Below are 69,335 nucleotides of genomic sequence, written 5' to 3'. Positions count from 1 at the left end.
GCTAGCTAATGCTACTATGATTCTGACACAAATGTAACAGAAAACTACGTTTTTGTCACAAACAGTGGCATAGCAACACCAGCAAAGCTTCACAAACAGTTCCTACACTTGTCATTTGTATCTCTGAAATACAGTAATACTATGTGGCAAGATGCTTACCAAAATCTCAGTTACAAAACATGTCAGGACAGACGCCATCCATTTCTGTACTACTACTACGGTGTTTCGGAGACAACCAAAGAAGACAGACGCGGTCTACTCTGCACAGTGTTTGCATGGCTCCTCTAGTGGAACCCATGTGTAAATACATTGCGCAGTTAAAGTTTTTTCCTATTGCTCACACACTTTTTCATACTATTGAGAATTTGGCTCGTTATGTCAAAACACTCCTTTCTAAAAATCACATTTTTGCAACAAAACCATAGACACAAGCGCCATTTGAATTACTCTTTCATATCACCAGCAGGCAGCAACACACTGATGGGCGCTATATAAACACTGCAGTCTTTGTGTTTCAATTTTTATTGTCCTTTTCTCAGACTCTGTAAAACTCAAAAGTAGAATTTATGCAGTAATCAAAGACATTTTTACAAAAAACAAACATTCTTACAGAGATAAAGAAAAAGAGAATCACAAATCATCAAATTTAGCAACAAAACAAAAAAATAATAATTACTGGATAGATTGCTCTTGAAAAATATATATATACTTGTTGTGTGTGGGTGTGTGTGTGGTGGGTCTTGTGGCCCACAAGACCTCGTCAACATCACAGGCAATGTCCTCGTGGGCTAGTCCCACCTCAATGTCTCCGCATGCCTCTTCCATTGCTTGCAGAAGAAGCGGGCGTGTGGTTGCCGATCATAAACTTTCCACCGCCACGCTGAAAAGAATTCCTCGATTGCATTAGAAAGGGGCTGTAAGGGGGCAAGTAAAGGTGTGAAGTGGTTATGGTTGTTGAACCAATCTCGGACCAGAGCAGCCCGGTGGAAACTAACATTATCCCAGATGACAACAAACCTGGGCTGCTCTGGTCTGTCCTGCACACTGCATGCAGTGCATCTAAAATGCAATGATCTGTCCTGTATTGTAGGGACCTAGAGTGGCATGGTGATGCAGGACTCCTTGGACACTAATTGCAGCACACAAGGTGATATTTCCCCCACGCTGCCCAGGGACATTTACAACGGCCCTTTGTCCAACTATGTTACGACCCCGACGCCTGGTTTTGGCAAGAGCCTGCCACATCCACGTTAAATGAACTCATGTGGCAGTTCGGCGGCATCAAAATCCAGAACTCTCTGTAACAGAAAATATTGAAAAGTGTTACTGAAAACACATACAGTAACAACAATGTCTATATTTTCAGTAGGGGGTGGGTTGGGTTGGGTTGGGTCAGTATAGACAAAAACTACAAGCTACAGGCAAGGCAGGTGGCAGCATAAACCCTCATTCCCACATTACAATATATAGTATCTAAAGTAAAGTGACACATACTTGTGCATAATCATGGCGCAGATCCTTGACCCTGACACTTCATCTCAAATGGCTGTACAGCTGTTTCATTCTGAAGTTATGTTTCTGTAGGATGCAACTTAGTGCAGCAATGTTGACCCTGTTGATATTGTGGAATACGTTTCCATTTGCAATTATGGATTGTTGTAACTCATTAAGTCGAGTTGCATTACAGTTTTTCTCAATTGTTGACACACAAATACTGGTACTTGAGACACAATGAACACAACATGTAATTCATGCACCAACCCTATGAACCAATTCTGCTAAACTACATGCACAAGTCCTGCTTTACACTCAAATTGCAGTTCTAAAACACACAATTCTCTGCATTTGGCACAATTTTCATGAAGAAAATCTTTTCACAAGGAACACACTGCCATGCAGATATGCACACTGACTCATCGCATGGGCAAACACCTGTCACACAGTTTTACAATTAGCAATCAGAGCTTTAGCATAAAAGGGCAACAGGTGACCTCTTCTGTTTTTGAGCAATGGTGCCAACATTGGAAACAGAGGCAGAGGAGTGAGAGTAAGAGGAGGAGGACGGGGAGGACGAGGATGAGGAAGGCCAAGGACCGTAGTCTCTGATGAGATCTGATCCGCTTTGGTTGACCATGTGGTCAACCATGGTCTAACAATGAGGGAGGCTGGGCAAAGAGTAAAGCCAAATTTGAGCAGGTACACTGTAGCATCCATCATCCAGACTTTCCAAAATGAGAATAGGTAAGAAATCTACTCTAACTACAAAATTGCAGTAGGCCTACTGCATATCAATACAGTACTCAATGAGTACAGTAGTGTAGTATTGCCTGTAGACTGTTCTGTAGGACTGTAAAAATAAAGTATGTTTCAAGTATTTGGGAAATGTATTCCTACTTTGTATTCCTACACAGTTTTTACAGTATTTTACTATTTGTTTGGCAGAACTGAAAGATTACCAACACAAGGTGGTTGGGAACGTCTTCTGTCACCTGAACAGGAAACTGAAATCAAGAACATGGTCCTAGAAAATAACTCTGTAACATTATGGCAAATACAAAGAAAAATAATAATAATGTAACTGTATACACTGTATACACTATACAGTAAATTATTCTGTTGTTTTGTATGTAGACCACTGTATGTGCAACTTTGTGTTGGTTGGGATGTACACTGCATACATTGTTTTTCTGGGAAAAATGTGTAAAATATATTTGTTACCGTGAATTCTGTGTTCTGAGTATAAAAACTAAACAAACAAAAAAAGGCCTAACTCACTATGATGAATGAAGAAGAAGTTTTGAAAAAAATTGAGATTAAATAACATTGTTTTGAATGTAAAGTTTTACTTTGCAGGAGAAGTGAGGGGTTTTGCCCATTGTGTGTGTGTGTTTTTGATTTGTGTGTAGAGTTCCGAGAGAATGCATTCAGAAAATGTGTGTAACCAATCGAGAAACTGTAATTTTCTTGCATCATTTCAATAATGGCAAGCTCTTGTTGTTGAGTGAAGAGCCGTCCCCTTCCACCTTGAAGAGGTCTTCCAACCATTCTGTAGAATATACCACCACAAGATGTCATTGGTTAGGTTCTTTTTCACATACTGTACTTTTAAACTATACACAGTACTGTAACATTACAATGGTATTCCTTTACATAGGGCCTACACTTCACAGCATTACCCATTTTTGTATAATACACTTACAGTAGTACAGTAATACTGTAATATGATAGAAAATCATGTGACACCTACAATAGGTACAGTCTGGAGTAGAAACTTGAAGATATACCTGTTCTCCAGTCGGAATGTCCTTATTATTGATGCTACTGTGTAGCGACTGAGGTTAGGGTGGACTCTATGCCCAGCCTCCCTCATGGACAGGCCATGATTTGTCACATGGTCCACCAGAGTAGCTCTGATGTCATCTGATACACGTCTCCGCACTGGTCCTTGTCTTTGTCCTCGTCCTCTTCCACGTCAGACTCCTCTCTCTCTTTGTCCTCCTCTTACCCTGACTCTCATTGCCTCCATGCTTGCAAAGTTTTTAAAATGGCTTACCTGAGGCCTATTTGTAGTGCTAAGGCTCAGACCGGTGTTCTGTTTTCAGTGCAAGTGTTTTCAGGTGTGTATGTAAGTGCCAGATGAGTTTTGCATTTGAGTGTTTTTCCCAATAATAACAGGAGATTTTGTTTTTGAACAAAGTGTCTAATTTAATAAAACGTGTATTGTTTCGCAATAAGTGTGTTACAGAATTGCATTCAAAGTGCAAAGTTGACAATGTGTTTAAGCTATGGTTACACTGTGTTTATGGCCTGACATTGTCATGCTCATAATTCTAGTCAGAATATGAGTCTGATAACTCTCCGTTGGGCTGTGACTATGGGCGTGTTTCAACCGAACTCGTAAAACAAATGCCTCCTCGCTTAATTGGATAGACCTACAACCAATCAGAGCAACGTAATATGTTTGTTGAAAACAAATTCAACCCAAGCGCTCTTTCGTGACGTCGTTGATTACGTTACTGTTGATCATCTGTCCATCATTGTATAAAGCCCGCCCTGGCAATTTCATTGGTCCGCCCAGATCCTGGTTTTATATAGTTTGTTCCCAATACGAGCCCCTCCAGACCCAACCTCCACTTCCCGACCAAATTTGTTTGTGGGCGGGGCTAAGTTGGGCTGGCAGCCAGGCTACTGTGTTTAAGGTATGCAACAAGAAGTTTAGGTATTGAGGCTTTGGTCTAAGCATTCGTTTTTTGTGTGTAAGCCAGGGGTTCCCAATCCTGGTCCTCGGGCCTCCCTGCCCTGCATGTTTTAGATGTTTCCCTGCTCCAACACACCTGATTCCAATGAATGGGTTGTTATCTAGTTATGCAGAAACCTGCTAACGACCATTTATTTGAATCAGGTGTGTTGGAACAAGGAAACATCTAAAACATGCAGGGCAGGGAGGCCCGAGGACCAGAATTGGGAACCCCTGGACTGTAAGCAATAGGCAAAAACTGTCATGAAATATCTTGTCCACTAGACGCCACTAAAGTACAAATAATTACAGGTTTTGTTGGAAAACCACCTCCTGCACTACATCCGCTCACTACTATCGGGCCATCTGTCATTCAAATATGTTTAGGTGTTAAATCAATGTATCATTTGATTTTTTTGCAGATTGACTTCTGAATTAACACAGATGGAGTGAAGGGAATTCTGACTAGACCTAAAGTTTGAGGCCCAAAACACTTTCAAAGTCAAACAAAGAATAGTTTACACACAAGCTCAAATTACATTGGAAGCATAAGAAAGGGTGTCACTGCAAAAAAACTCAAGATTTGGCAAACTTAGTGCCTAAAACTGCTTATTCAACCACTTTTGGAAATTTGTCTCACTCTCCAATTATGTTTATTTACAATTTAAGAGGAAAATAAACTGCGGCTTTAATTAAAAAAAATACCTCCAAGTTTCACAGATTTGACAGTGCAAAAGGCTGCGGCCTTTCCAAACACTGTAAGTTCCCCAAATATACAAATCTATATTGAGATATTGCACTGTGAAGCCTTCATGTAAACTTGTGGAAACTAGACTCTCCATATTTACTGATTGTGGCACACATTTTTCCAGAACTGAGCAGCCATCTAAACATCCATAGTCAGATCATTGCTTCAACACCAGTGTGTTTGTGTCCTCGGTTGAAGCCCTGAATTATGGACTGAGTAAAGGGTAGTCATAGCTCAGTGGTGGAGCATTTGTCTGTAGATTAAGAGCTGTAGATTTGAATCCCCCCTGTACTTTGTTTGGATACAAATGTTTACTAATTGAATACATCATTATTACGTTATTGTAAGGGTGTGGCACAGTCTCTACAACACCTCCCAGGGACAGCTCTGCATTACCCTGCTGGACACTGACCTTGTCACTGAACACCTCACCCTGCCTTCCACACACACAATCACACATCCTACACCAATTCCAACACCCAAACCTTACCTTTCCACCACATCCCCTTAGATCTGTCTTTCTCTCTCTAACTGTCTCTCTAGGTCCCCTTCCTCTCCACCTTTCTCCTATCTGCCCTTACTGTCCTCCCTTTATAACCATCTTCATTTTCACCCTCTACCTTTTATCGTCCTCTTCATCCCCTCTTTGTTCTCTCCTATTGCTGTCATCTTTACTCCTGTTTTTATCTCTCTACCTCCCCCAGCCTTTCCCCCAGCCCCACCCTTTCCCATAGCCTTTCTTTCATGCCAGGCTCGGTCCTAAGGGGGCGCAGATGTTCCTTGTGCCCCCCCTTCCTAAACAAAGGAAAAAAATCAGTGTCCTTCATTTTGTTGTTTTTTGCACTGTATTTTGTCTATTTCAGCTCAGCTAATCATAAAAATGTCTTATAAAAAATATTACTTCAAATGTTGATTGGTTAGTTGAGTGGTATAAAAGTCGAGGACAGCAGCAAGAGAGGTGTGCTGCGAAGTTTGTGGACTTCCTGTCACACAATTTAGCTAGCTAAATTGTGTTTTGAGTCATAACAAGGAGAAAAGAGTTATTGCAGTTTTAAAATGAATTTGCATTCTGACATTTGTTTTAGTTTTTTTGGCACATTGATTTTTGGGAGAGGGGGCTGTTAGTGTTGGATTGTAGGGCTGTTGGACGTGAAGAGGTCTGTCCTTTAACCATTGATCAGTTAACAACAATTAAAGATAACGATTACCTTTATTATTTCCATACTGTTTAAATGTTCTGAATATAATAAACAATGCTTGATCTATACCTTTCAATATTAAGCTCATGAGCACATAACCTTTGATTATGTCCCGGAGAGAAATATGCCTATTATGTTTCTTGTATCATTGATAAACTGTTATTATTCTGTTTTATTATGCCTGCATAGCCATAAGTTGGGACTTTGTAAGGTGTGACTATGAAAGGCCTGTATCGCTGATGTAAGTCAAGAGGTCACAATATTGCCAAAGTGTATAATGCCATGCAACTTTGAATGAGGAAAATAGAAGGAGTGACAAGGCCATTTCTAGGAGCCCTATCTCAAGACCTAAACAAAAGCTATCTGGCATTATTTAACTCCCTTTATTTCCTGTATTCATTGTCCAGTCTTCTGTGATACTCAACTTGAGTGTAACAGACACCTGCATCTTACATTTGTGTAATAAATAAATGGATTTTGTCTTGAACTTGTCTTGAACTCATCTAAACTATTCCTTTCATTGACTTGGCACTTTCAGAGCAATTAGGTATTATCTAATATGTATTCAGATGTGAGGAGAAATTTGCTTCCGTATCACATCCTGCTAACACACACAGCTGCAGCAGCACTCGTGTCAGGTTTGCTAGCTTGATCTGTTCACCTCACTGGTTTTAGTAAATCAAAGTTTCTCTCAGATTGCACCAAATTGATAGCCTGGCTCTGCCCTCCTACATACTTCTGCTCAATTTTGATTTTGCTTCTGTACTAGGTCTGGCCATGAGGTACGTAAGTCAGATATCACAGGTCAATTTTCTACCGGCCAATCAGCGAACAGAGGGAGTGGCTGAGAATGATGCCATTGATGTTTGCTAGTTACAACACAAACGCGCTAGTTTGTGTTGTAGTTCTGTAATGGCGGCAGAGAAAGATGCGGGCGAAGCCATTCGGTCCATTGTGGCAACGTTGCCGAATATCCATAAGCTAAAGCCGGAGCAAGAAAAAGTTTTGCAAAGTTTTTTTTGGTGGCCATGATGTTGTGGCCCTCTATGGGATTCGGGAACAGTTTGATTTTCCAGCTACGGCACCTAGCTCTGTTACAGTAGTGGTGAAGGAATTGGCTAAGGCGAACGCTAGCAATCGCCATTGGTTATGGCAGATCAGAGTGGCTCGAGGCAGATCCAATAGTTTTAAACTTCAACCGAGTACCCGCCTACAAGGAAGTAAACACTTGTGAATGGAGCGAGCCCAGACTCTCGCCCAGTCTGGTTAGGACCAGGCTACCAAATTGAAGCCATAAATTGCTAAAATGTAACCCCCCAACTAAACCCCCCATTGCCCCCCCTACTTAAGTGGGCCTGTTTTTGCCCTCTTTTACTCTTGTCCTCTATCTCACTACCTCCCCATCTCGTTTGTTCCTCCCTGAAAGGGCTGGGCTGGAGATACAGAGTGAATGAGGGAGACTGAGGGGAAGGAGGAGGCAGTTTCAGATGCTGGAGAGATGGTAAGGTGAGACGATTGAGGGGTTTGGGAGGTGTGGGTACACTGGGAAATAGCCATGTCGTCTGTAGGTCATTATTCAGGAGCCACACAGCTGCAGCAGCACTGTCCAGGGACTTCAGGATTTATAGGGTGACAGAAAGGGGGTTTCTCTCAGATTGCACGCAAATTGATAGCCTGTGCATGCCCTCCTATGTGTGGTGTTGTGTGTGTGTGTGTGCATGTGTGTGTGGAGCGTGGGTGGCCATGTATGGTACGTAAGTGTGGAGGTGGGTGTACAATTGGTGTCTATGTGCATGTGTTTGTGTGGAGGTGTGTGTGCACGTGTCAGTGTGGAGGTGTGTGTGTATCTGTGTACATGTGCTTGTATGTGTGTTGTATGTTCTGTGTGTGGACCGTGGATGTATGTGTATGCATGTGTATGTGTGGAGCGAATGTGTACCATGTGTGTCTATGTGCATGTGTTTGTGTAGAGGTGTGTGTGTGCATCTGTGAACATGTGCTTATGTGTTTTAGAGGTGTGTGCACCTGTGTGTGTGTGTACACATGTATGTGTGTCTGTGTTCCCTCCTGCTTGTGGCGTGTGTGATGATGAATCCAATCTCTGTGCCAGACAGGAGCGTAGCTCTGAATTTACTGCGTGCTGGGGTACAGTGTTAGCTTCACCGTGGAGAAGTGGCCATGTGGTTATGGCAGAAATCTGGGGCAGTGGGATCCTCTATGTCCCTGACACTGGAATAACAACAGGAAGTAGATTTATGGAGAGGAAATGAGAGCTATAGGTCTACACAGACTCTCGGGCCCAAGATTTCCCTCAGGACCAGGCTCACACAAATACACATTCAATCATTCATTCACTCACTCACTCACTGACTCACTCACAAACACGCACACACTCTCACACGCTCACAAACACACACTCACACACACCTACACACCTCACACACACTTTATGGTGATATGGGCTGATGGTAAAAATAAATGTTAAAGAATTATTTGTGATTTTTTTGAAGCAACTGGTAATTAGCATTTAAGAAAAGTTAGTTTAAATGTATGGTCTTGTGAGCAGTACACTGGGAAATAGACCATGTCAAATGTCTTATGTCACGGTCATCTTCTTTGTAAACAGGAGCCATAATCTGCTAACTCTCTGCTCCAGGGACTTCAGGATTCCACCCACTGTCTGCCTGACAGGGAAAGGGGGTTTGTTTGATGCCGCGTGGATGATGTGAATATGAGTGGTATGTGTGGTGTTGTGTGTGTGTGACAGTGTGCATGTGTGTGTGGAGCGTGAGAGTTGACAGAATGTATGGTTGTATCATGTGGAGGTGGGTGTCTCTTAGCAACTGGGTATATTACTGTAAAATGGGCATGTGTCTGTGTGTGAGCTATGAGGTCATGTGTGCACGTAGTACAGTAATGTGTCACACGGTGTGTGTGTATCTGTGTACATGTATATGTGTGTGTGTGTGTATGTCTGATAGTGTGGACCGTGGATTAGATATGAGTGCATCAGACCACTACCGTATAACACGTATGACACATGTGGCAGTGATTTTGTCAAACAGCAGGTGTGTCTATGTGCATGTGTTTGTGTAGAGGTGTGTGTGTTCTCACTATCTGTGAAACAGAGCCTTGACCTCAGTGAGGATTCTACTGTGAAGTCTAGACCTTAATAGCCCAGATCCTGGCCCTGGAACTGTATAGCTACTCTGTGAATGAGTTATGATTTTTCACAGCTTGTACCAGCCCTTTACTGGAACAGAGATAGAGACGCTGAGCAGCCTGCAGTAATTTACACAACAAGGCTGGGGTACAGTTTCATCCGTGGAGAAGTGGTGTGGCTGAGAAATTCTGGGGCAGTGGGATCCTCTATGTCCCTGTAAGTCTGGAATAACTGAACAGACTCGTAGATTTCAACATGGAGAGGAAATCAGCTCCAGCTCATCCCAGCTGCTTACACACAGCTGACCCTACGTACAGTACATTTCCTGTCTGCACACACTCACACGCACACATACACATTCAATCATTCATTCACTCGCACACACACACTGACTCACTCACAAACACGCACACATGCACAAGCATGCAGACTCACAAGCACACACTCACACACACCTCACACAAAACCACATCATAGAGAATCGACATTTTGCTCATGGACAGTGATATGTGATGGTAAACAATGAATGTTAAACCCTAAACTGGTGTGTAATTTTTTGAAGCATGTGTTTGTTTAAGAAAAGTCTGTTTGTGTGTGTGGGTCTGAGTGTGACTGATGAAACATGTGTTTTGACATTGCAGACATGTCTTATTAGACCCCACTCATCTTCTTTAGCTAGAAACCACACCAGTGGGAATCAGGGCTGAATCTTTGATGCATGTTGGCGATCATGATTCCACCCAGACAACACTGGCAGGAGAAAGCTAATAGGGTGCTGTCTGTAGCCAGTCATACTGGAGGGCAGGGATAGTGAATATGAGTGGTATAAAAGCGTGAAGATAGCAGAGAGAGGACAATTAGCGAGAGATGGAGTGAGAGAGCAATAGAGATGGAGAGTTGACAGAATTCTGGTTATATCATTACAGAATGTCAGTTCCTCATCTAGCAACTTATATTACGTGTAAAATGGAGAGCTGTGTTCTGTGTGTGAGCTAGTGAGGTCATATGGAGTAGCTACAGGATCAGAGTGTGTCTGCCAACGTCCCTGCTTTCCTCCCAGGGGGGCAAAGCTACTGACTCAATGATATGTCTGTGTGTCCAGCCGCCTGTCTGGCCCATAGGTGAACAGCTCTACAGGCAGCTTTCATATTCTCTCAGTTGATATACAACTGATTGCAGGCTGTATGTGGGGACAAGCCCAGTGAACAGCACCCCAAGGACCACGAAACGGGACAGAAGAGAGAGAAAGACGTTGGCATGTTTGTGTCCATGTCCGTGTGTGTATGTGTGCATGTGTATGTGCTTGTATGTATTTGTGTGTGTGCATGCATATTTGTGTATGAGTGATGATAATGATGTCTGTACAGCTGTGTGGTCCCTGTGAATCAGCATATATCAGCTCTGATAATTCCTCTCATTGAGTTCTATCACTCAGCTTTACTGGAAACAGAGATAGAGATGCTGAGCAGCCTGCATGTAATTCACACAACAGTAGTCTGCGTGTGTGTGTCATCCTGGGTGTCTGTGGCTGAGAGAGAATGTGTGTGCATCTATAAATGTATGTGTCTATGTGTGTGCGTGTGTCTGATCAGCTCTCTTTCAACATGTCCCACATGGGTCAGCTCATTATGCTCAGCTGACTTACACACAGCCAGACACATTACTCTGTCTGCAAACACACACACTACTCTGTACACAAGACAACACAGGGATTGTACATGACAAGGACTGTGTGTCTACCGCAATGGGTGAGGCACACATGCTACAAGTCCCATTGCAAACCTCAGTACTCAATGTTCCCCCATGTTGTTGGAAGGTTACAAGGCTGCTTTCCTCTTAACATCACACTGTCCTCTAACCTAGAAAAACCAAATACACTCAATTGTGTAACTCACCAGTGAAGTAATGGTTGTTACTGTAAAACAATGCAAAGAATCTTTCCTTTGAATTCTTTAGAAATGTAAGATTGTGTGCATGTGTTTGTGTGTGTAAACCATGACCAGACAAGACTAAATGGCTCCCCTGATGTCCCTGAGTGTGACTGGGATGAATGTGTTTTGCTTCAGTCAGACATGGCTTATTAGACCCTGTATGCTCCTGTTTGAGACTAATGGAAACCACACCAGCTGGGATCAGGGCTGAATCTATTGATGCATGGTACATGGCGGCCAGAGTGTACACCCAGACAAAGGCGAAACATATGGTGAACCTGTAGCCAGTCATAGCTGGGCAGGGCAGGGATAGGCAGGCAGGCAGAGAGGCAGGCAGGCAGGCAGGCAGGCAGGCAGGCAGGCAGGCAGGCAGGCAGGCACGCAGGCAGGCAGGCAGGCAGGCAGGCAGGCAGGCAGGCAGGCAGGCAGGCAGGCAGGCAGGCAGGCAGGCAGGCAGCGATGGGCTGCTGAGGTCATGTTTATACGTGTTGGAGAGCTGTGTTCTTCAGTGCCCACTGTCTGTTCCTAGTGACATCCTGGATTTGATTGATTGTATGTCTGCAGTGTCTCTGGGCCTGACTGTATGGCTGTGTGCCTCCCAGGGGGAGCTGAAAGATCATACTGAGGATGTGAGGCAGTCTGTCTCTGTCCAGCCGACCTTACTCTGGCCCAGAGGTGACCCTTTGTCTTTCTCTCTTTCTCTCACTCTCTATACAACTGATTGCAGGCTGTATGTGGGGACAAGCCAACTGATCTGGCACCAGTCCACCAGGGATGGAATAGACGTTGCATGTTTGTGTCTCATGTAGGTGTGTATGTGTGCATGTGTATGTGCCCGGATCAGAGGGTGGGAAGCCCAGGGCAGAGCTCCTGTCACTGGGTAAGAGCTGGGACAGGGCCTCCTTCTGCTCTGGGGCTAATACATTTATTTGGGTTTGTGTACCGTATTTTTCGGAAATAAAGCCGTGGTTTATACCCTGATTTTACCCTATTTTCATTGTGGTGGTGAGGCTTATATTTCGATGCGGCTTATAGCACACAACAAAACAACAGTAGAAACACTTTTTTGTGAATGCTATTTAACCCGATAAGCAAGGACTTAGCGTTGCGTTGTTCGGATGCGGGTCTCGCAGCGTAACGCCGCTTATACCATGGTCTGGGTGAATACTCATTGTGATTGGCTGCAGGGGTGTCCATTATCGGGTGATAACGGACACCTACTACGTCATTGCAGCCAGGGCCGGTCCTAGGAATAGGCGACATAGGCAGCCGCCTAGGGTGACATCAAGAGGGGGGCGGCAAATTCCGAAGTTCACCCATTAATTAACCGTCCCGCACCACCAGCAGAGGGCGCCAAGTCACATCCGTGTTGCGGTTGGGGGGCGGCATCCCGATTTGCGGCCCCAGGGGGGGGCGGGCCCCTCGATTTGCACTCCGGGACGTGGTGGGGGGGGGGCACTGTTGATACATCTCGCCTAGGGCGCCGAATGTGCTAGGACCGGCACTGATTGCAGCAAAACTGTCTTTTCACCGTTCTAAATTATTGCGCTGGCTACACAAAGTGTCAGAAATAAGTAACCATAATAACAGGGACGGAGTCAAGCCTCCATTTACAATGGTTGAAAGACTGGGAACAACCTAATTGTATGGTTACAACAATGAGTGACTTAAATATTTATTTTAACCTGTTGAAAACCCTGTTACTTTTCTGAATGTACTATGTCAGTGTCACGAAACTGCTCATCAGCTATTCTAGTGACCCATATCGCTATTCTGGTACATGGCTAAGTCTTGTTATTGAACATACTGTCAAATTAGGCGAATTACATATGGAGAAAATAAACTTTGATGCGGTCAGGCAGGCAGGCAGGCAAATCGCTCCAGCGATGGGCTGCTGAGGTACATGTTTATCTGTAGTAGGGGCTACTAGTTATTGTCATGGCCGATACTGTCTGTCCATGAAAATCCTGGATATTGATTTTGGGACAGTGACATGGCTGGTTAACTAGCTAATCTTCTTGTCAAACATGACTGTAAAATTATATTTACTGTTTGTGTAACCCAGGTAAAATAATGAACCAATTAAAAGGCAAAATTATATAAAAGTAAATATGTATATAATGGGTAAAAATATTATAAATTTGTCCAAAACTGATAAATTAATAATAATATTAAATTCCTGAATGCCAATATGACAGCCAAACGGACAGTTTCACCGGAAGTCATGTGACTGATCTGTGGCGTGTCGGAATTGACGTGCTGACACCTGTCAGAGATTGATTGAGAGAACCAAGAGAGGCACGCAAGACGGTGATCTCTGAAACATTTGGAAACTTAACAAAAGTACTTATTAAATTTGGGTTTAAGAACATGTAAAAAACTATTCAGTTTTAAATTAATATCAATCGTAGAGTAACAATCCATGTTGGTTACTTTTATTGATGGTGGATGGAAGCGGATTACAGAAATTGTTGCCATGCGGACTTTAGTGTTGTAGCCTACACAACAAAACAACTTGGTGAGTCAACATACATATGTATTTCGTGAATGCTATTTCAACCCGATTAAGCAAGGACTTAGCGTTTTGGTTGAAAATATTGTAATTGGTGTTAGAAATAACATTTCAATTGTTTAGTGAAATGTAAACCTGTGAACATGTGGAGTTTAGCTACACTGCTAATTCAATGTGTTCTAAGCTAGCGGCTGAATGTCTGAAACCAGAAACGTATTATTTTGATTGGAAAGTTTAATACAATTTTATGGGCCTGTTGTCCTAGGAATAGGCGACATAGGCAGCCGCCAGGTTTTTGATCTGGGATCGAAAGAGAAGAAAAGCCTTCTGAAAACGTCGAATGAAGACCTTGCTGGAAACCAACGGTTTCTTTGAACCCGAGATGGGCGAGCCACCCACGCGAGTGAAACCTTCTGGAGCGAGAGTGCAAACTCTAGACGACGATAAGTGAACTTATTGCCAGAACCAATCATACAGAAAAGAAGTGATTGATCATTTATTTTGTTTACAATTCGAATCTTTTGCCTAATTGAATGCACTTTGAATGGTTTTGCTAGGACCCGTTAGTTGATGTAAAACTGTTGTTTATTTTTCTTGTTTTTGATATTGTATATTCTACTGTGTACCTTTTAAGGGAAACTAAATACAGTAGTGTGGTTTAAACCATATTCAAGGGTTTACTGAATAACCAAGCTAAACCAAACAATCTTAACTGAAGTAAGGTTTAAAAGATAAATAGGAAATCTACATTTAAAATTAATTTCTTTAATGAATAAATAAGTAAACTTAAAAGTATACAGTTAAATATCATTCTCAATTAGGAAAACCATGGTAAATAAATAGATATCAAATTAAGAAATTCCAAGTCATCTATTTACCCATTCATAACTAAACAGATATAGAGCAGGATTATTGAAAAGAATAACCACATTTACTTCAAACAAAATTCATTGGATGCGGTATCTCACATCCATTCAAATCGCTCCACATTCTGCGGCCGTACAGTAGCCTAAGTAGGCTACTAGATATATCATGGCCGAGTATTTGGTTTGCTACAGAAAATAAATCTTGATATTGATCATCCACCGTATCATGGCTCTCAGGTTAACCTAGAGACTTCTGGTCCTTGTACTTGTTACATTTTGTCAACCGTACACAATGTTATTGCCTTTGAATCTTGCTAGCATAACGTTAGCTTTTGGGCTAATAGCTCAGCCAAAGGAAAGCCGGTGTTGGTTCTATGAGCTGAGCGGACTAGAATTATCAGAGTTGGCTAATTTAAAAAATGTTAGATTTCTATTGCAAAATGCCTGAAAACATAAATTAATGTTTGTTAAAAAAAAAAAAATTGCCAAGTGACCATGGTATAAGCAGGATAATGCCCTTTGAGATGTCCAATATCACCTGATAATGGACACCTCGCTGCACGTTGCATGGTTCACGCCTCCGCATCGTCCATTATAAGGTGATATTGGACACCTCGTTGTGCATTATCCCTTACATATATGATTTCAAACATTCCATATGAATATTTTTCCGGTGGACTAAATATATGCCACAAACGCTTTAGTATGGCTTCAAAATGTACTAATGAGAAGGCTAACAAGTAACACTAGCATGGTAGTAGCATTGCTACAAGTATTATGTAACCGGGTCATATTTTGAAGTTGTTCAGTTCTTCAGTTGTAATGGGACATGTCTCCTTTAAATGCCAAAAAACTAAGATGACATCAGTAGGTAGTTCCTTGATTGGTGTTGTATTGAATTCTGGGTAATTGGACAGGAGGGAGCGTGGTGCATCAGAGAAGGTGGCTGTCTTGAGGGAGAGTTGGTGGTCTTGCATAATATTACTTGTAAGTGGGACATCTGTCTTGAAATACTGTCATAGCAATGTAATAGTGTATATATTTCATTACTATGAATGGATGAGTTTGTTTTGGAAAGAATGTTTAAAGGGGCAATTGATTGTTTTTTGGGGGTATTTCACACTGTTCCTTAAGGTCTCCAAATAGGGTATGTAACATTGGTTGGGTTGAAAATGGCCCGGGTTCTGTTCTATGCCCACTGACAGATCCTCTGAAATGTTCCCCGGAAAAAACAATAGCTTTTCTCCTTTTATGGTATGCTCATTAATATTTAGATGAGCTGCGCGCTGATTGGTTGGTTTTCAACAAGTGAAGCTGGGGAGCAAAAATGCAACACAGGCCAACAGCAGCACTTGCTGAAGTTGGAGACTTGAAATAAAAACGTGCAAATAAATCTATTGTGTCTACACAACACTGTTTTCAACAGATTTACTATATATCATTTGAAATGATAACATTACTTGTTTCCACTTCTGTTGTTAAAGCAAACTGGATTGACTTGGGTGGGTAGGGTGACCAGAAGAATGACCCTGGGACAAAGGGTCAAAAAGGAGGACAACCCCAAAAAGTTGTTGACGGGGGGGGGGGGGGGGGGGGTGCGAAGGGTCAAAAAGGAGGACAAAAGGGCGAAAAGACGGACATGCAACAGTGGTCCCGGACAAAAGGTTGGAAAACCGGACTGTCCAGCCGAAATCCGGACGTCTGGTCATCCTATGGGTGGGTAGAACGTTAGGCTACAGCTTAGCAACCAAACCATATCCTGATTCTACTCAGCTTCAGTTAGCTAGCTAGCTCTAAATAACTTGCTGAAAAATAACATGACCAAGATCTGGACAAACATGCACCTTGAATTGTAGATTTACATTACACAGGTTATTTATTTGAATGAAACACAGTCAGGAACATAAGTCAACGTTAGCCCCATCGCCAATAAACTAGGCTAAATTATCACACATTCTACTTATGCTCTTGCGTTAGCAAGCTAAACTTGTTAACATGCCTACAGTCTAGGTGTTACTAGTAACAGTTACTAGCAATGCTACCTTATCCTGTATCAAGCACCTGCCTTTCTCCAGTTCTTTCAAATAGATTATCTAGACAGGCGTTAGCAATAAGCCAGACTGCTGTTCGTTTTCTGGCTATTTTTCGGAAGCTTCCCTTCTAATGCCGACTACAGCTAGTCTAGCTAGAGTCATTTGATGTGTGTAGAAACTTATTTAGCATTCTACCTGGTATGCTATATTATACAGGAAACATTAGCATTGCTAATAACTGTTAGCACAACATCATACTGTCCTTATAGGCAGGTTGCAATGAGCATACGGTCGGAACACCACCTCTTTCCAGGTTCAACTTCCTAGCAAATCCTGCTTGCAATTGTCCAAGGTTGTCAAAACTGTCTTGGGTGAAATGTTCAGAGCAAATGAATGATTGAGTGTCGAACTTCGCCGGGATCTTCTCATAAGACAACAGCAGCCATGCCTGTTGAATGTTTGGCTCCTTGGGAAGACTGTGAGTGTTAGCCTTCCCTGTAGGCTACAGCCTGGAACACAGCATTTACGACCGTGGTCCATTTTCAATATCCTTGTTATAATTCAAAACGTTCTTCTTTATAATTCCTTATAAGTAGCCTACACAGAGCAGCGCTCAGCTAAACTAGTATCTGAGATAGACGCTACCTCGGGCTGGTCTGGATGTAAATTCTGGGGCGTGACAAAGATAAAGACCAGAGCCAATAAGAGGGCGATCACCGGTCCTACGTAGGACTGGTATCTTTGTTGAAAAGCTAGCCTAGCGTTTTACAGCCAAATGTTTTCTTTTTGAGATTTGAATAGGAAAGAGGTGTCAATGGACTTTGATATTCACGGTATGTTCATTTTACCCACCGAACTGTCGTTATTCAACTATGACAAGGTAAAATCGGTTTTGCAGTCAATTGCCCCTTTAATGTAGAATGAATGTAGATTCTGGCCACGTGAATTTGCCCAGTTGCTCTGTCATTCGCGGGTGTCGGTAATTTAGGTGTACATTTGTAAATTGAAATCTGGTTTTGGTTTATGGAGTGAATAATGTGAGGTGATGTAGTTAATGTAAAAGTTCATGTGTTTGGCTGGGATTGTAAGTTGTATACAGGCTGTATTAAAGTGAATTGTGTCATGTTTCACCTATAGCAGATTTAGCCATAGGCCTACTGGTATCAGCACACGTGTTGAGGATCAAACTGTGTGCGTGTTAAGAGCATGTAAGTGGGTATTATTTCTTTGAACTTATGGTGTATATTTTGGTTTTATGTATTTGATGTTAGTGGTGTAGGCCTACTAATGATGTTTTTGTATTTGTCTACTCTCAGTATCACCACTACCGTTTTGTACTGCTAAAACTTACTATTCATTTTATTTTCTTACACGGCTATTTGGGCTACAGTTTTGGATAGGCTTAGCTTGTGTACCTGTTAAGTAGGCTATCCTGATATGTCCTCTTTTCGAGACCTAAAAAATGCGTCCGGCAGGGATTCCAAAATCGTCCGGTATTTTGCCTTGTTGGATATTTGTGTTTCTCTGGATCTTTCACCAACTATTACGCCCTTACAAGTTCAGGAAAGGGTATCTCCCTTACGTTCCACCTTCTTGCGTGAACTCTGACTGTAGAAAGAACTGTCATTTTGATCAGATAGTGCGGCATGCAATACACGACCAGCCCCCCCTTTCCCCGCCGACACAACGAAGTGTCCTCTTTTTCACAAACTCAAATTTGGTCACCCTGGCTTTGGGGACCGTCGGAAATATTTAGAACTCATGCGTCTAAAGGTAAATATTAGTTTATTCCCGGGCAATAGAAAAAACATACATTACGCACTTACTTCCTTTCATTTTCGAAGTGTGTTGCACAATGGCATGCTGTAAGATCACTACTACTCCTCTCTACCCCCCCCCCCCAACACCTCCTTCGCTCTCACCCAGACCCCCTACACCTCCTCCTCTCTTTAAGGACGCACACAGGTCATTCATACAAAATATTCAGCGTCAGCCTTGGATCACTGCTAAAGCTCTGAAGATTACATTTAAATATTGTAAACAAATGAAGATTTTAGGCTGATATATGAACTGATACTGCCTGGTACACATAATGCATGCCTCTGTGAGGTGAGCTGGATCTTGGCAAAGAAACTGTAAACCACAGTGAAGACTGAATATCTCCTGCCACTGCTGTCCACTTGGCTGCCAAGAAGAGCCATGGAGACTGACAGAGAACATTTACCTGGCTTATTAGGATTATAAAATGTCTTCATTTACCTTAATGAGTGACACCTAATGGAAATCTTATGGGAATCTGATGAGAGATGGTTTTGTATTTTGCAGCTCCAGCATGGTTGAGGGATAGGGTGGGGTGGACATCTAGTCTTCTGAGTATGTTTAATGAGGGGAGGTGATGTAGAGGTTATTCTGCTCAACATCAGGTTAGATTTTCTCCGGCTTATAATAATGAGAATACAAAATCTGTTTCTCATTATGTCCCATAAACCAGTATCTTTCTTTTCCTGTCTGTCTGTCTGTCTGTCTGTCTGTCTGTCTCTCTCTCTCTCTCTCTCTCTCTCTCTCTCTCTCTCTCTCTCCGCAAAATCGCAAACACAGAGGAGGTATCTTCTGGGCAAGCCAAGATTGACCGGGACTTGGGGGATTGTGTGCGGCCATTGACCTGACTTGGAGCGTGCTCTGTTACTGTACAGAACTATACAGAGAAACACCAGACCCCAAAAAGGTAATGTTGGATTTATCAAAAAACTTGTTTACATAATTTAAAAGCATTTGATGTAAAAATATGCACTCATTGGTACTCAATTGTTTTGTTTTCAAATTAGCTAACACATCTGTGTAAACCACTTGACATGAAGTTTTTAAGTAAATCGAACATTTAGTTTACACCACAACATTTTGGATAGAGAATTACTGTGATCCTGGACCCAGAAGAGAAAGGAGTTTGATGGATCTTATTAGCATTTGATACAATCTGACTATGGATCAGAGTTGGAGAATGGTATGATGGCAAGGGTCCTATCATCTGCATACATAACCTGATTTGACCTCGACTCTGGAACACACACGGTACATCTCACTCTCACTATGGCTTCCCGTCCTGTCCATCCCCTACCCCCAAACCTCCTTCCTTCCTGACTCTTCTCACTCATGTTTTGTGATTTCCTGTATCAGACTCTGTTGTGATTGGCTCCGAGTGGGTGGGTGAGCTTCCTCAGTATAAACATCCCCAACCAGGTGTTGACAGACAGGTGATCCCCCCCCCCATCCCCCACCTTCCAGGAGTCACCATTGTATATAATACCCTCACACAGCCTCAGCCACATGATCACACAAGAAACTAATCACGTTTTCTGGATCATTTTCGGATGTTTAACATTTGTGAGCTCACTGTAATCAAAAACCAGTTCAACAGAAGGAGCGTGAAAGACACAGCAGCTGTTTGGTCATAAACAAAACGAAGTGTCCTCCTGGCTCCTGAAGACTGATCTTGAACATCATGGCTGACATGGGTTGCTGACAAGGTTGTTGTGTAAATACTGTACTTCTTTAACCTCTTTTTAAAGTTGAACTGCGTTGATTAACCTCTGATTTGAAAACAACTGTTGTTTCTTGTTGTCTTTGTTTGTTTAGCGTCTCCATGGCACTCTTCATTCTTGATGCAACTGTACTCTGACCTTCCACAACAAAAAGGGACCCCAGAGTGTGTTACCCCGTAATACATCAGTATGCCCCAGAATACAAGGTCACACAGTATTTACTGTCACTCTCTCTCATTCTCTGTCTTTCTTCCAGTTCAACCTCTTCCTTTCTCTTTTTTTCTCATTCTCACTTTCTCTCTCATCTTCCTCACTCTCTCTCGCTCTCTCTCTCCCTCTCTCTCCCTCTCTCTTTTTCATGCTCTGTCAACACACAGGTTAAGTTATTGTGTTTCCTGGAATGTGTTAAAACTATTTTTCCCCTGACACAGACACTGTCACCCTCAGGGTTATGCTACTGTGTTTAAAGCGTGTGTTGTGAGTTGAATTTAGTTTTATTATGTTTTGCTTCAGTGAGCAAGAAACCCCCTCATCATTCACTAGTAGAGAACTGTCACAGTGTCAAAGTTGTCCAGGGGGTGAACTAGAACCCACTGACTCTCAGTTTGGAGCTACAGGAAGCAGCCTCTGGACCTGACGGGAACACTCTTCATGTGAGGTGAATGAAAGGAGCAAAGATCAGAACCAAGCTCCAAGTAAAGTATCATAATGATAAGACACTGGTGCGACAGAGGAAGGAAATGAAACAACAAAAAAGTCACATTCAAACATTTGAATACTAAATCATTACACAACCTTTGCACCGTTTTATTTGTTGCACTTTGCAAGCTTGAACATATGCATGTTAGTGGATTAGATGTTTAGATGGTTTTCTTTTCGTTCTGCTAATGGAAACAGAAAATGTAGCTACATTTAGTATTTCTCAGCACAGTGCCAACATGGGGTGGCACCTCGTTGATGGATCCCAATCCAGAAACTGATGGACGGAAATGAGACAATGAGGGTGACCGTGAAAACAGGATATGTTTGTGTCCTCCTGAATTTATTAATTCTGCAAGGGCAGCTTTTTTTTATATCAACATTTTCCTATAGTCATCGGGACATTCCGTGGTGGCATGCTGCTTTCATCAGGTGGTCTAAAACAGGAAAACCGGGGTTCTGTGGTTCCACAGTGAAGCACCCAGAGGAACACACCTCATCCCACAAACAGCTGCCATCACCAGGACAAAGGCAGTTAAATATAACTGAACTATGCTTATGAAGTCCATGCTGATACCTATTAAAGTTCCATGCTACAGGTGACTTCCAACCCTGCTTGTTTGATGTCCCACCTGCCCAGCATCCCTGAACATATGGTTCCACAAGGGAGAGCTGTGTCACTATGGCCAGTGAGAGGCATCTGATTTCACATGTAGCACCTATGGATGAGAGATTAAGTATTTTCTGAGTGTAAAAATGTGAGTGTGCAATGGTATTTTCGGTGAGACAATATTTAAGTTTCTCTTTGTCTTTCTGCTTGTCAGATTATTTGAGTCAGTGAGTTAGGCTTGTAAAACGTAGGACAATCTGGCACATCTCTTAGAATCTGCATATAATCAGACAGTGGAAGGATTTATTTTATAATACTGTTGTAAGTAAGAGAATGTCAGAAGGGAATTATTGAACAACGCAGAGAATATCTACAACATGCTACGTTTTTTACCTCTCCACCTCTGCATCCATCTGTCCCTTCCTTTTTGATGCATCCCTGCCTCCCTCCCTCCCTCAAGGGCAGCAGTGTCCCTCAATAACTCCCTCAATCTCTGAATGAGAAGCTGAAATGCTATAGTGTCTATTCAACTGAGGCTTTGTTGGTGGGAACAAAGACACAGTAACATGTTATGCAGTGATAAGTGATATAACAACGACACATGCAAAATTGGGAAACTCAATACAGGTGTTGTGATTGGAACTGCAGGTGCACATACTCTATGAAGGGGACTGATGATGTGGTACACGGTCAGACAACATGGTGACACAAAGAAGAGCTACACAAGAATGACAAAACACCAACAACAACAATCATAGTATACTGTATGTTGTAATAATACTAATAAAAACATTATTGATTGATGAGAATAATGATCCTAATAACAACAAAAATACTACTACTACCACTACTAATAATGATGTATGCATTTAGCATACGGGGCAGGGTTGTGGGTTAACCTGTATTTTCTTGATCTGCAGTCAATGCTCTATCCCAATCCCTATTATACTGTATTAATATTAAGAAGAAGAAGAATAAATGAAATAATTATATAAATGATCATCATTAAGACACATTTGGACTTAATTATTTTCCTGTCTTCTAGCCATGAGTCCATGATTGTGGGATGTTTTGTGTATGGACTGTGTCTAGGCTTCTCAGCCAACACACATAATCCAAAGCCTCATATAAAGTTTATTACAGCAGATTTATACACACGATAAGAAGGCAAAGCTGTTAGTTTGACATGAATTTAGACATGCCTGTTATGTGTGTGCATGCATTGGTGTGTGTGGGCGTTTGTGTGTGTGTGCTACCAGGCGGTGCACATCACAGCTATCTGATGAGCTTCGTTGGAATTAACCCAAGTCAGCAGAGCAGTGTCCTCAGTTGTTGGATAAAATTATAAATAAAGGAGGACATACTTCCTGTGTGAAGGAGATTTACTCCGGCTCACCGCAGATAGGGAAGAGGAGGATGGTGAGAATATACTGTCTCCATGATAGCCTCACTCTCATGTGTACTAAGTCTTTCCCGGGGAGAGATAAAACATCAAAAGGGTTCTGGAAAGTACAAGTATGTCTAGTCTATCCTCTCCTCTCCCAGGTATCTAGCATAATCCCACCCTGATGTTGTTGACTCAGCTGGTGTCAGTGTTGCTGTTAGAGAGGAACTCTCATTAGTCCTGCTGTGTTACCAGCGACAGCTACTAAACCCTACTAAGCTCCACTTTATTATTTTTAACACCTAGCGGAGACTGTCTCCTCTCTCCCCATGTTCTCTCACGTTCCTTACACTGTCTCTCTCACTTTCTTTTTCTTTGTGTCTCTCTGTCTGTCTCTCCCCGTGTCTCACTATATCTGTGTCTCTGTCTTTCTGTCTCTCTCTCTTTCCCTCTCTCTTCACCTCCATCATCCTGTTTGAGTGTATGTGAAATCCCTGAGCAGCAGTGTTTTCAGAGCCTCTCTCTGTGAGGTCAGGGGTCAGGGAGTGCACTGGGGGTTCCTCAGGCCTGATGGCCCCCATGGGGTTTTAAAGTCCTGGAAAGGAGTCTAAACATCCTCTCAGTTTCTATCTGTGTGTGTGTCTGAGTGTGTGTGTGCTATTGTCAATATGCAATAAGTTGCTTGCTTTACCAAGCTGAGATGCAGATACTACAATTTCATGGTGTGCTTTTTCACTGTACATTGCGGTCCTCCTTGGCCTGGGTGATCTGACTAGTTGCTCTCCACAGGAGCTGTTTGGGTGGCCGGTTGTGACTGATCACCTCTCATTGATTTTCACAGTGGAGAGTTGAAAAAGCAGAGAAAACTGATTCCTTCTGATCTGAGAGGCTGTGATGAATAATACCCCCAGTCCCTGTTTGAGAAACACACATTCCCACCTCCCTGTCTCTCATCCTCTCCTACCTGTCTTTTGTGTCTTCCTCTACGTCCCACTTTTTCTCTCCTCTCCTCAGAAGTAATAAAAACCCTGTCTTTCAAGGAGACGCATTGCGTTCATAGCCAGTAGGGGATTACCTTGTGGAAAAACATTTGGTCAGTATTTACTACATGGTGTCCAGGCTCGCACTGTATCACGGTATGTGTTTCATAGCATCTTGACCAGTGTAGTTCACAGTGCTCACAATGAAGACAGGAAGAACTGTTAGGCTTTGAAGTTGGACAGGTCATTATCAGAGCTGTGAGGTATGTTTTCAGAGCTTGCTGTCTATGTGTGTGTGTGTGTGTGTGTGTGTGTGTGTGTGTGTGTGTGTGTGTGTATGTGTGTGTCTATCAGGGCGGATGTGAAAGTGTGTGAGCATGCGCGTGTGTTTGTGTATGTTTGTGTGTGCATGTGTTTGTGAATCTGTGTGTGTGTGTGCATGTGTGTTTGTGTGTGTGTTTGAATGCGCATAATCCACCAAACTTTATTTTCCTACTTGGGCTCTTTGACAAAGAACACAAATGAGAGTGGACTCATGGCCCAATTTCCCCGAACAACAGGAATATAAACAGGTTTTGATTCCTTCATCTGGAGCTAGTCAGTCTTTGTGGAGCGGTCGCTCCATTTAGCATTTCCTTTTCAGATACTTCTGAGATTTCAAAAACAAAGTCTCTATATTATCCCCAGACACTGCAGCATTATGTACAATAATAATATGTGTTTAACATGAAAGTACTGTAAATCTACAAAGGCCATGAGAGTATTGGTTTAATTGTTATTGGTGGCCAAGAAGCAAAGCTGCGAAGCCACCTAGAGGGTTTCTGCGTATTATTATTATTATACATCTTCTTCTGCCATGGGAGTCTATAGCAGCCCCTAGAACCACATGGTCAGTTGTGAAATCAGCACACTTTTTGGGACCAGTCCCCTCATCAATTTCTCCAAGTTTCATGTCTCTCATTCGAACCCTGTAGCGCCACCAATGGGTCAAAGTTGAAGGTGTGTTTACAAACGTTACTTTTGAACCATTTGCCTCTTTTTCCAAAATGAGGTATCGTTGGATTCCCTGGATCAAGACGATAGATTCTCCACCATTTTGAATGTTAAAGAAAAATGCTTTTTTGCTACTCCTCCTACAATTATTCTCGAATCTTCTTCAAAATGGCCACAGATGATCTTCATACCAAGCTTTACCAAAGCAATCCCATGGCATTTTGATTTTCGCATTTTTGATAGTTACAGCCAATCAAATTCAGCAACTGATCTGGCAAAAGGGAAGTGAAGTCATATCTTAGCCAATCTTTGATGCATTGACTCCAAACTTGGTGTATGGACTCAGGATCCTCTTACTATTACTGTAAAAGAGGTCTGAGACAGGTAGTGTCATTTGACCTCTAGGGGGTACTACAATAGGCAGGATTGTGTGCTGACCAATAACTGTTGATTTGTTTGTCTTAAGTGATTCCTTTTTCTTGTGATATCTTAGTAGATCCCGTGTCTGACACATGTTAACTTGTGATACCAGCCAAAATTATGTGGCCGCCATTTTGTATAATATAATTCTTTATTTCAGACCCAGGGGGATCCATATCAATACAAACAACATAAACAAATACACAAACACAGAGTAAAAAATACACAGCCTTTCACAATATTCAGTGCCAAGCATACAGACATGATCGCCAATGGTTCCACAGTCTGGAAGAAAATCTGACCGAACTGCATAGAGGGTTGGCCAAAACTGCAATTAGGTTATTTTCAGACTCAGATGCCCTACACATAAATCCATACATCAGGCCACGTAACACAGCAGAGCAGGTAGGGACCCCAACACTTACAAACATTTGGCTTGCACTGGAGCTTCTTGGAGCTCTCAGCAGTAGCCTCATGCTATCATTATAGGCCACTGTAAGCTTTCTAATGCTGCCTTGTTTATAACGACACCACAGGTGGGCAGTATACAGCGGCGTACAATACGCTCTAAAGAGTGAGATTTTCACAGGTACAGAGCACATACTAAACTTACGGCAGAGCATGTTCGCTTGTGCATACAGCTTCCGACGCTGCCTATAGATATCTTTGTCATCCGACAGGTCATTAGACATAATATGGCCCAAGTATGTAATTTCACTGCACACACTAAGTGCAGTGCCAGACAGATAGAAGTCAGGGAAGGTTGACTGTCTGTCTCTTCTGCTTCTGACAATCATGATCTTACTCTTTTTTGCGTTGTATTTTATGTCAAAATCATCACCATACTGTGTGCATACTCTCAGAAGCTGTTGTAGACCAGCACTATATGGGCTAAAGATGACCAGATCATCTGCGTACATAAGGTGGTTAATGAGTGAGTCCCCAATCCTACTGCCTGTACCAGATGCATTTAAAATCAAAGACAAGTCATTCATATACATATTAAAAAGAAAAGGAGACAAAATTCCGCCCTGGCGAACACCATTGGTAACATGGAAGGGATCAGATGTTACACTCCCCCATCTCACCCTCATTGCCTGATGCGAGTACCAATAGACCAAGATTCTAATTAAAAAACCAGGAACCCCACTTTTAGACAATTTTAAAAACAATTTCCCATGATTAACACGATCAAAAGCTCTAGAAGCATCAATAAAACACATGAACATTGTGGAATTTTGCCTATTATATTTATCTAAAATTTCCTTTAGTGCAAAAATACATAAATCAGTACCATGCTTTCTTTTAAAACCAAATTGGTGGTCAGTAGACAGGACATACCTCTCAAGTCTACTCAGTAGAACTGTCTCCAGCACTTTGGACATGACACTGGCCAAAGCTATTGGCCTGTAATTATCAGAGCTGTTTAGCTTCCCCACTTTATCTTTTATCACTGGTACTAGCACAACAGAGAGCATAGAATCTGGTAACACTCCATGAACAAAAAGGCCTGTGCAACATAGAGCCACCAGAGGGTATAGTTTCTTACTGGCAAGTTTAACATGTTCAGCTGTAATATCATCCTGACCACAGGCCTTGTTATCTCTTAACTTCAATATTGCTTCATGGACTTCAGCAGCAGTGACAATAACATCATCATTAAAATCTACACTATCCACTACAAACATATTACCTTTTACACAGTTTAACAGTTCATAGTATTGTTTCCGCCATAACTGTGAAATTTCATCAGGACCACTCACACCATCTATATTAGATGGAAGAGATTTTTTGCAATTATTAATAGTTTTTATTTCTTTCCAGAAGTCATTAACATTATTTTTTTGCAGCTTCCTTGCCAGTGAATCTGACCTCATAGTGTTTTCATTTCTTTTTATATAGCGAAGTGCATTTTTAAATCTAGCATTAGTGCATTTTTTATTTTCAAATAAAGGGCCATGCCTGCTTTTACCTGACTCAGCCCATTCTTTAAAAGCATTTCGGGCCTCTGCATGGAGCTCTTCTACATGGTCCTTCCAACCTGGCTTAGCATTGAACACTTTCGTCCTATGTTTATATAGTGGCCTGCTCGAAATTTTAAGAGACTCCACAATTGCTTCATACAAAGAACATAACTCTTTACAATGTTGATCATCTTTACAGTTCATATCCCGACACCATAAGGCATCTCTTGGTACATGAATATTACACAGCAAAGCATCAGTATCACTAACATATTTATTGAGATCTGTGCTAGACAGTTTCGTCCAATCTATTTTTCTTACATCAATGCCTTTATCCACAGGCAACAACACAGGTAAATTGCCAGTGTTCAAGACCATGTGAAAGGGTATATGGTCCGTAGTAGCCAAATCATAGTCAATCTTCATAATGTCAATGGAGTCATGGGCATCCACTGTACAAAGGCAGTGATCTAGCCACGAAGTAGAGTGCCAGGCCTCGCTGATATAGGTATAACTATCACTTGGCAATAGTAATTTACTTGATAAAATCAATCCACTGTCTGAACTAAACTGAGCCAAATGTTTACCAAATAAAGAGTTGGCATCAGTTACATCAGCATTCATGTCACCAATAACATATATGCAGGTAGAAGGATTGTCCTGAATAAAAGACATGATAAATGCCAATCTACTGAGGTACTCATCCTCATTTTTCATGCACTCATATGGCGTATAGACATTTAAAATCATTATTTTCTTATCATTACAACACAGCTCAATTCCAATAGCCCAGTCAACTCCCAGTCGTACAACATTAACCAACTGGTCATATTTTTTATTCCACATGGTGGCCACGCCCCCTGGGATCCTCCCCCGGACGACTTTAGCGCTCAAGTCAGTTGTTGATTCACCTGCCCCATGAAAATCCCTATGTATAGTATAAATACACAGCTACATAGAGATGAGAAGGACCATTCAAATTATATTTTAAATACAATTAAAGTTACTTCACCTTATTATGGAAATTATTCTGACCTGCTATTAAAATGTGAAATGACTCATGAGTCATGTTTTTTATGCTGAGCACATTTCTTTACCTACTCACACAACCGGGGATATTAAGGGATACTCACTGTACTTAGGAGGATATTTTGGATGTCATCTGAACAAGACCCTCTACCCTTCAATAATTATATTTTCTCTGTACAGGAATGGGAGCATTCATTCAGCATTCGATTCCAGTGTAGATATATATTTATAAAAGATTTATTACAGTAACTATTCATCATCCCAAAACAATAAATGTGGGACTTGTGGTATGATGGACAGAGAAACAGATACATTTGCAATCCCAAGTGCTGGGGTTTTTGGTTGGTATATTTATTTAGTAGTCAGCAGACTGATACAAATAGTGTAGGTGTAGAGGAGGCAGGAAGTAGTGAGATACAGCTGGCCTCGATCTCCTCTCTTTTCTTCCTCCATCTTTCTTTTTTAGTGCTTCTTGTAGTCTTCAATGTGTGATAAAATCCAACCGGATGGACCCAGGATGGCTACGAACATGGAGATCAAGGCAATGCATTGCTCCTGAAGAAAACACACACAACAAAATAACATGGCATATTGAACATCAGCAACAAAACTGAGGCATTTTTAAATCTCTAAATCTATCTACTGTAAATCTCTCCCATTCCATGTCTCTCTTGATAAACAAGCAACCTCTCCAAATTAAAAGAATGCACAATGCTTGTAAAAAAAAAACAGCATTGGGCACAACTTATATTTGGTTGTTGCCTACCACCATAACAAGGTCAAATGTTTGGCAAACTGTCAAGCCCTAAGTCACAAGGGCAGAATCACGAGACAGAAAGCATAACTAATAGTTATCAGTGACTGGAAATCCATTCCTCTTAAGGTTACACTATTGTTGAAGTGAAAAATCTAATCGTAAAAAAGCAAGAATCTTGGTACGTGAAGGAATTGGGCGGAACAATGGCGATCCAGCGTGTGCCTTAAAAGGCATCGCTCAAAAAACACTCAGTGAGTGATACCTAATTATTATTATCATCATCCGTATGCACAATGGCAAAATTAAGACTAATAGTAAAAACAACTCAAACTTTTACGTACGCGCAGCACTCTACGAAAGTGCGCAACAACCTGCCGCATTACTTACGCCCGCTGATATGTGATTCTTGGCAGGCTTTGTAGAAATACTGCTTCTGGGGATGATCTGACACCTTACTGCGCCACGCAGCAAATTCACTGAGCCGTTAAGCGCAGACATGCTTAAGAATTCAATCCAAAGTGGTCAAAATGATATATCAGTTGTATATCAGTTGTATATCAGTTGTATTCTGTATCAGTCCTGTTGAGAACTGGTTGTATGTCCTTCAGGGGTATCCGTTGGTTCAGTCTACCTGCCAAGTGTAATATGAGGTCAAGCAAATAAAAAGTGAGCTAGCCTGGGATAGTGGAGTGGCGCTCCGCCTCGCGGAATGTAATTGGCCAGCTTGTCAACGTTGCGCCACGACACAGCAGTGTCCTCAGCTCACCCCGCCTGTCTTCTCTCGATGGATGTGTCAGCTGCTTTGGAAAACGTTGTGTGTGTATGTGTGTGTGTGTGTGTGTGTGTGTCAGAGAGAGAGAGAGAGAGAGAGAGAGAGAGAGAGAGAGAGAGAGAGAGAGCGAGAGAGCGAGAGAGAGAGAGAGCGAGAGAGCGAGAGAGCGAGAGAGCGAGAGAGAGAGAAAGAGAGAAAGAGAGAGAGAGAGAGCGAGAGAGCGAGAGAGCGAGAGAGAGTGAGAGCGAGAGTTTAATGTGTAGTTATTTTAGGGTACCTACCAGCTTATCGCTCGGTTTGTAGCCTAATGGAAAATGAAACGAAGTACGGTATCGCAAGTGCTGAACCGAACCTGGCCATTAACTAGATAACGCATATTTGTCAAGGTTGCGTTCCATAATCTTTTATTGGAAAATCAGGCTGTATACACTGGACAGGCTCACCATTTCCAGCAGATGGATATTGTGCTATGTCACGTAAACTTGCACGATGCACCTGAAATAAAGTGTAGCCTGCCTAGTAGCCTACTGATCTCTCCATATAGCATAGATAATCTGCCTTCAACAAAATGTAGACGCGCACTTATATATAGACAGTCAGTAGCCTACCAATGATTTAATCAATAGTTTATTCATAGTTCAGCACTGGGTGTAGGCTGCAACACAGATCGGTCTTTTTACACAACAAAGATTAAACATATCAACAAACATAGCATATAATATATATATATATATATATATATATATATATATATATATATATATCATTAAAGCATTACAAAACCTAAAACTGATGAGAAATGGAAGAACTACAGTTCTTTACAAAAGATAGATTTAGGTCAAATGAAAAATATGGATTAACATTAACTACACACTCTTGGTTTCTCTCTCTCTTACTTTACAATAACTGTTTCAGATGAGCTCCACATGAATCATCTATTAACCAAGAGGTGCAGTTTCTGGTCCTGTCAGAAATATCCTGGGGTTTCTGAACTCTACTGATCTTAACCTCTGGAAACCTGGAACAAAATGTAACATGACCAATGAACAAAAAAAAGGCTTACTCATTCTCAATACAATTTCACATTTGAACTGTAAAACCTGTCAATTATGCTTATGATGATTGTATAGTATGTTTTAGCATGGCAAGTCTATATTTGTGCAAGTCATATAATGAAGACCCACCTTTGATTGCTGTAAACCAGCCATTTAAACCTAATTTGACAGTGCTTTGAGCGTCAGGTAAATATCTTCTGCCATCTGAAATAAATGAAATTGGATACTTGTTAGGTTATTGATGGAATTGTTATTGAGAAGCTACGAAAATGTTTGCATTTACAGTAATCTAGATGGACAGACAGACAGATAGACGGATCGATTGATGGATCGATCTAAGGCATACATTTTCCTTTCAGGTACATCATAGACTGGGGCCCCCAGTGATGTGGATTTAGTTTAACCTGTTTGGGAGACACAAGGATTTAAAATAACTGCAGTGAAGCTTATTTTCCTTTTTCCTACTTATTGGGTAAAGCCATCATGACAATGAGAAGGAATGAGAAAATGCAGCACCTCACCTGTTGCGTGTGGTGTGATTCCACAATCAGAGAGATCACTAGTAAAGTACACGTCCACTGAACCGACACTCTCGCTCTCTGTAAAGCCAGGGATGCATTTTTTAACAGGAATAACTACAAATAAAAAACTCTTTTTAAGTTACTTACAATAGCAGCCATCGAAAGAGTTGGTAGTCTTCAGCCAAGCCACACCATCAGTGATTAAACGAATGTCCCAGTCTCCTTTTATCCCTGACGGTAACAACAACAACTGAGCTGGGGTTCGATATCCCCCCTGCTGCCCCCTGTGTTGAGCACATCCCCAGGTGCTTCTTCTCCCAGCTCAACATGTACTGGCGGAGCCTGCAAATACAGGCCTACGTCACTAACAGGACAGTCCTAATGAAAGTCAATACCTCAAAAGCAGTCAGGTGTGCTTTGGACTATACCATCTATCTAGTGCTATTTGGTTTTTAAACCACCTACCTATTACCAGTTTGTTTATACCAGCTATCTATTACCAGTCTGTATATTTTTCAGCTATGTAATAGCAGTTTGTATAGGCCAGATATAATATCAGCTATCTAATATAAACCAGGTATCTAGTAGTAGATTGGTTATACCAATAATTTTATACCAATGACTTAATTGTGAGAAAAAACACTGTATAACATGAAATTATAGACTTCAGTAGAGTGATAACAGTTAGAGGTCAAACATTTGTAAATGTTTTATTGTAGCTTTTTACACAGGACAGGAACTTGAACAAGTAAATGGTAGATCGACTAGTGATATTGTCATATCAACACATGGTGATAAAGATACAACAGGAGTGGACAACACCAATGAACGACTTAACCTTAACATCTGAAATAGCCATAAATTCACCCAGTTCACCCTTCTTTCTGGGTCAATGAGGGAGTAAATCAATATGTTAAAATGTATAAATAGATAAATCATAAATAAATAACAAAAATGTGAGTGTAAAATCAAAATAACAAACTCTATGAGAAATCGTTTTGCCATCTACAAATGCTTTAAAAATATTAAAAAGGACAAGCATTCAAAACAGTGGACATCTAAAGCAAAAGCAACATTTAGGAATTAGTTATGACAGCCACACATGTGGTCTTTGATCCAGTTTTCTCCTACAAGCTGGTGGATTTAAATATTGAGCGGACTATTTGCGTCAAACACTGGCCAAACTCTTCCAGGATGATTCTCTCAGCTTGAGTCAGAGAGTACAACTCCTTCTCTGCCTCCTCAGCCTGCGCCAGCAGACAGCCGCATGTGGCTTCCACAACATCGAGCGTGATGCACGACAGAGGACACCTATCAACACACACACAAACACATATAAAGACACATCACATACAAACACACACAAGCACACACACACACACACACACAGCCAAGAAAACGCATCTATTAGCAATTATTGTTTTGCTGGAGTTTGATTGTGTCTGTAGTAGTAAAAGCACACTATCTTTAATGCAATACTTTTCCCTACTCTGCATCCAACCGGGTTTAACTAACACTACAGTAGCTCACTTGTTTTTCTGGCAGTTGGCCTTCTTGTAGAAGGTGGTGTCAGGACTATCCCAGACGACAGTCCGTCTCGCTGGGCTGTCCTCGTAGTTCCTGCAGCCCACACACTTACAGGTCGAAGAGCACATGATCTTGGCCTGTGATAAGGATCAAGGGTCACCAAGGGGTCAGGACACATTCTGGTACCTCTCGCTGGTCAGATAAGTGTGAACGTAGTGTTGAACAGACCAGAGCATTAGAGACATGTTAGCTTGGAAAAGCTTCACCCTTCAAATTATTGTTTTGTATTTTCTGATCCACTGTTAAGTTGATAGTTAAACACCTATATTCCACTCATGTAGTGGATGTTTTAGAGTTCCCTGTAAAATCGTTGTGTCACGTCTATCCACACATGTAATCCTTGTAACACATCTATATTCCACTCATATGGTCAGGTCTACAGGAAGGGCATCATATGGTCAGGTCTACAGGAAGGGCATCATATGGTCAGGTCTACAGGAAGGGCATCATATGGTCAGGTCTACAGGAAGGGCATCATATGGTCAGGTCTACAGGAAGGGCATCATATGGTCAGGTCTACAGGAAGGGCATCATATGGTCAGGTCTACAGGAAGGGCATCATATGGTCAGGTCTACAGGAAGGGCATCATATGGTCAGGTCTACAGGAAGGGTTAGGGTCAGGCTATGGCCTGATGATGAGGAGCTGCACTACCTCATAGCACTCGCAGTAGTTCTTCAAACAGCCTGATCGTTTACAGTTGCAGCCTTTGTTGTGACGACCTTTGACCTCTCCTGATTTACCCTGGCCAATCTTGGGCCTGAACGCCTCCGGGTTCCTGTCCAGGCAGATCTTCAAACACACACAGTTTAACATCTGTCACACCTCTCTCACTTTGTGGCATCACAAACACACAGCTCAGGCCTTGTTAGGGATAGGGTCATGCTTTCACCTCTCCTGCTTCACTGCATTTGAACTCCAATTACATTTGATTGACTAGGAGCACTTTGTTTTTAAGTGTGGATCCCTCACAAAATAAATCTTTCACCCTTCATACATTTTTTGATAAATAATAAAACATCTAAATAAAAGGATTTCAAATAAAGCAAAACTATTCTTAGAGTTCCACTTGGATACAAAAGGAGCAGAGTGTGTGCAAATACCCTAGCAGGGAATGAAGCTGGTCGACAGTCCACTGAGATACGGAGACACAGTAATTGTGTGACCTGCTCACTTCAGTGGAACACGACTCTGTCAGCTCAATAACAGGTTTGCCTGGTTAATTCAGGTGTCAAGGAGTCAGTCAGGCAGGACAGCAGGGAGTCAGTCAGGCAGGACAGCAGGGAGTCAGTCAGGCAGGACAGCAGGGAGTCAGTCAGGCAGGACAGCAGGGACATACAGAGGGATCTCCAGGACTTCTGCTTCCTGCGTCCTGATCTGCGTCAAGCTACAGGTGTTATGTCCTGATCTGCATCAAGCTACAGGTGTTATGTCCTGATCTGCATCAAGCTACAGGTGTTATTTCCTTTCACGATTCTGATAACAACTGAAACCTGCCTGGTCTTTTAGTGGACAGTTTTTTTTTTACTAACCTTAATGAGACTATATTAACTGTCTGTATTTTGACAAATATTTGTAATATATTTTGCTTTTTAAAATAGCTCATATTTAACAATGGAACACTTGTACAAATACTAATGTACAGTATATAAAAAAAATCATGACTTTTACTAACCCTTTATTTGAAGTGGGTCTTCACAATTATGTATTTTCTGATGAGATATTCAGCATTTTTGCATGCACTGATAACCTGTTATGTTTGCACTGTGTCTGCTAAATACAGACCGTTAATTCCAGACTTTCCAAATGCACTACTTGTACAGTATTTCACGTGACTCAGATTCAGGCTTTCATGGGGGCAGGTGCCTACCTTGATGGCCTTGTATCTCTCAGACTCATGATCTTCATTGTTGAAACAGTTGACACAGTTACAGTTGCTGCACACATCACCATTGGCAAAGCAGTCACAGTATCTGGAATAGACAGATTCACAGCTCATATGGAGTGTTAAGAACTAATATGTGGAGATGTGTCTAAATGAAGACCCTTGACAGTGTGTGACCTTCCTACAGACAGATGCTTAGCCATGCTGTCCACAGGCCACACAGGATGAATGGCAAGGCTTGCTGGACATATTATTGTAATAACAAAATAACTGATACGGAAAATAAAGGACAGATAAAGATGAGGTCCTGTATTCTCCAGGACTCACAATTTCAGACACTGAGACTTGGTACAGTTACAAGGCTTCTTTGATTTGGAATCCCACGCTAATTCAAGACTTCTAGAGACAGATCAGAAAGATAAGTTAGCAGATAACTATCAACACATCTTCATTACAAAAGAAAATGTTTTTTAATTAATTGAATCAAAAGTTTCTAGTGGCATGTGTGTGTATAATAATGAGAAGAGCTCCAGATGTGTGTGGCCTACGGTGGGTCTGGAGCCACACGCTGGGAGTCAGGGGCCAGAGGCTGGACATCAGAGTACAGAGGGCACAGGGCCTGGTGGCACAGGGCCTGGTGGTACTGCAGGAGGAAAAGAGAAGACAAAAGAAGAGAAGAAATGAGAAATGGAAAAAAGTAGAAGAGAAGTCTTAGATTAGCAAAGAAAAATAACCCCGGGTTAACAAGCGCCATGCTGGGTGGTGTGTGTGTACAGTAGACAGCACCCCTGAGCTGAGAGCAGGCCACAGGGCCTCAGTGACGGTGTACTCTGACTGGACTGAGAGGATGTTGGCTGACCTGTGAGTAATTGTGACCAGGCATGTGGCCATAGCCGTAGGCCGGGCTGATCTGCCCGTGGGGCAGTAGTGTGTGTGTGCCCACAGGCGAGGGCTGGAGGCCCAGATAGGAAGGCGCCCCTGGGGCCTGCCCCTCCACGGCAGCCCCCAGCTGGCCGGAGCAAACTCGGACCCCCATGTCTGAGGACCACACAGAAATGAAAGCCAGAGGGGAGGATTCACTACGTGCCTCGCAAAGGGATCTAGGTGTTTCACTTAAAACCATTGCATTTGACATTGTATTTAGCAGACGCTTATTCAAAGTGAAAAAGTGCATATGTCTGCATTTGTAGGCAGGGCTCGAAATTAACTTTTTGGCTTACCAGCCAAAATGGCAGGTAGATGAAAAAATTACCAGCCAACAATATTTCTTACAAGCCAAAATTAAACCTTGCAAACTTTCTCTAGATGTTATAAAGGCTATCTTCCCGGTTTTCTGCCACCTAGATGCGCACACAACTGTTTGTGCTGGCGTTGCAAGCTTTTTTTAAGCATGACGGCTCGGTAGTCAGGGGCTGTACTCTGCAATTTCACTCTCTAAATGGCGGAGCATCGGACACAATTTAGTCGCCAGCCCAAAAATGTACACGCCATTGGCGTTTGGCGGGTGCCAATTTTGAGCCCTGTTTGTATGCCAACCATATTCATTTCTGGTAGATTCAAACAGATCAATATAGGTATCTATACTTAAGTAACAACAGATATTATTGTACTTTAAAGAAATATTGCTACATGGACATAACAATAGACTGTAGAACTTAACTATATTCTCATCAGATATTCAGTTGGCATCATCTCCAGAGCAGTTCTCACCCAGAGAGAGGCGGTGATCTAGGGGTCGTCTGGAGGTTGGGCTTTCATAGAGGGGCTCAGGGCTGGGCTGGTGACCTGCTGCTGGTGCCAGGGAGTGGAACATCTGACCTGGGCTACAGTTGTTCAGCAGCACCACCTGTCCTCCTCCATTCATACAACACACCACCTAGACAGACATAGGACCCATCTCAAAACATCAGACTACTGTTGTGTAGTTGTACTGTACTGTGACATGACTACTGTACTGTGACATGACTGTGGTATAGTAGCATTATATTGTAGACACGCTGTAGACACCACAGGGTTGAGACCAGGTGTTTTAACATTTTAGTAACTTAGTAGAGAGTTGTATCCAAGCAACTACTACACCGCAGTCATAATGGATTTTTTTTGTAATTAGTGACTTGAGTGTAAATAAATACAATGGCTGAGGCATCTAAATGGATGAGACTCCAAATCCAGAAAATGGCAGTATGGTGAATAAACTGTACTGACTTTGGTTTCCACATAGTCAACACTGTGTCGTTACACCTGTTTTCATCAATTATTTTTTATTAATCTTATTTTTAAGATGATCTTTTATCTATCTTTATATTTGTATTCACTTTATTTTTACAGTGAATAACCAATCCATGAAACCGAATGTACAGCCATCACTAACTATTTTACTCATTTTCACATGAAGATTTAGCACTCTGAATTGCAAAATAGCATTTACACATATTAGAATCAGGTTTACTTACATACACAAAGATTAAGAGACCACATTTTAAAAGCCATAGAACAATTATTATAATGTGTGTAATTATACAAAGCCTCCGATTTAACCAAATCAAAGTCATTATACCAATAGAATGTGTCATCATCTATCTGAATGCTCTCTGGAAAACCACCTCTACAGTATGACACTTACACAGGGGCGGACTTACCCATTAGGCAAGGTAGGCAACCGCCTGGGACCCCCAGCTACCAGGGGGCCCCCAGATGCCAGGGGCCCCTTGAAAGACTACATAAAATTACTATATGATCAATAATAACTATAATAATAATACAAATCGATTAAAAGTCATAACCTTCCACAAAAGTATAAACAAAGATACCAACAGAGCGTTTATTCTATTTGTGTCAGCAGGCTTCCCCTCCCACCCGATACTACTGGGGACTATTCCATCGATTGCAGCAACTGCGCAGCAAAGCACGTCATTTTAGTTGGTTAATGTGAGACAGTAGAAGAGTGAAGTGAATGCAAAAACCAATTTGCTAAATGTAACGAAACTCCCCGAGCGGAGCACAAAAGAGAAAGACAAAAGAGGAGAGTAAACAAGTAATTGCCAAACTGAAACTACAGAAGGAAACGTAATTTTTCTCCTCTGGTATCCAATGATGCGGCAGCTAGCAGTGCTGCTCAGTGAAGTTTGGCTAGCAACAGCAGCTAGGCTAGCTTGCTCGTAGCACAATTTACCGGGGTCAGCTCATTGTTACTGACAATGATCACCTCCAGCAAACTTTTTTTGAATTAGCCATTTCCCCCTAAATAATTGCCAAGCTTATTTATGTTTTTGGGGGCATATTTTCAGTGAACAGATGGTACTGTACTGTTTGAATTGCGATTCCATCTGAAATACTGCCGGTGACAATGTTGTTACAATAGCTTGTTTCAAAGGGGGTTCTTAATGAATTAATGCAATATGAAAGCAGTTAGCTTACTCAATAATAGAGTAAGCTAAATGCTTGAAAATATCACTAGACAGGAAAAAGGTGACAGTCATAGAGGTTAGGAACATTTTCACCGGATTGCCCAATATCTTCATTTGATCCAACTTTTCAATTGAGGCTGCTATAGCTTATCAATATTATATATATATATATATATATATATATATATATATATGTATAATTATTATATGGATTGAAAAGAGTAAGAATAGGAGTTAAGGGGGCCAATGCCTGTCTTCACTTGGGGCCCCCAAATCACTAAATCCGCCACTGCACTTACAGACTGGCCGATGTCCATGTGGTTGTGAGAGATGATGTCTGCCATCTTGTCTGGTTGGGGGACGATCTCTCGGGCATGGTCACCCAAACTGTCAGGACAAATACTGGCCACGGCATCATATAATTCGCCCTTGCCCAATGTAATAAATAAAAATGACTTTCAAAAGCAATGCCTAATGACTCATGAACACAACACATAGGGGATCCAACGAACGAACATTTAAACGAAAACACAGCTGATATACTGTATTAACTGTTTTGTATCCATTTTGAATGTGTCACCACAATGTTGAAATAAGCAACAATCTCTGCGATCGATTTGTCATTTCAAGATGCACTTACTGAGGTCATATCGCAAAGCACTGCCCCTTCCGTTTCCCAGGAGCCCGAATGGGAGCAGTTGGGGTGAGCGCTGCTAGCCAGACTGGGCATGGGGTTGAGTAAAGGATACGGTCCAGACTGGGTTCCCAGTGAAGGAAACACTGGATGGGTAAGTCGCTGTGGGAGAGACCTCTCAGGGTCATGGTGGGGTGGTAGAGAGCAGTAGAATATATAGTTGGTGCACGGGTGTTCCCCCACACTGCTTTGGCCAGGCCACCCTCCGTCACCTCCGCCGACAAGATGAGGCAGCACAACGGGATCGATTAAATCCGAGGGGTCGCCCGGGCCATCGATGCTGGGTTCGTAAGCCCGGCCTGCATGGCGGCTGTAGCAGTCCGAAGATTCACCTGTGCTCTCCAACCGACTCGTACTGTGGTTTTGCTCTTTAAAGCAACTCATTCTCGGAGCGATAATCGTCCCTGACTGAAAAATATGAAATTAAATCATATTTATCACGTCACATTTCAATTTTTTACAGCCAATTTAACTCTAGAGTTATCCGATGATCCTCCATCTCGGTTTTATTTGAATTTGAGTACGATAGATCAACATAGATACGGTAGATCGATGTTGTGTGGCTACGCTACTGTATCTACTGTAGTGCTACTGGTAGCTATAATCTAACTCGTCTAACGCGATATCTTAAGCAAAACTTTAGTTAGCTAGCGTAGCTAGCCTAGCCACATAAAAATAATGATAGACTATCTAACTGGTTAGCACTAGTACATAGAGGTAGCTAGCTAACAAGTTGGGAGCGTTAGGCTACCTGATTGTCGGGGATTTGACGATGGATTGAGGTGAAATATTACTGGTAGTACACGCCCACACTGATTCGCGCTAAACGTGTGACAGTGCGTGTCCACGACAGCGACGCGATGCGAACGACGCTTTCCATTCATTTTTAATGGAGCCAGGCCAGGAGCGATTTTCGCGAGCGATGGCTTGTTTTTGTGTTTCTTGTAACGTAGCAACCGTTGATCTTGATAGACAAACTGATCGTCTGTGTGGCTACATACCCAACCCTGTTTGATACGTCTTGTACAGAGATGTTACCTCTAACAAAAATTGATGTGATGATGTGATAAATAAAAGATAATCTTTTTTTTTTTTGGGGGGGGGGGGGGGTCTAATGAAACTTTTGGGGGTACTCCGGCTAAATTTGACCATGGTGTCAGGGGTCAAAGGGGGGGGGGGTTGTATGAGAGAGACACAATTTCTTCAACAGTTTGGTCCGGATTTGTGCGTTGGCGAAACTGAAGGTGTCAGAATCAGTAGCCTACAAAACACGCATCAAAGTTGTCGTGTGTGAGTCTGGCCAATCATGAAATAGCTGTGTCGTCCTTAGAACCCGTGCAGTAGCTCTTGAGAAAATGCGCTCGGCTTCACAGCCGGCAGTTCTCGAATGGATACTTTGATGGCTACGTCACAGTGACCTAATGAATTCACTGTTTCATGTCAGCCGCCTGCAGACGGCTGCAGCGCTGCATGAAGTCAGTCCATGTCGAACGCACCTCATGTCGAACGCACCTAATTGCGAGTAGCCTACGTAAATCCAAGTCTGCACACTTTGCCATGACGTTATACGAACTACAACAATGACTTTAGAGAACTACAACTCTACATTAATCTGTCTGAGCGTGGTGCACTGTGGGAAGGCAAGCGATGGCAAGCTATTTGCGTCGCTGTAGTGGACACGCACCTGATGGCAGTAGACGACGGGATTTACTTGCATAGTTCCCTGTAAATAACAGACGCTGATACAGAAATGTCTACCTCGTCCTCCAACACACGTTTTTCGACAGACACAGAAAGTAGAAGACGGAGAGTAGTAGCTGACAACCTGGGTGAGTCACATGATGTAGCCTATAGGCGAAATAAAAACACCACTGAAACAAATACTTGCTTTGTAAATAGAAACACGGTGTAAGTGTCTCTCAGTGGAATCACTGGTAAATGTCAGTAACCGTAACCTCTTAACAGCGCCCGACCTTCTACAAACTGCTGTCATCTATAAATCAATGTCTAAAACGTTAACTCTAGGAAGCGTTAAGTTGGAGACTGCGGTGAAGTCGCACCGTCATGCGATTAAACATGTCTGGTGTTGAGACAGTAGAGTTCAGACATTATATCTATGAGTTCAGACTTCTATCTTTAGAGTACAGACATTATCTCAGTCGAGCCTTCATTTTTGATGTCACACCCAGCAGCAACTTAGTAGTTAATGCATAAAATAGGATTCAAACACATTTTTAAATGCTCTCTCACCTTTTAACCCTTCCCCTCAGTATTTGTTGTCCTTCTTCCCCATGGTTTTTCTTTATGATCTGTTGCCAACTGTCAAGTTTTGTCCGACTGCTGCACCAATGTTGCCTTGTTTGTTTTTCACCTGCCTGTATCCTCTGTTCATTCCTGCCAGTCAGTCTATGTCATGAATGTGGTCGTTGTTTGGGGTAAAAGTCTCTGTGTCTTGCTTTGTGTTCTTGTGCTTTTAACATTTTTATCCTCTCTGATTCCCTATGTACAAATGCCCTGCCTCGTTTAACCTGCTTGTTTTTGTAGCTTTTTTCTTCTTTTTTTTTTCTTCTGTATGTTGTATTGCTGTGGTTGTGTGCCGTTGTGCTTTTTAACCAGATTTTTATTCCATAGCCCCTTTCCCTCAAAAGGTTTCTGCTTTTTGCCAGGCCATCTTTGTAAATAAGAATTTTGACCTTAATGATTCTGCCTGGTTAAATAAAGGTTAAATAAAAAAAAACATACAGTGTAAAAAAAAACATACAGTGTATAAACTATCAGTGTTGCAGGAGTCCAGACCTCACATCCCTAAATCCTGGTCGGCATCCTGAAGCGTAATATGATTATGTGTCTCTATGTTCATGTAGGTCAGCCACACACCCCACCTCTGCCATCTTTGTGTCATAGGCATGCCATACACTCCTCTTTCCTATATATAACATAACATGTCCACAGTAACTGGTCTATAGTAACAGTCCCTCATACATTGTAACAATAGTTAAAATATGTTTTACATACCAGTCTCTCTCATCTCTCAGCACACTTCTGGGTCTGTGACCCCCAAGGCCCACCACAAGAGCCTGCTTGTGAGCGCCTGCCCAGCCACAGCCCAGACCTAGTGGAGACACACAACCCCACATTCAGCACCCTGCACCCTGGACTCTGCCCCTCCAAATGCCTGGGGTCTACACACCCACGTGAGTACAGAGGCCTCCTCTAACCTCCAGCTCCTTGGGTCATTCCCTGAGCTGTGCACCTTCAAGTGCTTGATGTCGTTGCTGTGTGTGGATGTGTGTCGCCTCTTAGGACCTGGCCAGCTCTCCTCTCAGGACATGTGTGAGGAGCTCAGCAGCCGAACCACCCTCAGAGCAGAGAATGAAGTGGAAGCTAATAAGTTAGCCAACAACTACAGGGTAGGAGAGACAGTCTTGAGCAGCAAACAGACATGCATGCTTCCAAACCCAAAATATATAATTGTCACGGTTTTTTACAATCCATGCTTTGCTTGTGCATTTAATTGTGTTCTCAGTTTGGCTTCAGAAAGTGGAAGAGTCATGTGACAGAACGACCATTTGAAGTCAGGTCTGATGTCGTTAAGGAACTGTACTCCGAGCTCACCGTCATTAAACCACACACAGGTGAGGATGTCAGAGTTGTACAGTCCAAATCAAGACAACGTGAGATGAATCATGCTTTAAAGTAGATGGTACATCTTTGTAGCTTAGTTGGTCCTAATCATGTAACTCCTCTCTGTCTCCCTCTGTACTTTGTTTCTTTATTTCTATCCTTCTCCATTCAGGGTTCTTGATTACCTGTGGAAATGTGATGTATGTGTTTCTGTTTGGCTGGTGGCTGTCTCTGACCTACCTTGTGGCCAGCACCCTCATGTTCATCAGCATCATTGGAGCGCCCTATGGTATGACTGTGGAACCCAGTGGAACTAGATAAACGCACTTCCTAGAGGACCTAAGATGGCACGCTAGGGAAGACCCACTTTCACGTTTGGTACAGACCTCTATGTGTTACCATAGCGGCCATGTTGGATGGAAGATGATTCCAGTGATTCAGCAGCACACCTTCTTCTCATTATAGGTCAGCTCTGCTGGAATTTATCATGCTACTTCCTGTGGCCATTTGGGAAATTCATTCAGGAGGTACTTTACCCCCCCACTCCCCACCCTTCATTCAGGAGGTACTCTACCCCCCCACTCCCCACCCCCCATTCAGGAGGTACAGATCTGCTGTCTCAGATCTCCTCCCCCACCACCCACCAGAACCATCTGTGTATTTCTTTCTACCTGTCCTTCCTCTCTCTCACTGTCTGTTTCCCTTTATCTGTCTCTCTCCGTTTTCTCTTTGCCTGTCTATTCCTCCAAATCTCCTGTCTATTGTTACAATTAGGGTTAGGGCATCTATACCGACCCTGGCCTCTCCTATCTTCTATTACGATTGATCTTTTTTCAAAGTCAAACATAGCTAGCTCTTTGTTCAAGGCCTCTATTCTCATTTCCTCATGAACTGAGAGTTTTGTGACCGAAAGCAGAAGTCTGTATTTCCTTTTATCGCAACAAGTCTTTTCAACAAACAGCCAAAGAATGTCTTAATGCCCGCCCCAACCAACATTTTGTCTTTATGTTATATAGATCAAGAAAAAGGTATTTCAGTAATGCGGTATTGATATGCACTGGGTTGTGTTCCGTTCCGGGGTGGGATTGAACGAGGTGCCAAACTCCACCTCTCTCCCTCTCCTGCTCCAGGTTGGAGGTGGGGTGGGGAGAGTCCCAGACTGTGAGGATGTCCCAGTGGAGGTGGAGGAAAACAAGGACAGCTCCCCCATTCTTCTACCCTCACCCACAGAGGGGCCCTGCGCAGACCCGACTCCTACAGACCTGCCCAAGCCGTATTGGGTAAGAGCTGCCACTCAGTTGGATACTAGGGGTATGTCATTCTGATGCAACACATCGTGGGTTACTTATTGAAGGGTTACTTGTTGACATGAGTTTGCATCATGCTTGTCCTATAAATATCTGTTAAAATATATAAATAGAGAAAATCAAGTACTGATAGAACATAAGGTAATGTAAATTATACAGCAGTTAGTTCTGACCAAGTCATTTGATTGGACAAGAGGCCAAGAAGATAATTGACAAAAACAGCACTTGGACTTTAACTTACGTGTGTGCCTCCGCTTACATTAATGACCATTATCTATCAATACAAAGTTTGTGTTTTTTGAAACAGCCCAGTGGAGTTGCAGAACAATTTTGTGTTTTGAGAGCCAAATAAATGATTAAGTAATCAAAAAATTACAGTCGCTTTGTTAACTAATTAATAGCTCTTGTAGAACTGTTATATGAAGGAAAAATATGAGTTAATTATACGACACACCTGTAAATTCATGTCATGTGTCTAACATGTAGCTACGTGCAAGCACCTATGCGTGGCTGCTGCTGGCATACCCTATTCTGGCCCTGGCCCACAGTCTGGCCTGCCTCCTGGCCTGGACCCTGGTCTTCACCATCCCTGTGGCCAAGATGAATGCCCGCACCCTGCGTGTCATCCTCCTCATGCCCCCGGAGGCCATCGCTGTCTCCAGCTGCTTCCCGAGGAAGGTGAGCAGACTAAAGTGAAAGGTCAACACTGAAGGTGAGGCGAGCATGCTAACCAGTTCTCTGTGTTCAGCATCCAACCAGTGAGAGCCAGGCGCTCCTGTGTTGTTACCATGCTGTCAACTGGTACTACTACAAGTACACCGTGGATGGAATTAATGTGTTTGCTGCCAGTATCCTTTAATCCCCAAAGTGTGTGTGTCACCGTGGCCATTTTGATGAATTCAAATCCTTAAACTGCCATCCAGACCTCCTTCCTCTGGTGATTGTTGCCCTGGTGATTGGCTATGTTGACAAGGACAACCAGTTCGCCAGCTCCGAGGCCAAGTTTGCTACGACCATCTGCTCCATCATCCCACTGTCTTATTACATTGGGATGGGCATTGCCAGGTGAGCTCACACAAAGACACTATGTGCTATTAATTGCGTAAATACATTTAAAAAGCATCCAATCACAACAATCCCGTTGGCCAGTCAAATAGTGCAGTGATGCCATGTTTGCAGTATCTCAGCCCAGAGTAACTTTGCTGTGGGCGCATTGGTGAACGCCACCTTTGGGTCCATCACGGAGATGACCTTCTATATCACTGCCCTGCTCCGCGGCCACAGGGAGGGGAACACCTGCCTGCAGGAGATGGTGAAGGCTGCTCTGACTGGAACCTTGCTGGGCTGTATCCTCTTCCTTCCTGTGAGTTGGACGCACACACAAGCCTGGGGCAATTACAGAGATCAATGATGAAATGTTCTCAGTTGTTCCAGGTGAAACTATGTGTTTCGTGGTCGTTGGGGTGACAGTGCTCAGTCTCTCTCAAGGAATCTTTATTTCTTGTGCGTTTGATTTGTTCATGGTTGTCTGGTAGAGGACTAATCTGGTGGCTGTCTCTACCAGGGCATCTGCATGATCATAGGAGGTCTGAAGCACCCAGAGCAGAGGTTCAACAGCCGCTCTGCTGGCGTGAGCTCTGCCCTGCTCTTCATCTCTGTGGGAGGTAAGGTGACTTTGGACCAGTGGCCCCAATACTAGCCCTGACACTACCACAAATCTAGATCAACATAACCCCAACACCACACCAACACTGCTGCAAAACCACCACAAAACTCTGGCTCATCCTTCCCGCCCCTCTTCTCTATCCTGTTGTGACCTCCTGCCCCCCCCCAGGCGTGTTTGCCCCCACATTGTTCTCCAAGGCATATGGACACCTGCTGTGTGAGGGCTGCACCAACGCCACGGGAAACACCAGCGGACCCTTTGTCTGCCGTAACTGCCACTACGACCTGGTGAGCAACGCTAACCTGCCTGTAGCACTACGACCTGGTGAGCAACGCTAACCTGCCTGTAGCACTACGACCTGGTGAGCAACGCTAACCTGCCTGTAGCACTACGACCTGGTGAGCAACGCTAACCTGCCTGTAGCACTAACTCACACACGCCAAACCTCCACCCCAATCTCATCACACACATAACACCCCCACCAGCCCTCACCCTACACACATGACAGAGCAGTAGTAGTGTTCTACTAGTAGTGTAGTAGTGTACAACATACATATACTGCATGCATTTCTTTCTTATGTTTCCATTTTATTTTTGTTTTATTCAGAGTGAGAACAACGACACACTGTTCCACAACCACATTGAGTAAGTCTGACAGCTGAGAACAGAGGTTTGTACACAGTCAATCCTGGTAGTGTGATCAATCTGTGTGTGTTTCGTGTTCTCATTGCAGGCCACTGGTGTACTCAGTCTCTGTCCTTCTGCCTGCTGCCTACATTATTGGACTCATCTTCACTCTGAAGACACATTCCTACATTTATGATATTCATGTTGGTGAGGGACAGGGTAAGAGGGGCACACACACACCACATGCACAAAGACAACACTCGTCATGACTACTAATGAGCAACCACATATCTACCACAAAAATCAAGTGTGTTTTGAGTGTTTCTTGAGTTGTTCCATCATGTTGTCTGTTTTAGCTGTGTCCAGCCACCAGGGGGCGGTGGTGCACTGGTCCCGCTGGCGGTCCTTCCTCATCCTTATTGTGGCCACCCTCCTGATGTCTGCCTGTGCTGACCTTCTAACAGAGCACATCCAGCCCATACTGAGCCAACCTAATATCTCCCAGGTAAACACACACACACACACATACACACACACACAAATATGAGTTTCAAGCATATATACATGCGTCAACACACACCTGCAGTGCTGTTATGATGTCATGTTCATGTGCCCAGTATTTCATAGGTGTGACCATCCTGGCCATGGTACCTGAGATCCCAGAGATTGTTAATGGAATACAGTTTTCCTTGCAAAACAACATCAGTCTGAGGTAAATTCCATAGGTTCCCAGTAGATCATGCTTTTGATTTTCCAATTTCCAGTAGATCCTCTTGTAGATCCGCCCATAGATTCTATATCAGATCTTTTTGGAGATCCTGGAGGTCTTTTTGTAGATCCTGTAAATCCCCCTATATCTCCTGTAAATTCTACTATTTTATAGATCCTTCTGCAGATACCATTAATGATTTTGAATATCCTCCTTATGCTTTATATGTAGTTATGAGAATAAAAAATAGTCATAATCTATCATGTATAATCTCAACCTGTGTCAGGTATAGTTAGAATAACTAGTAACAGGGTTAGGGTTAGTAACTGAGTCCTTGTTTGTTCTTCCAGTGTGGAAGTGGGGAGCTGCATCGCTGTCCAGGTGTGCATGTTGCAGATCCCTTTGCTTGTCCTCTTCAACATCTTTTATGTAAGGGTCTTCCTCTTTCTCCTACCACATCTTTGTCATCCACTCAAAATGGACCAGTTATACAAGCCCTCCTACCCCCCAGGTTAGAACTGGGCCAAAAATGGAGATCTTAATCAAATTGGATGTGTATTTAAATAGTTTAAAGCAAGATAAAAGCAGCACATGAATGGACAGTATTTCCTCTATGGTGACAGGATGTGGGCTTCGTGCTCCTCTTCAGTGACCTCCACCTGGGGGCCAGCATCTTCGCTGTGATCATGGTCAACTACATCTTCATGGACGGGAAGTCTGACTACCTTCAGGGTAAATAACAAGTAGGACCTGATATAGTAGAGCTAGACCTAAACCTTAACCCTAGATCTTTGCCATCTAGTGGAGAGTTAACCCCCTGCCTGCTGGGTTAACCCTAACCCTCCTGAATGACTGAGTCCTAATGAACGCAGCCAGCTATCAGCATGCTGCTTAGTACTCACCTCTGAAATACAGCAAAGAAGGCAGAACATCGTGTGCATGTGTGTATCTATTCATGTGAGGGGTGATGGTTGTGTATGTCTGTGTTAATGGTGGTGTTTCCTTCCAGGCACAGCTCTGGTGGTTGTCTACCTAATCCTGCTGGCTCTTTACTTCTTTGCTCCATCCCCTGCCGGATGCTAACGACCGTCAGAAAGGCGGCAATTACATTTTCACATTTACGATAAAGTTAATAAGTAGTTGCTAAACAGGACCTGATTTTATTTCTGACAGGGGATTATCTTGATCATAACCTTGATTACCTGTACAGATTAGTTTTAAGAACCTGTGTCCTCCTTATGTCCCAGTAATGTACTAGCATCTAATAAGGGGGTGAAAGGTCAACACAAATCTCATGCTCCTGATTTTTTCACTTGTGAAATTAGGATTTTTTAAACTAACTACAATTGTATATTTTTCTTTTAGAAGATGTTTTGTATAAGTTAAGAGTTTAAGCTGAACCTTTGAGGTTTAGCTCGTAAACAATAAACAAATAATTGAATAAATAACTTAAAACTGTTTATTGATTTGAACATTAAATGGCGAATTAACAACAAAAAAGTACATGTTCAAGTTCCACAGTGGGAGTCATTTGAATAGTGACATCATGCAGACATGCTAACGGGTATCCAGAGCTTCCATACATAGCCCAGCAGAGTTAACAGGCCTGCATTAGTGAGTCAGGCTTCAACAAATCACCTGCTACATTTTGAAATCACCATCTGTGTAACCTGGATCAACTAACCCCCTTGACATGTAACCCCCCCAGTAGCATTATGACATCACTAGGTGGGTAACCCCAGTAACAGCCCCCAGTCAAATTTGACCAGCTGGAATGTTGCCGTCAAACTACAGTTGGAAGGCCACTGGTCATTATGTCGGTACCAGAGAACAGCCTGATGGTTGTAATGGTAGGATGGGGACATTTCATAGAGAATAAGGTCAAATCAACAGGTCACAAGTCAATATATATAATTGAAATAAATAGCATTCTGTCACTGGGTCCAATTTCATGGCAAGGGTGAACAGCAACAACTCACAAGTTCAGATAGCCATAACCCTTTTCATAGAAGATGTCCTGACCGATTGGACCAAATACCAGTGAACTGAATTGAAGAATAAATTACACAGATTAAGGCTTAATGGCTCATATTTGCAAATAAAAAAGGTTACATGCACATGTACACCATCATGGTTTGCATGCCAGTCATTATCTTTCACTGAAAATAGGTAGTCAAATTAAGGAAAGAAAACATACATGATTTAAATACATGATATTAAATTCTGAAGAAGGCACTGGAGGAATTGGCATTATTTTGAGATAGTGACTAACAGACTAGAGACACACCAGGCACTAAAGGATTCACAGTGATTCACAAAAGGCTCAGGTTAGAATCAAGGAATTTCCCACAGTCTAACTTAACCTCAGCCCCGCCCTAGCCCCTGCCCTAACTGACAGGTATGACCAACAACTCCAGTCCAAAATGACAGCTAAATTAATCTTCCCTTGGAAGCTGAGATTTTTTGGTATCCGTTTCACCTGTGAGTTTGTCACAGTGGACACAGCAGCCTTCTGGATTGCCTGTAGCCGCTTTTAACAGGCTTGACCAATGGTATGCAAGGAGGAGAACAATAACATACCAGAAAGCATGACCTAGTCCAGGGAGACTGCAACCCCGGTACTTAAAAAAACCATCCAAGATAGCAAATAAATATCGAACCCCAGTTATCAAACTTTTGCTTGTTTTCGTGTGTGTGTGTGTGTGTGTGTGTACACTAACAGGATTTAAAACAGCACTGAGTAAAGTGTGGAGTGGAAATGCCTTTAGAAAAACTAAAAACTATATACAAAAGACAGCATTGGGTGACTATTCCAAATATTAAGGAGGGGGCAGCACCCTTTTCATAATGTCAGCCAAAAGACACTCAAACATTGAATGAAAAAGTACACAATATTTCTAAAAGCTTTAAGAGTTTGGAGGAAGACCAGCCCATTAGTCCATGTCAACTTCCTCAGTCCACTCTGACCTCCCAATAGCACAGGCTTCTATTAGTTCATTGGCAACGTGGTCTGTGTAGCTATTGGTGAACCACTGATGGAGTTCGCTGGTCCGTCCCACCCCTGACCTCTGATCCTTGTCTAACCCCAACCGGGGGCTTTATTTGAGGCGCTGGATCAGTGAGTGTGTAAGGCCCAGGTTGAGCAGCTGCAGGGAGGAGAGGTGGGCCAGCCGGGGACAGGTCTTCAGCAGCCTCTCCCAGGTCAGTTCTAGCAGACTGGGCACCACCAGCCACACCTTGTACAGAGAGCCAGTCCTTCGGTTGTCCACCTTGTTTACCACCCCTCCATGGACATACATGCAGCCCGCCTGGTGGGGGTGAATGACAAGTTGCAGTATGAGAAGTTGTACCATCTCTCTTTTGTCTGAGATGACATGGGCAATGCAAGGTATATACATGCGTGCACATTAACTTTATGGTATATTTGTGTGTGTGCACTGACCGGAGTGACAGCAGCGCAGTGGAAGTATGCTGGCTCAGGCATCACAGCAGGCAGTCTAGTCCACTGGAAGGTGAGCAGGCTGATCTTCCACAGGTCAGCCAGAATCAGCTCCCCATTGTAACCTCCACATATAAACACCTCTGGGAGAGGGGGGAAAGAGGGGTGTGTACAGCAGGAAAGGTGTTTTACAGGAGGTGAGGTGTGTGTACAGCAGGAAAGGTGTTTTACAGGAGGTGAGGTGTGTGTGTGCGCAGATCTTACCATCCTTCACTTGTACACAGCTGTGACAGCGTCGGGCTGCAGGGTAACCTGGCCACAACAACCACCACATGTCAACACAGCCTCTACACCCAACTCTCTCTCCATGGCTCAGACATTGAAACATAAGGACACACCTATTGTTTTGTGAGGCTTGGTGACAATCTCTTCCCAGTAGTTGGTCTCCAGGTTGTAGGCATGAATCTACAGGGGAATAGTGGAGCCACAGGTGCGTAAGGTGATTCAGCAGACTACCATTGTAGAAGTCTGCTCAGAAAGCTCCGTTAGATCACATATCACCCATTCAGTGCAGCTCACCCATTTAAAATGTCAAAATTAAGATTTGGATCCATATAGGGCTAGGGTTATATAGGGTTTATAGACCACTTGGAAACAGGAGAATCGGGACCAAGAGTTCCAATGTAACTGTACTTGTAAAAGATTTGAAACCTAAAAGGATGAACAGGAAGACCAATGACCCACCTTGTCTAGTCTATAGGACGTCCAGGAAGTTCCTCCCCCCAGGATGTAGATCCTCTGGCTGTCATGAGCCAGCTCATGTCGGTACCTGGAAAGACAGACACAGGGTTACATGCATCTGGGTCTGTCATGCCCTGGGGAAGGCAGGAGGAGGAGCTGGGTGGTGGGCGCTGGGCTGACCTCTCCTCAGGCAGGTCAGTGGGGGCGTTGTCGGGATGGAGGTGGGTCCATTCCCTGGTGATCAGGTCCAGCCTGTGCAGGTCAGTGCTGTACACGTATCCTGTGGTCCCTCCGAACACATACAGATAGCCGTTGATGATGACCATAGCCTGTGAACAGGGGAAGATGGTAGGGATAGGAAAATGTTTACATTGCTGTGCATAGTGCTCTCCATAATAATTGAGACATTTTTTTTAATCTATACTCTTTAGTTTTTCATTTGTAATCATACAATTGACAAGTAGTTAAAGAACACTCAAGTTTTAGTAAAGGGAATTTTCATAAATGTTGGTTTCAACATGAGAAATAACATCTTTGTCCCAAACATTACAGAAGGCACTGTGTCCAAGTGTCCTTGGACAGAGTCCAAATGAGCACTATAGAATCTGGTTTGGGGGGTGGTCCTTTACCTGGCCATAGATTCTGTTGGGCTTCTTGCCCCTGCAGTTGAGCAGGTTCCAGCGCTTGTACTGGACGTTGCACACATGGACGTCGTTGCCATTGTTCTCACCGAACGGGATACCCGTGCCGCCAAACACCAGTAGGTTGTTGCCATGCAGCACAGCTAGAGGTGAAGACACACAATGGCCTTCTGGTCAGAGTCTGAGACCTTTGAATACACCAAGTCCTCTCCAGGTTAGCACACCTCACCTGACATGGATGCCAGCTCTGTGGGCGTGTAGCCTTCCGTGCGGACCTGCTGCCAGGTCGCAGTGGCAAAGTGGAAGCGCCACAGCTCCCTGAACAGCGGGTAGTCTTCATTCTCCGACCCCCCGGCCTCGTCGAAGTCTGGGTTGTAGCCACCGAATACGTAGAGGTTGGCGCTGTCGGCTACACAGCGGTGTCCACTACGGGCTGGAGGGGCCGCATGACCTGGGGAGGGGTGGTGGGGGAACAAGCTGGTTTAGGGGTTGCAGAACACAAATCAGATATCTAGCAGCAGGTTAATTGTAAAGTGTATTGACCAATGACTGTGTGTGTTTGTGTATTAGCTCAGGCTTAGAGAAACAACAAGGCGTTTCTTGCCTTTGGAACATTCCTGCTCTTCTAACCTGACCACTGTCAAACTGAAGGATGGATGACCAAATACACTGAAGTAAGGCAGGTACTTGAAATGGATAATCCATCAATGTAAAACCTAATCTGTTCTTCAGATTAAGAGACCAGGACTGTGCCCTAACCTACACGGTTATTTCCCCTGGGAAATGTTGCTTCTTTTTGAGAAGTTTACAGATAGAAGACGAGAAGAGACTTTCACAGCTGAGCACCAAACAGCGACCCAGAACCTTCTTTCTGTGGTAGTGTTCAGGTTCCTGCCCTAACCCTAGTCAGGAACCATGACTGCCCTAGTCAGGAACCATGACTGCCCTAGTCAGGAACCATGACTGCCCTAGTCTGGAACCATGACTGCCCTAGTCAGGAACCATGGGTCTTTTTTATAGAGATCCTGCAATGTCGCCGTTAAGAAGACCTTTACACCAGCATTATGCCACCCCTTGCGTGCTGTAGCATGCCGACATTCAGGAGTTGGAGATGTGACGTCAGTGTTGGTGCAAGCGTGTGCAGTCCCACCATGCTGGATGTCCCTTTTACAAAGGTGAGATTTGGTTCTATGACTGCCTCCGCTGCTGGCACCACAATGACCCTCCCAAATCCTTGTCTACCTTTAACACATAACTGTGAGGCAGCATAAAAGCGCCACATTCCCGGCTTTAACAGTCAGTGTAAAAGGGGTTATTGGATCTTTCCTAAACAGTCACAACATACACTGATCTCACACACAAAACATCAAGGGAGCTGTGAAACAGTGCAAATAACACAAGCCAAAATATTTGGCAAATGAACCCAAAACACAATACTCACACATACAGCATTATGAACAATTTATGAGTGAATAGTTACCACAAATAGAACAAGGGTCAGGCTCCTAGAGTTAACAGCATAGACCACAGACTCATAGAAACCCCAAAATGACATGCAGGAAGGGGGAGCATCCCACACCCTGAAAAGAAGGCAAAAGAAAATAAAGAGTAGAAACCAGTTTAGAGGATGAGAGAAAAAAGACTGTGTGGATATCCTGTAGTGGAGAATAGGAAAAGGGGAGAAAAAACAAACAAAAAAAGTATCAGAGAGAAAAGGTAAGACGAAGGAAACTCCCTCAAGTCATGAACAGAAAAAAGTAGAAGAGAGACGTCTAATGCTTGAGATAGGGATGGCTGGAGAAGTCCATGAGGTTGAGAGAAGGAGGGAGCAGGGGTCTGGGTTGAGTGGAGGAGAGGGCAGTGGTCTGGGGGGGCACAGCCAGGGAGCTCCTCCGATACCCACCTTCTCTCAGAAACCTGTTGGGGATGCGGAGGTTGGGACAGGAGTGGGAGAAGATCCTCCGGGCCTGAAGCCATCGCACTCTCTTCTTTGTGCCTGTCAGGCAGCCAATTCATGACGAGTCAGACACCAACACAGACAAACCAAACATAACCCATTTTCTCTGCAATAAAACGTAGTACTTTCTTCAAAACTACCAAACTAACGTGCCAACGAATCTGTGTGTTGACGGACCTGACAAGCACTACAAGTCAGACCCATATCTTTCAACACGACCATGAGCATCACCACAAAGGCAGCGTTCAAGATTCAAATATCAAAATGTGCCCTTACGTAGCTACCGAGCTGAGTGCAGACAAACAAAACAAACTTAATTAAGATTTCAATTGAGACCTTACAAGCTATCGAACTGTCACTAAAAAGTGAACATATTTTGAATTTGGCATGATTGCCCAAGCTTTCATTAATTGCATACAATAAGAACCCAATACTACAGGCAATGCGACGAAATAAACTGGCTTCCGTAGCAAGTCGCTAGCAGGCCTATTAAGTTTGAATACCTCCCTAAAACCCATCATCCTAGAATGTAAATATGTCGGCTACAATTGAAAATCGTCCTATTTTACATTTTTCAAGCCCCCCTGTTTCTAACCAAGTGGGTCAGTTAAATTCAGTTGACTCGTTGTATCTACAAACCTGAATCTCTGATACAAGGCCTCCCCGAAAGCTTCTCAAATTTAATGAGCTGATTCAAGCCGCTATTATTTTCTGCATCTTCCGCAGGGGACATTTTGTTATTGAAATGGTATTGGGAGTCTACAAAAAGTGTAGTTGAAATGTACTGGTAAACGAAGCCCGCAAGGACCAAAATAACAAAACACCAGCACACATGCAAGAGGAAACCAGCTGAGCTGGACTGCTAAACCAATCAGAGGATTTGAGGGTGCATTCAAGACTCATGTGTATCTGAAACGGTTTAGAAATGGAGTTGAGCATAGTAGAACATGACAATAGTTGAAACAAATAATTTAAAAACTAAACTTTTCCTATGCTCAGTTTGAATAGAAATGTAATCATATTGCTATAAGAAGGCTATGTGCACTCATGATTCTTGACAGAGCACAAAACATCGCATAACATAACTTGATTCAAGCCATTCCTAATAACGAGACCACATAGCATTAAAACGAAATAAGTAGGTAGTTTTAATGTCCCTCGTGGCGCTGCATGATCATTGTCAACCTTTACTCCAGATTCATTTTGAGTCTCAGTGAAACCTGCTGATATAGCCTACTGTATCTGGAAATTTGAGTGAAGTTGGCAGGATAGACACATGATGAAAAACAAGCAGATCAATCGTCTTGACATGCTCAGGCTTCTGTCTAACGGTTAGTTACCTTGGTGGAATACATATGGTTAGGGTTAGGTTTATAGATAGAGGCACTAGATGGAAATCGCTGTTTTCGACTTACTTAAGTAGGCTAGCCTACTGACATTAGGCTGAAGTGAAATGAAAATGACAAAAAGCTATCAACAACGAATGAGTCTGAAAAATGAGTTCATGATTTTGTGTGCGTGTGTGTGTGTGTGTGTGTGTGAAAGAGAGATATTAATGTCACTAGTTAAAAAATGTAGGCCTATTCTGGTATCCAGATAAAATATCATTAGAATCGGTTTAGATCAGAGCAACAACGCATGAGGATTTACAGGAGACTCTTTGGCGTGTGCTTGTTTTTGCGCTTCTAAAGTAGATCTACGACAGCTAGAATTTACTTAATTTAATCAATGTTTTCTGAAACCAATAGGAATGTAAAAACTGCGTTTAGTAGATCTACTACATGTTCTAGTTCATTAAAATCTATGTTCCAACCCCTCTTCTCTCCATTCGATGTCGCTTGGGATTGATGTCATTGGCGGAGGGATAGCTTCAGGACAGGGGTTCTGAGACGGACGTTTGTTGAGAGAAAGTGGGAGACAATTAGCTACGAGATTTCGTTCGATGGACAAACTAAAAAGGCGAGTAAAACATTGATAGTAGCTGGTATAGTTTAAGTAAAGTATCGGGGTCACAGTGAAGACATTTTTCAAATTGTCACTTCGTAAAAGGATACAAAAATGTCGTCTCCAAGTCCGGGCAAGAGGCGAATGGATACCGACGTGGTGAAACTGTATCCTTTTCAGAACATAAACAACAGAGAAAATAAGGAAATATTTCTCTTGACAGCTCCATTTCATTTGTTGTAATTCAATGTATTATTTGTTGGGGTAAGCTAGTTAACTAACCGACTTCGTTATAAAAGCAATAAACCACATATGGTATGTTGGCCTTTCTGACAACAAAAGTGGGAAATGTTTTGATGATGGACACCACGATTTCTATTCGTTGTCGATTGGTGCTGGCTAAACCAGTTTCCGCCAGCTCTTATGTTTGTGTAAGAACAAATGATGCTAGCAAGGTAGCACGACTATAACAAGGCAATTGCACAACCCGGCTATCTTATGTTAGTTTTAGTTGGTTAGAGTGCAAGATCAATATTGTAAGTGATGCGCCTTGTAAGCTACCAAAAGATGGGTACGCTAGCTTCTTTTCTAGCTTGCTCAGCAGTAGGAATTGTAGGTTACGTCGACTATCACCACGTTGATTAGCGAATATTTATATCAAGGGGAATGTGTATTCAAACAACGCTAATTCCATTATTGGGCACACTAATCGCATTATTTGAGCAAACAGTTCGTTACGCAGTTCTTCACATTTTGCTAGTGAAATTAACCAATCACGGCAATGTTCTAACAGTTGACGAGTTTGATCGATGTGGCAACATTTTGTTTACTAGTCATTAAACATGTTTCACCCCCGTTTGTTTTCAACAGTTATATATGTTGGGTTTTAGACTCGTCTTTCCTTTCAACACTGATTTATTAGGAACAGAGCGTCCTATTATGAAACATGTCTGGTGAAGTCGACTTAATGTCGATGATGTTAGATAACAATGTCTTGCTAGTAGGCTACTGACACCCTGCTTCTCATTGTTGTAAAATCTGCAATAGCCTGTGATTTATATCTAACGTGTTTTTACTCAGATGTAATCGATTTATGCCACTGAACAAATAGTTTTATTTAAGAACGCGTCAGAATAATTAAGCAAGGGTTTCTACATTTTACCAGGTTTAAAGACATGCTCAAATGCGGTAGTTACCAGCATCTATGATTCAATCGAATGACTTGTCAGCGTTCTTTTGAAGTTTACATGCAAGGCTGAAGCTCCCTGAGTTGAATTGTTTTGTTTTTGTGCTTTGCAGCTACAGCTCGTGTTTTGATTGGTTAGCCTGTTACCATCCGGAAACTGGTAGAGGGCGGGACTTCAGAAACAGCTGATCGAGTAACAAGAAAACGTGCATCACAGGCGGGCGGGTGGCAGGGAACATAGGCCATCACTTGCGATAGTCAGACCCGTACAGTCATAAACTGGGACCCACTTGTCAGACGAAACAAAATAACAGATATAACCTGTTTAATTATACTACTTTCTCCTTCCGGTCTAAGTACAACGACTATTTCTTATTTTGTTTCATATTTCTTTCAAATTTGTGTCAGAGACAAATTAAGAGATAGGGTTAAAAAATGATGGTAAATAATACATGTATACTAGATGTAAAAATGACATGTTGTCGTTGACCTATTATAGTGGGTTTACAACATTACAACTATATATTATACAATATTATTGTGAAATGCACTGTTACTGTGCATAGTGAAAGTATATGAGGGACTCAAGGTGGGTGTTCACCTCTGAAAAGCATGTGTTTGTGTCAGGCGGAGAAGTGAGTCATTTTACAGACATAACTCCCGTACATTTCCACCCTCTACTGCCCCTCACCCAGGATCTATCTTCAGCCTCTGGGAACCCCCATTGTTGTCTGTTGGGGGAGTATGCAAGATACATGTGAATCTTACCCCAGGAACAAGCGACGCTTTGCTCTACAGTGGTTACATTGTAGCTGTAAGACACTGCACAGAACACACTTGGAGACCAAGCAAAATCACCAGTCTGACCCTGGTGTCAACAACCCTAACCCTAACCCAGACTGTATGTTTGATGGCACGGTAGGGAATCCACTTCTTACTGTAGAACCCACTTCACTCTATAAAACCTGCTCTTCTCTATAAAACCTGCTCTTCTCTATAACACCTGCTCTTCTCTATAACACTCACTCCTGTCTGTAGAACCCACTCTTCCCTGACGTGTCCTGTGGAGTTCATAGAGTGAACAGCGCTGCGCTAGCTGATCCTGCTCTGCATTATTGATCCAGGCTGGTGCTGACCTCTGCTCGCACTGTCATTCTGCTTCGAACCTCTGACCAAGGATAGAGATGACCAAGAAAGAGGCAGAGAGAGAGAGCAAGATGGTGTTTTTCAGACACAGACAGAAAGTGATAAAAGACCGAGACAGAAAGAGATTGTTGGCCCCTCTTGAGCCATAGTCCCTTCTTAACCTTACTGATATCAAAGTGAACGTATGTATGTTAGTATTTCCTCTGTTTCCATCATCGCTCTGCTCCTTAACCCCCCTCCCAGCATTGAGAGCAAGCATGAGGTCACCATCCTTAGTGGACTCAATGAGTTTGTCGTCAAGTTCCATGGACCCCAAGGGAGTAAGTATTTTTTGTGTTTTGAATTAGTGTGTGTCCTGCCGTGGATGTGTGTGTTTGCATTAGTGTGTGTCCTGCCCTGGATGTGTGTGTTTTCCATTAGTGTGTGTCCTGCCTTGGATGTGTGTGTTTGCATTAGTGTGTGTCCTGCCTTGGATGTGTGTGTTTTCCATTAGTGTGTGTCCTGCCTTGGATGTGTGTGTTTGCATTAGTGTGTGTCCTGCCTTGGATGTGTGTGTTTGCATTAGTGTGTGTCATGACTTGGATGTGTGTGTTTCTAATCCTGAGGCATGGATGTGTGTGTTTCTAATCCTGAGTTTATCTTTCAGCTGCGTATGAGGGTGGAGTGTGGAAGGTGCGGGTGGACCTGCCAGACAAATATCCCTTCAAATCACCGTCTATAGGTAGGGCCACATCCACACCATGCGGTACATGAACACACAGGAAGTCAAAGTTACGACACTGGTTGTGTCTTGTCTCATTGTCTACAGTCTACTCCACTTCATCTTGCTGTAATCTTCTGATGTTTCTCTTCCCAGGATTCATGAATAAAATATTCCATCCTAACATAGATGAAGCGTAAGTTTTCCAGATTACTTCACCTATAGTTCAGTAGCATCAGAACATGTTGGAGCCTAATCTACGTTATCTGGGTACTGGCCATGCTAACTATTAGTAACTAAATCTCCTCCGTCTCCCAGGTCTGGGACAGTGTGTCTTGACGTCATCAACCAGACATGGACGGCCCTCTACGGTAAGTGTGAAAGGTACTAAGTTAGCGAGGCAAGGTTAGTCATTTTGCTGTAAACTACTCTACTGTACTCCTGTATGTATGTATGTATGTATGTATGTACTCCTGTATGTATGTATGTATATATATATATATATATATATATATATATATATATATATATATATATATATATATATATATATATATATATATATATATATATATATATATATATATATATATATATATACACACACACACCATGAAGTGGAACGAAATTTATTGGATATTTCAAACTTTTTTAACAAATCAAAAACTGAAAAATTGGGCATGCAAAGTATTTGGCCCCTTTACTTTCAGTGCAGCAAACACTCTCCAGTTCAGTGAGGATCTCTGAATGATCCAATGTTGACCTAAATGACTAATGATGATGAATAGAATCCACCTCTGTGTAATCAAGTCTCCGTATAAATGCACGTGCTGTGTGATAGTCTCAGAGGTCCGGTTAAAGCGCAGAGAGCATCATGAAGAACAAGGAACACACCAGGCAGGTCCGAGATACTGTTGTGGTGAAGTTTAAAGCCGGATTTGGATACAAAAAGATTTCCCAAGCTTCAAACATCCCAAGGAGCACTGTGCAAGTGATAATATTGAAATGAAAGTTGTATCAGACCACTGCAAATCTACGAAGACCCGGCCGTCCCTCTAAACTTTCAGCTCATACAAGGAGAAAACTGATCAGAGATGCAGCCAAGAGGCCCATGATCACTCTGGATGAACTGCAGAGATCTACAGCTGAGGTGGGAGACTATCCATAGGACAACAATCAGTCGTATACTGCACAAATCTGGCCTTTATGGAAGAGTGGCAAGAAGAAAGACATTTCTTAGAGATATCCATAAAGTGTCATTTAAAGTTTGCCAAAAGCCTCCTGGGAGACACACCAAACATGTGGAAGAAGGTGCTCTGGTCAGATGAATTCAAAATCAAACTTTTTGGCAACAATGCAAAACGTTATGTTTGGCGTAAAAGCAACACAGCTCATCACCCTGAACACACTATCCCCATTGTCAAACATGGTGGTGACAGCTTCATGGTTTGGGCCTGCTTTTCTTCAGCAGGGACAGGGAAGATGGTTAAAATTGATGGGAAGATGGATGGAGCCTTATACAGGCCCATTCTGGAAGAAAACCTGATCGAGTCTGCAAAAGACCTGAGACTGGGACGGAGATTTGTCTTCCAACAAGACAATGATCCAAAACATAAAGCAAAAATTACCATGGAATGGTTCACAAATAAACATATCAAGGTGTTAGAATGGCCAAGTCAAAGTCTAGACCTGAATCCAATCGAGAATCTGTGAAAAGAACTGAAAACTGCTGTTCACAAACGGTCTCCACCCAACCTCACTGAGCTCAGGCTGTTTTGCAAGGAGGAATGGGCAAACATTTCAGTCTCTCAATGTGCACAACAGATAGAGACATACCCCAAGCGACTTACAGCTGTAATCGCAGCAAAAGGTGGCGCTAAAAAGTATTAAGTTAAGGGGGCCAAATACTTTTGCACGGCCAATTTTTCAGTTTTTGATTATTTTTTTTTTGAAATATCCAATACATTTCGTTCCACAATTATTATTTTTTTATATCTTTATGTTTGAAGCCTGAAATGTGGCAAAAGGTCAAAAAGTTCAAGGGGGGCCAATACTTTCGCAAGGCACTGTATATGTATATATATTAGTGCTGTCAGTTAAACGAGTTAATAACGGCGTTAACGCGGCTTGAGAGCCGGCTAAAGAGTAGAAGGCTAACGTTACGTTTTGAGTGGATGGCGAGCGTGAGACGCCAAAATGGATGCCAATAAGTTTCTGAATGGAAAGTTTACTTTTAAAAAGTTGTCAAATGGTTCCATTGACAAGACCAAAGTGATTTGTGTGTTTTGTCGTTGTGAACTGAGCTATCATCGCAGCACATCCAGTCTGAAATATCACTTGATGGCCAAGCACACAGCTGATGCGAAATCTCCGCCCCCTCGTCAAAGCCAGGCAATTGGAATGTTGTTTAAAAAAATAAAATAAAAACATTTGCACCAAGCAATCTGATCCAAGTGATAAGAGCATTAAAATGGTAAAAAAGAATTGGGTGAAAATGGTTAAAATCATGGGACAAAAAGAAATCAAGGCACTTTTAGAATAGATAAAAATGTGCGATTAATCAGGAGTTAATGCAATTAATCACAATTTAAATATTTTAATCGTTTGACAGCACTAATATATATGTATTAAGGCAGACTGCCCATGTACTCTACTATACTATATTTGACTCTGAAGGCAAAGCAGTCTAATCCTCTTACACTCCAGAGACAACTGTACACTTAATGTCTTGATGACCCTGGGCAACAAGGTCACTAAGCAGTGCACATCGTCACACTCAGGTTACTAAGCAGTGCACATACCCTAACCCTAATACAAATCCCCAGTGTCTGTGCGGTCCTCACCAGAAACACTTGACCTTAGCTCCAGGGGCTAGCTCATCTTGACCTTAGCTCCAGGGGCTAGCTCATCTTGACCTTAGCTCCAGGGGCTAGCTCATCTTGACCTTAGCTCCAGGGGCTAGCTCATCTTGTTTGTCACAGAAATCCCTGGTTGATAGTTAATTGTAACAGGAATAGATGGCTTTTCAGTTGTGTTTTATCATATTGAATTAAACCAGCAGCTATTGTGGGAGATTGGACACCTCTGGAGGCGGATGGTGGTACTACACCTGCCTGTTAGGTGGTCTAATCGCGTCTCTCCCACCCACCCCCAGATCTCACCAACATCTTTGAGTCATTCTTGCCCCAGCTCCTGGCCTACCCCAACCCCATCGACCCACTCAACGGAGATGCAGCTGCCATGTACTTGCACCGGCCAGAGGACTACAAACACAAGATCAAAGGTGGACCTTTAACCTAAAAAACTACAAATTCTACTGTTTGAAAAAGTTGGTATTTCCAAACTGAGGCTAATGAAGAGATTTTGGAACACTACCTTCCAGAGTTATACTATTTATGAACCCTTCACATAGGATAGCATGGTGGAATGTAATATGCATGGTAGAATGTTATGTGGAGAAGTTGTCTGAGGGGCAAATTCAATGTGTATGTCTCTCCTCTCTGTCTTCACACTTGATTTGTTTATCTTCCTCTCTCAATTTCTTTATCTCCCTGTCAATCCATCTTCCCTCTCTCATCCTCCTCGGTTCCAGAGTACATCCAGAAGTATGCCACAGAGGAGGCTCTAAAGGAGCAGGAGGAAGGGCACTCCTCGTCTGAGAGCTCTATGTCGGACTTCTCTGAGGACGAGGCCCAGGATATGGAGTTGTAGTGAAGGCGGAGTTCTTCCTTCCGTTACAGACTGCTATTGTTTCCTGACAAGCAGAAGCAGACTATTATAATCATATTTAAAAAAGCCGATTTTTTATGATGGGGGGAGGGGGGAAACAAACGAGGATTTTTACCGCTGTGAGAAGCGTTACGCCTGACAATGCAGCCCTGCTAGGGGGAGTTCGTGTTTAGTTATCCCCCACCACCAACCTCCTCCGTCAGCACCCCTCTGGTCCTGACAGGAGTGTCCGTCTATAGAGCATCCACTCCAGGATGTTATTTATGTCCACGCCCCCAGGACCCTTTGCCTCTGTCCATGCTGGACACCACAGGAGACACTTTGTGGGTCCCTCGTGAGAGAAGTGCATTATGGGTAGACAGGATTGGAACTCGCCAGACAGAGAAATAAACAATTCACTCTCGCTCCACCCCAACCTAAGCCCTCTAAACAAACTGCTTTCACTGCGGAGACCCATTTCTAGGGTGAGAGTTAGACCCATTTCTAGGGTTAGAGTTAGACCCATTTCTAGGATCTATGACGCCATGTCACATCTTCACTTACTTCCTCCTTCCCATGTGACAGCATGGTAAGCTGCCATGATAATCACAGGATCAGGACGGCAACAGAAGAAAACCACTGGACCAGATCTACTAATGCCTGTCCCTCTCTCATGGTCCCAAGGCTTCCCGGTATGCAAAGCTAGCCCTTTCCCCTTCCATATCCAACCTTGTTTGAACCTGCCCCGTGAACACCCCCTAGATACAAACAGCAGCACACCCTTGTACTCGCCACATACAGCCACAATGCGTGCACCTGCACATTCACACACACACACAGACACCATAATCATCACTTATTGCTGATGTCCAGAAGAACAGAAACAATCAGTATCAGAGAAGGAGGGTCCTGTGACAAGACGGAATGGTATCAGATGCTCCTCTGACCATCCTCTCCTCTCCTACTCTTCCTCTCCGTTTTAGGAAAGTGGTATTACCTGAAAATCCTTTTGTACATTGTGGCATGATGATGCAGGTTACTTATGCTGTAGAAGAAAATGTAGAGCACCTCTTAGTGTTGGGGGCCCTCTGCCTCAGGGAGGGCTCGGAAGGGGTGGCTAACAAGATCCTTGTTGAATTGTTGAACTTATTAACTTTGCCCATTGCCTGTGTTCTACTAGGTGTTTGACTTGCGTGAGGCTAGCTAGGTTGTCATAATCTATAATTCTTACCCTTGGAACCAGCCAGTTAGGAGGCTTATTGGCCTGTGAGGCTGAAGAGGATTTTTATTATACACCTTGATTGAAAACCCACCCGTCCCACCTTCAAGACATGCTGCCCTCCCCTTACTTTACTCGTATGCAATGTTACTCTTCATTGTAATAGACCAGTGTGTGATGTAGGGTCTCCATGGTGTCTATTCTGTGGTAGAATACCAAATACAGACAGCAAGCATGATCATCTGATGGTGCTAGCCCATCTACCTGGCAGGACTCGGTCTCCCAGAATCCTTTATTTAAAGGAAGTATGTGGACTATGCCTGCTCTGGGATCTGGAAGCTTAGTTACGATTTGAGTCCCCAATGAATGCGTGCACAGTGTCCCCTCAGGGGCACGTCTCCATCAGGAGTTGTGACAATGCCAGTCTCCAAGCCAGGTTCACTTACATCAGGTTTTTTGCAGTTGTAACATTTAATTTGAATGCTTTGTGACAACAAAACCACTGTTTTAATATTCAACATGTTATATCAAGGTCAACCAAAAAATTAAATACACGAGGCTGGGCTAGGCTGTTGTGTGAAGATGGAAACGCGCCTGCCCCAGAAACATGCCTGGAACTATTCTCCCACGTCTATCACCCCACAGTTCTAATGAGGAGACATTATTGTTATCCTTTAGTTGAATATTTAGTACTAACATACAATGATATTGGCCTGCGATTATGTCAGACTGGGACTGTGGCTGATGATGCCGCTTTCTCCTGTTGGTTTAACATAGGAGAGGGTTAGGGTTAGGTTAGATTGAATCTAAAGGCCTTCAGTTTCTCAGTTCCTCACCCCTCTCTTCTAACCTACTCTTCTTTAAACCTCTCTCTCCCCTTGACTTGTCTCTCACCCTTACCCTCTTTTCATCCTCCATCTTCTCACCCTCTCCTCCCTCTCAACTAATTATTGGGAATTTGAATCATTGGGGAAGGTGGAGTCAGATATATCATGAACATCCATATAGTGTACTGTGTAGTGGATGTAGTTTTAGCAATGTGACCAGGCTGGGTAAGCATGCAGGCTTTGCCCTCATGATAGACTGGGCCGGTTGTTACCATGTCTAAGAGTATAGTGTGCAGCTATATGGGTTTTCTGCATCTGGACAATATCTTTATGATCCCCACCATTTGTTATATTTTTTATCTTTATGTACAATGTCCAGAAGCCCCCACATTTTTTAAGAAAAAATAAATGAATAACTAAATGTGCTTCCCATGTAACTTTAAATAAACACGATTTTAAAATAAACTAATTCTAGATTTTGTATTACAGCTAACCGGAAGAACGCTTGTGTTTTGATCTGCTCAGTTTATGTCTGGGGTTCATTCCAGTGTGTGCAAGGCTGCTATTTTCCGTAATTCCAGCAGGTGGCAGCAAACTAGAGTACAGTGAGAGGTGGAAAAAAATATTGTTCAGAAGTTATGAGATGCATCACTCACTCTGATGTGGGTTCTCGATCACCACCTGATTTAAATTACAATCGTAACCAGAAAGGGTAAAATGTAAAGAGATTTCAAGGGAATTTGTATGGTGTGCTTGTCGTTTGCAACGGGCCATTTATATTTTTTACTATATCACCTCCAAACCTATTATTTAAACTATCAAACATCCAAACGTTCAGAGAATTTTCAAGAGTGAACTTTTTCATTTGGAATTTTACACCCGATATTTCTGTATATTTCAAATAGGTGTGCATGCTTATTATTTATGAAGATTGCATTGAGCAACATTTGTAGCCCAAAAATTGGGTTGTCATTTTCTGCGAGCGCGCCCCTGCGGTCACTGTAATTTTTGTATTATAATTCCCAGTATCGCAAAAAAACAGTCATCAGTTTATTTTAACGTTACTCATCAGTGGTTCACCAAAGACAGTTGGAATTTAGAGTACAGTAGCATGAAGTAAGATTATTTTTCTGTATAAGTTGTGTATATAAATATATATATATATATACGCAACTTATACAGAAAAATAACAGTCAACCTATTTTATTCCCTATTATTCAATACATGTAATCTTACTTCATGCTACTGTACTCTAAATTCCAACTGTCTTTGGTGAACTGTCTTTGGTATATATATATATATATATATATATATATATATATATATATATATATATATATATATATATATATATATATATATATATATATATATATATATATATATATATATATATATATATATATATATATATATATATATATATATATAGCGTTACACAGCCACATTTTTTCTTTTTGAGATTTGAATAGGAAATAGGTGTCAATGGACTTTGATATTTACGGTATGTTCATTTTACCCACCGAACTGTCGTTATTCAACTATGACAAGGTAAAATCGGTTTTGCAGTCAATTGCCCCTTTAAGAGAGAAATGAAGCGTAGCGCAAGACCGAGCCATACACAGACTCAGTGGCGGCGCCAGATATCTGTTAATGCAGGTGCTGAGGGGGTGCTATCATTGACAGGGGGAGCTGCGCCATTATAGGTAATAAATGAGCAAAACTTGGCCTCTCGTCTCGTCATCTACCGCTTATCCGGGGCAACCTAATCTTAGCAACCTAAGCAGGGAGGCCAAGACTTCCCTCTCCCCGGCCACTTCCACCAGCTCTTTTTGGGGGACCCCGAGGCGTTCCCAGGCCAGCCGAGAGACATAGTTCCTCCAGCGTGTCTTGGGTCTTCCCCGGGGCCTCTTCCCAGTGGGACGTGCCCAGAACACCTCACAGGGAGGCGTCCAGGAGGCATCCTGATCAGATGATACTTGAACACGAGATACTTGAACTCCTCCACTTGGGTCAAGATCTCCTCCCCGACCCGGAGATGGCACTCCACCCTTTTCCGGTCGATAACCATGGGCTCAGATTTGGAGGTGCTGATTCGCATCCCAGCCGCTTCACATTCGGTTGCGAACCGCTCCAGTGAGAGCTGAAGGTTGCGGCCCGATGAAGCCAATAGGACCCCATCGTCTGCAAAAAGCAGCGACCCGATCCTGAGGTCACCAAACCGGACCCCCTCAACGCCCTGGCTGCGCCTAGAAATTCTGTCCATATAAGTAATGAACAGAATCGGTGACAAAGGGCAGCCCTGGCAGAGTCCAACCCTCACTGGAAACAAGTTTGACATACTACCGGCAATGCGAACCAAACTCTGGCACCAGTCGTACAGGGACCGGACAGCCACGATCAGAGAATCCGGTACTCTCGGAGCTCCCCCCCATGAACCCCCGAGGGACATGATTGAACGCCTTTTCTAAATCCACAAAACATGTGTAGACTGGTTGGGCGAACTCCCATGTACCCTCCAGGACTCTGCGGATGGTATAGAGCTGGTCCACTGTTCCACGGCCAGGACGAAAACCATATTGCTCCTCCTGAATCCGAGGTTTGACACGGACCCTCTTCTCCAGGATCCCTGAATAGACTTTCCCAGGGAGGCTGAGGAGTGTGATCCCCCTAAAGTTGGAGCACACCCTCTGGTCCCTGTACCCTTTGGTAAAAACAAAAAACAAAACTTGGCTACTGGTGATGCTAATTTGAATGGAATTGCAGTTGTGCTAGCTGCTGTCTCTGCATCCGCAGCAAACTCATCATCGGACTGCTCCGTGTTAGACTCCCTACAATTAACATCGGATTTTCCAGAAATTATTTTTGGGGGTGCTATCGGGGTGCTTCTTGGGGGTGCTGAAGTACCTGCCAGCCCCTCCCTAGTGCCGCCCATGCTATCAGGCGGGATAGACGCTTCTATCAGCAGAGTGACGGGCCTCCCGCGCCAGCCTATCATACTGCTGTCTGCTTTTAAATAAGTTTCTCTCCCTGTTTAGTTTGTCATGCACATCCGACTGTGTGTCTTAATTCAAATCCCTATTCATATTATCAAGAAGGCATCTTTCATGGACAAATGAGCAGAACCTGAACAACTTCGTTATGAAGACCCACAATTAAGTGTGAAATATTAATAAGCATTCGGTGTATTATATCCGAAATCCATCCAAGGATTTACGTTTCGAGTTTCAACTTTTCATTGACTTTAATTTGGCTGTCATGTGTCTAGCGGGGAGGGCGGCTGCATGAGCACGCCAGCTGTGCATCCTCCATAATGCATGGACGGGACAATAGGCATGTGGATGGATTTCAGCACGGTTTAACCTCCGTCTGAATAAAATGTAAACCGAAACGAACTCCTCAGACTGAAATCGGCTGAAAGGATAATGCCCGTTTTCCACCGGAGCCTCAGCATCTGTCACATGGGCAGCAGGTAACCGGGGCGTTGTGAGTTGCGTGGGGGGCATACATAGGCTACATATGGAAGAGGTGCTTGAGGCGAAGACCGAACACGATTTTGGTTGGTCATCAGTACGGGCGGGCTGTTGCAGGCCCAGGGAAGGTGGCTGCACGTTCGATGCGTACACAGGTGAGGCCGTGCGTCGATGTAGGAACTTTTGCATGCAGTTTAGACTAGAGATATGCAGAGGTGAGATTTGAGACGAAAGAGGTTCTATTTACCGATCTGTAGCTAACGTTGTTTTGGGGGGTTAGTGTGTGGTCATCTTCATCGTTCTGTGAGAAGCGTGGTGTTGAAAGTGACAATGCTGTCTAGGCATACAAATGGGTAGTATGGGTAAATGTTTTTTTGTTATTTGAAGATGCACAGCTTTTATGGGTAGCATTAAACTGTAAACACATCTTGTTCACATGGGAAAATATGATTAAGTTGATTTTATGTAAAGCACCTTGAGCTTCAATTCATGTATGAAATTTGCTATATAAATAAATTCTTACTCAAGTTAAAAGGCATCAGCGCTGTTTTGCACTGCATGTTGCGCGGGACGCAGCATAGTGGCGCGGCCTTCCAGAGAATGGAGAGGAGGATGCGTGGATTACTCGCGCCAGTGGGTTAAGATGCTTACCAACTAATTACCTTTTCATCGGAAAATCCCCTATCACACAGACTAAACGGAGAGAAGAAGTAGGGGGTGACGAGGGCTGTTAAAGCCGGGAACAGGCTAGAGAACTGAGTAAAGTTGGATCTGGCTACGTTTGTCATCTAGCCACACTTCAGAAAAATACAAACAGAGAGAATGAAGGAAAAGGACATAATGCAAGGGGTGCTCGGTCACTGTTAAACGCAGTGGTGTTGTCTCTGTTGCTATGTCATTGAGAGTAGCATTTTAATCTAACTGCGGACGTTAAGTTTACCTATTGACACACTTTCTTCCTGTTTTGCTTTGAATGTTGGCCGAATGATGCTAAGGTAAGCATACTATAATTTTTGATGGTAGTTTTGAATAAGAATAGCCTGATTATTGTAATGTAGGCCAGCTTGTTCTTTTCGCTATAGGACATTTGGAGAAGTCATATTGTATGTTTAAAAAGCTTGAGTAGGTTTGTCCATTTGGCCTAGTTCTTTATTTTTTCGTTTCAACACAATTATTAATTGGATGCAAATGAATATTGAGCACACTTATCATAAACGCAGGGTGTCAATCTGCTAAACTGCGCACATTTAAATACATTGGAGGTGGATAGGCCTATGAGCTAATCATCACATACAAATGCGATTATCTATTCAGGATCTGGAGTAAGAACAGGTGTGACAGTTCCAAACATATCATGACACGAAACATGCACAGTCTTATTTTTTTTTGCCACAACAAGTGCGTCCGAGTTTAAATTCTAGAAACAAAAAACAACAA

General features: G+C 42.8%; 7 protein-coding genes across 16 annotated transcripts in view; 2 read left to right on the top strand and 5 right to left on the bottom strand.

The window, feature by feature from the left end:
• Positions 1 to 229, bottom strand: part of LOC146259276 (DNA excision repair protein ERCC-6-like) — a gene marked incomplete at its 3' end in the record, with an annotated part of 6,056 nt that extends 5,827 nt beyond the window's left edge. Inside the window, exon 1 of the mRNA XM_084672781.1 lies at positions 160 to 229. The remainder of the gene's footprint in view (positions 1 to 159) is intronic.
• A 28,391-nt stretch (positions 230 to 28,620) lies between these two features.
• On the bottom strand, positions 28,621 to 29,719 carry cox8b (cytochrome c oxidase subunit 8B). Its single transcript, XM_084672408.1, has 2 exons — positions 29,452 to 29,719; positions 28,621 to 28,862 (listed from the first exon to the last, which is right to left on the bottom strand). Exons 1-2 carry the CDS (start codon positions 29,560 to 29,562, stop codon positions 28,770 to 28,772), a joined length of 204 nt encoding a protein of 67 aa, XP_084528534.1. The 5' UTR covers positions 29,563 to 29,719; the 3' UTR covers positions 28,621 to 28,769.
• Positions 29,720 to 30,445: 726 nt separating this feature from the next.
• On the bottom strand, positions 30,446 to 31,694 carry LOC146259274 (spexin prohormone 2-like). Its single transcript, XM_084672407.1, has 5 exons — positions 31,560 to 31,694; positions 31,413 to 31,490; positions 31,238 to 31,295; positions 31,021 to 31,095; positions 30,446 to 30,854 (listed from the first exon to the last, which is right to left on the bottom strand). The coding sequence occupies exons 1-5, from the start codon at positions 31,569 to 31,571 to the stop codon at positions 30,775 to 30,777; spliced, it is 303 nt and encodes a 100-aa protein (XP_084528533.1). The 5' UTR covers positions 31,572 to 31,694; the 3' UTR covers positions 30,446 to 30,774.
• A 402-nt stretch (positions 31,695 to 32,096) lies between these two features.
• tesmin (testis expressed metallothionein like protein) lies at positions 32,097 to 41,524 on the bottom strand. Of its 2 annotated transcripts, none has more exons than XM_084672401.1 (11): positions 41,235 to 41,524; positions 38,931 to 39,392; positions 38,590 to 38,718; positions 36,594 to 36,759; positions 35,743 to 35,921; positions 35,432 to 35,526; positions 35,211 to 35,282; positions 34,869 to 34,971; positions 33,653 to 33,790; positions 32,943 to 33,076; positions 32,097 to 32,723 (listed from the first exon to the last, which is right to left on the bottom strand). In XM_084672401.1, the coding sequence occupies exons 2-11, from the start codon at positions 39,366 to 39,368 to the stop codon at positions 32,540 to 32,542; spliced, it is 1,638 nt and encodes a 545-aa protein (XP_084528527.1). In that variant the 5' UTR covers positions 39,369 to 39,392; positions 41,235 to 41,524; the 3' UTR covers positions 32,097 to 32,539. The 2 variants fall into 2 exon arrangements, with proteins under 2 accessions (XP_084528527.1, XP_084528526.1); XM_084672400.1 differs by lacking the exon at positions 41,235 to 41,524 and adding an exon at positions 39,736 to 40,027.
• Positions 39,054 to 48,372, top strand: LOC146259272 (uncharacterized). Of its 6 annotated transcripts, none has more exons than XM_084672396.1 (20): positions 39,054 to 39,078; positions 42,020 to 42,178; positions 42,288 to 42,394; positions 42,511 to 42,619; positions 42,781 to 42,897; positions 43,074 to 43,135; positions 43,739 to 43,888; positions 44,402 to 44,593; positions 44,664 to 44,763; positions 44,839 to 44,980; positions 45,095 to 45,278; positions 45,480 to 45,579; positions 45,750 to 45,868; positions 46,189 to 46,226; positions 46,315 to 46,427; positions 46,565 to 46,713; positions 46,826 to 46,920; positions 47,268 to 47,346; positions 47,541 to 47,649; positions 47,927 to 48,372. In XM_084672396.1, the coding sequence occupies exons 1-20, from the start codon at positions 39,075 to 39,077 to the stop codon at positions 47,998 to 48,000; spliced, it is 2,202 nt and encodes a 733-aa protein (XP_084528522.1). In that variant the 5' UTR covers positions 39,054 to 39,074; the 3' UTR covers positions 48,001 to 48,372. The 6 variants fall into 6 exon arrangements, 5 of the variants coding, with proteins under 5 accessions (XP_084528522.1, XP_084528525.1, XP_084528524.1 ...); XR_014729729.1 differs by lacking the exon at positions 39,054 to 39,078 and adding an exon at positions 40,508 to 40,813 and having other exon boundaries at positions 47,268 to 47,428; positions 47,927 to 47,992; XM_084672397.1 differs by lacking the exon at positions 39,054 to 39,078 and adding an exon at positions 40,521 to 40,813 and having other exon boundaries at positions 45,200 to 45,278.
• LOC146259271 (kelch domain-containing protein 10-like) lies at positions 48,363 to 56,921 on the bottom strand. 3 transcript variants are annotated; one of them, XM_084672402.1, is made up of 12 exons: positions 56,836 to 56,921; positions 55,750 to 55,811; positions 54,335 to 55,579; positions 53,642 to 53,734; positions 51,968 to 52,189; positions 51,727 to 51,881; positions 51,278 to 51,426; positions 51,101 to 51,185; positions 50,755 to 50,821; positions 50,621 to 50,668; positions 50,360 to 50,499; positions 48,363 to 50,225 (listed from the first exon to the last, which is right to left on the bottom strand). In XM_084672402.1, the coding sequence occupies exons 3-12, from the start codon at positions 54,426 to 54,428 to the stop codon at positions 50,016 to 50,018; spliced, it is 1,263 nt and encodes a 420-aa protein (XP_084528528.1). In that variant the 5' UTR covers positions 54,429 to 55,579; positions 55,750 to 55,811; positions 56,836 to 56,921; the 3' UTR covers positions 48,363 to 50,015. The 3 variants fall into 3 exon arrangements, with proteins under 3 accessions (XP_084528528.1, XP_084528529.1, XP_084528530.1); XM_084672403.1 differs by lacking the exon at positions 56,836 to 56,921 and adding an exon at positions 55,922 to 56,035; XM_084672404.1 differs by lacking the exon at positions 53,642 to 53,734 and having other exon boundaries at positions 56,836 to 56,920.
• On the top strand, positions 55,544 to 64,890 carry LOC146259270 (ubiquitin-conjugating enzyme E2 H-like). Of its 2 annotated transcripts, XM_084672406.1 has the most exons (8): positions 55,544 to 55,654; positions 55,745 to 55,806; positions 58,215 to 58,291; positions 58,618 to 58,692; positions 58,828 to 58,867; positions 58,990 to 59,042; positions 61,826 to 61,954; positions 62,264 to 64,890. In XM_084672406.1, the coding sequence occupies exons 2-8, from the start codon at positions 55,754 to 55,756 to the stop codon at positions 62,380 to 62,382; spliced, it is 546 nt and encodes a 181-aa protein (XP_084528532.1). In that variant the 5' UTR covers positions 55,544 to 55,654; positions 55,745 to 55,753; the 3' UTR covers positions 62,383 to 64,890. The 2 variants fall into 2 exon arrangements, with proteins under 2 accessions (XP_084528532.1, XP_084528531.1); XM_084672405.1 differs by lacking the exon at positions 55,544 to 55,654 and having other exon boundaries at positions 55,666 to 55,806.
• Positions 64,891 to 69,335: the final 4,445 nt, after the last annotated feature.

Source organism: Hypomesus nipponensis, chromosome 14 (assembly GCF_054491055.1).
Source record: "Hypomesus nipponensis isolate SF chromosome 14, ASM5449105v1, whole genome shotgun sequence".
In the NCBI taxonomy this organism is placed as follows: Eukaryota; Metazoa; Chordata; class Actinopteri; order Osmeriformes; family Osmeridae; genus Hypomesus; species Hypomesus nipponensis.
The sequence above is the reverse complement of the archived record's forward strand: the minus strand, read 5'-3'. Positions and strand labels throughout refer to the sequence as shown.

Coding starts and splice junctions, on each gene's coding strand:
- cox8b (XM_084672408.1), bottom strand. CDS start 29,562: ATGTCTGCGCTTAACGGCTCAGTGAATTTGCTGCGTGGCGCAGTAAGG. Junction 28,863..29,451: donor AGAATCACATATCAGCGGGC/GTAAGTAATGCG, acceptor TGTTTTCTTCAG/GAGCAATGCATTGCCTTGAT.
- LOC146259274 (XM_084672407.1), bottom strand. Junction 31,296..31,412: donor AATCACACCACACGCAACAG/GTGAGGTGCTGC, acceptor TCTCCCAAACAG/GTTAAACTAAATCCACATCA. Junction 30,855..31,020: donor CTGGTTTACAGCAATCAAAG/GTGGGTCTTCAT, acceptor ATTTTGTTCCAG/GTTTCCAGAGGTTAAGATCA.
- tesmin (XM_084672401.1), bottom strand. CDS start 39,368: ATGAGTTGCTTTAAAGAGCAAAACCACAGTACGAGTCGGTTGGAGAGC. Junction 36,760..38,589: donor ACATGGACATCGGCCAGTCT/GTAAGTGCAGTG, acceptor ATGTCTGTCTAG/GTGGTGTGTTGTATGAATGG. Junction 33,791..34,868: donor AGAGATACAAGGCCATCAAG/GTAGGCACCTGC, acceptor GTGTGTTTGAAG/ATCTGCCTGGACAGGAACCC.
- LOC146259272 (XM_084672395.1), top strand. CDS start 40,735: ATGTCTACCTCGTCCTCCAACACACGTTTTTCGACAGACACAGAAAGT. Junction 46,428..46,564: donor TCATGTTGGTGAGGGACAGG/GTAAGAGGGGCA, acceptor TGTCTGTTTTAG/CTGTGTCCAGCCACCAGGGG. Junction 47,347..47,540: donor TCCTCTTCAACATCTTTTAT/GTAAGGGTCTTC, acceptor CTATGGTGACAG/GATGTGGGCTTCGTGCTCCT.
- LOC146259271 (XM_084672402.1), bottom strand. CDS start 54,428: ATGTCCCCTGCGGAAGATGCAGAAAATAATAGCGGCTTGAATCAGCTC. Junction 53,735..54,334: donor GCCTTGTATCAGAGATTCAG/GTTTGTAGATAC, acceptor GCTGCCTGACAG/GCACAAAGAAGAGAGTGCGA. Junction 51,427..51,726: donor CCAACAGAATCTATGGCCAG/GTAAAGGACCAC, acceptor CCCTGTTCACAG/GCTATGGTCATCATCAACGG.
- LOC146259270 (XM_084672406.1), top strand. CDS start 55,754: ATGTCGTCTCCAAGTCCGGGCAAGAGGCGAATGGATACCGACGTGGTG. Junction 58,868..58,989: donor CATCCTAACATAGATGAAGC/GTAAGTTTTCCA, acceptor TCCGTCTCCCAG/GTCTGGGACAGTGTGTCTTG. Junction 59,043..61,825: donor GACATGGACGGCCCTCTACG/GTAAGTGTGAAA, acceptor ACCCACCCCCAG/ATCTCACCAACATCTTTGAG.